The sequence below is a fragment of the Marmota flaviventris genome, chromosome 5 (genome assembly GCF_047511675.1).
Source record: "Marmota flaviventris isolate mMarFla1 chromosome 5, mMarFla1.hap1, whole genome shotgun sequence".
NCBI classification, from domain to species: Eukaryota; Metazoa; Chordata; class Mammalia; order Rodentia; family Sciuridae; genus Marmota; species Marmota flaviventris.
In genome coordinates, this window is record NC_092502.1 from 3412744 (window position 1) to 3484832 (window position 72089).

Genomic DNA, 72089 nt, shown 5'->3' on the forward strand with positions numbered 1-72089 from the left:
TATTATTTCCTATTTTCTACTGGTTTTGCAATTTGTTCCAGTCTTTCTAAGAGCTTTAGATGTTGCATTGGATGGTTTATTTGTGATCTTTTATTTTATTTTACTTTATTTTAATATGAGCACTTAATGATATAAACTTAATTTTTGGTACTGCCTTCAGAGTATCCCACAAGTTTAGGTATATTTATGTTATATTACTGTTATCATTTGATTCTAGGAATAGTTTTCTTGTTTTTGATTTCTAATTTTATATATATACATACATGTATATTAAATAATATATAATTATATATTTATATATGTATATATAAATATATCAAATTATATATATAATTACATATATACATATATTAATTATATATAATTATATATTTATATATGTATATATAAATATATCAAATTATATATATAATTACATATATACATATATTAATTATATATAATTATATATTTATATATCAAATTATATATATTACATATATACACATATTAAATTATATAAAATCATATATATTTATGTATATATATAATTATATATTTATATACATATATATCAAATTATATATAATTATATATACATATATAAATAAATATGTCAAATTATATATATCATTATATATACATATATATTAAACTCAGCTATCTATAGATGTCTGTTAACATGTGCTTGATTTGTAGTATCATTCGGATCAGAAGTGATTTTATTGATTTTATTCTGGATGACCTGTTTCTTACTGTAATGGGTATGTTGATATCACCAGGTATTATTTCACTGGGTTCTGTTTGGTACCTAAAGTCAAGAGTGATTTTTTTGTTATGAAATTAAATGCAGTGACATTGCAGGCATAGATATTTTCTATTATTAGATCTTGTTGGGTTGATCTCTCTCTCTTTTTAAAAAATATCTATTTATTTATTTTTGGTGGTACTGAGGATTGAACCCAGGACCTTGTGCATGTGAGGCAAGCACTCTACCAACTGAGGTATATCTCCAGTGCTGGATTGATCTCTTTAATGGTAGCTGCCATCTTTGTCTCTTCTGATTGATTTTTTTCTTGAAATCTGCTTTGTCAAATATGAGAATAGCTACTCCTGTTTTATGAACTCCATTTGCAAGTCATAACATTTCCATCTGTTTATTTTCAGTCTGTGGATATCTTTCTAAATGTTATATAGTGCATTTTAGTTATACTTAATATTGGGGTTCATTTTGCCACAATCATAGATGCATAGAATATAATTTGCTCTACTTAGGTCCCTAGTACTTCCTATTTCTCTCCCCTTATCCCCTTCCACTGCCCACTCCTCCACTGGTCCTTCTTTTTATATGCAGTTTTTCACTAATTGGTGATACACATAGATATGTATGTGTATCTGTATGTGAGTTCACTGCGACACATTCATGTGCGTCTGTATCACTGATAGCTCCATTTGGTGAATCTCATTCCACTACTCTTCCCTTCTCCCACTTCTCTTTACTCTCCTTCATCCCAATTCCTATCTCCACTGTCCTCCCTTCTGTTTTTCATGGGATTCTTCTGCCCTCTTTTCCTTATTTTGGTCTAGCTTCTGTATGTGAGAGAAACATTTGACCCGTGACTTTCTGGGTCTGGCCTATTTCCTTTAGCATGATACTCTCCAGTACTATCCTTCTACCTGCAAATGCTGCAATTTTATGCTTCTTTATGCTTGAATAAAACTCCATTGTATATATACACCACATTTTGTATCCATTCATCTGTTGATAAGCACCTGTTTTTTTGGTTCCATAACCTGGCTATTGTGAATTGCACTTCTATAACCCATAATATGCCTGTAACAATATGGTATGCTGATTTTAGTTCTTTAGCATGAACATCAAGGCATGCTGGGTCATATGATGATTCTATTTCTAGTCTTTTCAGAACTCTCCAAACTACTCTCAAAAGTTTTGTAGTATTTTATAACCCCAACAATAATACATGGGTATGCCAATTTCCCACATCATTTATTAATTGTATCCTTTGTTTGTTTGTTTGTTTCAGGGATTAAACTCAGGGGCAGTCACCACTGAGCAACATGTCAAGCCCTATTTTGTATTTTATTTAGAAACATGGTCTCACTCACTTGCTTAACACCTGGCTTTTTGCTGAGGTTGTCTTTGAACTTGTGATCCTTCTGTCTCAGCCTCCTAGGCTGCTGGGATTACAGGTGTGAGCCACTGTGCCTGGCTTAATTATATTCTTTAAAAAAATTTATTTGTTTTAATTAGTAATACATGCAGTAGAATGCATTTATTCACTTTGATATATCATACATAAATAGGATATAATTTCTCATTTTTCTGAGTGTACATGTTGCAGAATCACATTGGTCCTGCAGTCACATATATACATACAGTAATAATGTCTGTTTCATTCTACTATCTTTCTTATCCACAGAGTCCCACCCCTGTCCTCCCTTCACTTCCTTCTATTTAATCTAACATAACACTATTCTTCCCTAGTGATCCTCACCTTATTGTGAATTAGCATCCGCATATTAGAGAAAACATTTGGCCTTCTGTTTTGTGGGATTGGCTTATTTTGCTTAGTATGACATACTCCAACTCCAACCATTTGCTGGCAAATGCCATAATTTTATTATTCTTTAAAGCTAATTAATATTCCATTGAGTATATATACTACATTTTCTTCATCCATTCATCTATTGAGGTAAACCTAGGTTAGTTCCATAGTTTACTATTATGAATTGAGCTGCTATAAACATTGATGTAGCTGCATCACTGTAGTATGCTGACTTTAAGTCCTTGGGTATAAACTAAGAGTGGGATAGCTGGGTCAAATGCTGGTTCCATTTCATTAGTTGTCTGAGGAGTTGTCTGAGGAATCTCTATACTGCTTTCCAGAGTGGTTGCACCAATTTGCAGTCCCACCAGCAATGTATGAGGGCACCTTTTTCACCACATCCTCACCAACATTTATTGTTGCCTATATTCTTGATGATTGCCATTCTAACAGGAGTGAGAGGAAATCTCAGAGTAATTTTGATTTGCATTTCTCTAATTGCTAGAGATTACTAGCAATATATGAATCAATTGTATTTTTCCTGTGAAGTGTCCTTCAGTTTCTTAGCTTATTGATTGGATTATTTGTTTCTTTGGTGTTTTTTTGGATATATATATATATATATATATATATATATATATATATATATATATCCTGGAGATTAATGCTTTATTGGAGGTGAATGTGGTAAAGATTTTCTCACAATCTGTAGGCTCTTTTCTACTAGGCGCAGGGTCTCTGTTCTAGTGCCTAAGTCTTTAATACACTTTGAGTTGATTTTTGTGCAGGGTGAGAGACAGAGGTTTAATTTTATTTTGCTACATATGGATTTCCAGTTTTGCCAGCATCATTTGTTGAATAGACTGTCTTTTCTCCAGTGAATGTTGTTGGCACCTTTGTCAAGTATGACATAACATATTTATGTGGGTTTGTCTCTGTGTCTTCTATTCTGTACCATTAGTCTACAAATCTATTTTGGTGCCAAAACAATGCCATTTTTATTACTATAGCTGTGTAGTATAGTTTAAGGTCTGGTATTGTGATGCCTTCTTCTTCACTTTTCTTGCTAAGGATTGCTTTAGCTATTCTGGGTCTCTTATTTTTCCAAATAAATTTCATGATTGCTTTTCCTATTTCTATGAAGAATGTCATTGGGATTTTAATAGGAATTGTATTAAATCCGTATAATGCTTTTGGTAGTATGGCTATTTTGACAATATTAATTCTGCCTATCCAGGAGCATGGGAGATCTTTTCATCTTCTGAGCTTTTTTTTCAATTTTTTTCTATAGTGATCTGTAGTTTTCATTGTAGAGGACTTTCACCTCTTTTGTTAGATTGATTCACATGTATTTTACTTTTTTTTTTTTGACGTTATTGTGACTGGAGTAGTTTTCTTAAATTCTCTTTCAGTGGATTCATTGCTGATGTATAGGAATGCGTTTAATTTATGGGTGTTGATTTTATATCCTACTACTTTGCTGAATTCATTTATTAGTTCTAGAAGTTTTCTGGTGGAATTTTTTGGATCTTCTAAATATAGGATCATGTCATCTGCAGATAATGATAGTTTGAGTTCTTCTTTACCTATTTGTATCCTTTTTTTTTTGTCTAATTGCTCTGGCTAGAGTTTCAAGGATGATGTTGAATAGAAGTGGTGAAAGAGCACATTCTTGTCTTATTCTAGTTTTTAGTGGGAATGCTTTCAATTTTCTTTCATTTAGAATGATGCTGGTCTTGGGCTTAGCATATATAGCTTTTACAATGTTGGGGTAAGTCTTGTTATCCCTAGTTTTTCTAGTGTTTTGAACATGAAGTTGTGCTGTGTTTTGTCAAATGCTTTTTCTGCATCTATTGAGATGATCATGATTCTTGTTTTTAAGTCTATTAATATGATGTATTACATTTATTGATTTCCATATGTTGAACCAACCCTGCATCCCTGGGATGAATCCCCCTTGATCATGGTGCACTATCTTTTTAATACATTTTTGTTTGCAATTTACCAGAATTTGAGAACTTTTGCATCTATATTCATCAGGGATATTGGTCTGAAGTTCTTTTTCCTGGATGTGTCTTTGTCTGGTTTGGTATTAAGGTGATATTAGCCTCATAGAATGACTTTGGAAGGGTTCCTTCCTTTTCTATTTCATAGAATACTTTGAGAAGTATTGGTGTTAATTCATCTTTGAAAGTCTTGTAGAACTTGGCTGAGAATCCACCTGATCCAGGACTTTTCTTGTTCTTGGATGGAGTTGTAGAATATCATGGTAAGTGAAGTAAGCCAATCCCCCAAAACCAAAGGCCGAATGTTCTAAGTGGATGCTGATCCATAATTGATCACATGCGACCAGGAGCCAGCTTGCTGAGGTGTTCAGAAAACAGAACATGTCTCTGGGGACACTGTCACAGGGTCTGGGTGGGGGATGGCCATAGACTACAGCCTCGGGTGGAGGGAATGCCTGTCCCAAACATGCTGCCAGTATGAGCACTGGGGACACAGCTGGGTGGGAGCACTATCAGCACTAATTTTGCTGAAGTATAAGAACTCTGTTTTTAGTAGCAATTATATATTTAAAGGTTAACAATTTTATAGAGCAAATGTTTTAACTATACTATTTCTACTTTATACTCACCACTTACCATATTTACAAAAGGCTGATGTCTACCTAAAAAGTGATCTTTTTTTCACTCTTCCCCCACATCTTGGCTAAGGTTTTTCCCTGTCCTTCATTTCTGAACTCCTGGGAAGGTGCAGGAGTTTTAGGCCAGGTACTTATGTCTTTTAGATAGAATGCCTGATTTTAAGTGAATGCAAAGGATAAGATGGAATAATTTTCAGCTCAAATATATTCCAGTGACCCAGCAGTACTTGTTGACACCCTAGGAAAGATGAGGCTCTCGCAGATGCCCTCAAAATCTTAAGCCCATGAGAGGTGAGCATCATGCTCCATTTGGGACAGTCACCCCTGCTGGCCCTGAAGGTGGGACTACAATCCTGTGGTAATTGGTAAACACACGTTTAACAGAAGATTGGTCACTAAATTAAAAAACTGAAAATGTTTTAAGAACAATTTATATTGTGGGAAATAGGGTTCCAAGGTATTCTCTGCAAAGAGATCAGAGATAAAGGGAAGTAAGAACTGAGCATGCTACATAAATTATGTGAATACTATCTTCATGATAAGATATAATTACTACATGCATTTTGTTAACAATATTTCTCTAAAAATAACCAAATATTTAGAATAATATTTTTGTGTTGAATTACTACTGAATTTTAGTGGAAATGGCAATATCATGTTGACAGGGCATAATACTAGTTATGCAAATTCAGACAAATGAGTTGACAAATTTCAAAGTAGCAAATTGAAATCCTTTGTCAAAACAGTTAAAGGCCACACGGAGAAGCCTAAATGTGCAATTCATGAGTTAAAATTCTGATCCTTTGAATCAAGTTATGGAATGGAGGGATATCTTTAATACCAGGAATATTTTCATTTTTAAATGAAATTTAAAAATTTAATTCCCACTGTGGGAAGATTCGTTGAACATGTTCGTGCTGAAAATGAGAAAACAATCTAGGTGGAACGTGCCCCCAAGTAAAGAGAAGACCCAAGTAAATGGACAAATATTAAAATGGTAAAAAACCAAAAAACAAAATGAAACAAAACAAACTAAAGTAAAACAGGGGTGACAAAAAGACAAAAATGACACTGGGGTGGGGATCGGCCCAGTTAAGGAAAAACTCCACACGGAGTTGGCTAATTAGAATACTTTACACTGTTTTTTTTTTTTTTTTTAAAGATGATCAGAAAGTATATGAAAAAACATGTAAATTATTTACAATCATTTGAATGTGTCATGAGCATGAAGAACTTGTCCCCGTGAGGCCACATGCTGGGTAGGTCCTCCTAGCCAGTTGGAACCAATTGGGATCTGGTCCAAAAGGGGCTCCTCCTGAACAAGTGGCTTCAGAGGGGTCCCTCACAGTAACACTCAGCCAGCTCTCAGAGGGGGCCAGGAGCCAGCCTGCTGAGGGGTTCAGGAAACAGAACATTGACTCACTGTCTCTGGGGACACTGTCACAGGGTGTGGGTAGGGGATGGCCACAGACTACAGCCTCAGATGGAGGGAATGCCTATCCCCAATGTACTGCCAGTCTGAGCACTGGGGGGCACAGCTGGGTGGGACCCCCCTGGGTGGCTCCATGCGGCCTGTCCCACTCTCTGTGGTGAAGAGCAAGACCCGCCCAGTGTGTTTTCTCCTCAAGACCTGGTGGAGGCAGGGTCCTCTGTCCCACAGCCCCTGCAGCACAGTGTGTGGGGTTCCATTGCTTGCACTGCGCTCAGAGCTGCTCTGGTGGACAGCACAGCCCCACCAGAGCCACCTTCCCTCCACAGGTCAGGGGCCAGTGTGGGGTTTGGCAGCTGCTGGATGTGGCTTCTCCAGCTGAGCACTGTGAGTCTGGAAGGTATCCACAGGATTGATTCAGGGGCAGGGGACCCACTGTGACATGGCTCTGAGCTCACACTTCCTGACCATTGGCCTCTGTGTACCCCCCTGACTGGGGGACATGGCGATGTCCCACATTTCAGTTAAGTGCTACTGTCCCACAGTGCCTGTGAGTTCTGGCAGTGTCCTTGCCCCTCAGGCACTCACCCTGGTACAGGTCTGGGTGCCTGTGTAGGAGTCTGTGGGGAAGGTGGACAGCACATGTTTGTCCTGTGAGGCTGTTCTGAAATGACAGGCAGCCTCCCCCTCCTTAAGTGCTCTGTGCCAGGAGCTCCTGACTGCCATAGCGACTCACTAGATGTTGTTCTAGATCCGTAAGAATGTGGTTCGCTTGCATTTAGTTTTCTTCTTGGGCCACCGTGCTCATGGGGAATGTCGCGGCCTTTGAGAGTTGGAGGCTGTGCAGCTCAGCCTCTGTTCTCCACAGGGCCAACAGGCCTCCACCACAGGCAATTAAACGCAGCCCCAGGGCCCATGTCCCCCTGGTATTCAGCTGTCCTGTGGCAGTTGGGGTTCCCCAGTCAGGGACACTGGTCTCCACTGTAATTTCTAGCCAGAGGGACAGTCAAGGGCTCTATGAGCGTTCAAGGCTTCCTCTCACAGGTCTACTTCTTACCGTCTGGTGAGGACGCTCCCTCTGGGCTTCCTAGGGTGGGAGGGGTCTGCAGCAACAGGTCCCCTCTACTTTTCTACAGCACCTCAGAGGTCACCTAGCATTCCCTTCTCCTTCTACTGTCTCAAGGCAGGTTTCCATTTCCATGTGATCTAGTGGGAAGCAACCTTCCGTTCAGAGTTCAGCAAATCAAGGAAAAATGGCTTTAGTGCCTTTGTAACATCACCTCTAGAGTCTATGCTGAGGGGTCCGTGGGAACAACTGTGAGCTGACCCTCACTGGTCATCGCCGTCACCATGCATATCCTCAGTTATTTGACCAGAGCTGTACTTAATTAGCATCATCATCGGAAAACTCCCTCTAGCTTTGAAAAAGCCCTGCATTTCCCCTCATTTCCAATTGGTCAGTATTGGTATGTTTTTGATTGTGTTTTGTTTTGACTGTTTATTAATTTTTTATTAACAAATAGGCCATCAATCAAATTTTAAAAATATATCTATTAAACAGTCTCCTATACTTACAATATTTCTACTTTTTAGATAAATACATTTAAATTTTCTTCCTGATACTGAAATCTGTCCATGCAGTGTAGAGCAATATGGTTTTCTGAAATTGTCATTCTGCCCATACCTTAAGATTTCATGAATGGATTTAAATTCCACAAACATTTCAATTATTTTAATTTAATTGACTAACATGAACCTTTAACAATCATTTTGCTTTTTTACATTAAATTTACTTATTATCTTTATATTATATTCATAGTTCAAAGTTGTTATCAATAATAACAATAGAATATGACAGTTTAAAACCCAGAATTTTAGGAAGAATATCTTCCAGTGTGATCAAACATTGAAAATACATCTTAGGATACAGTGTGGATAGATGTTTCCTTTATGGAACCAAATGAAGAGATTGAATTGAGCTGACCAGATGTAATATGTAGGCAGACAGCTGGGTTTAACCTGTTCATTGAGACATTGAAGACTTTACTCAGCAGAGCTGGTGAGAATTCACAGCCTTGAAAATGAAACACGGGCTATTGGCTTGTGACATGCACACAAAGGCTCATCCCATGCACCTGGCCACTTAGGGCATTTCCACAGCAACAACAAATGGACCCAGTTGGGGGAATCATAGATTCTCTTACAGCCAATATAGGGCTGGTTCTGAAGGACAAGAGCTGGTGGCCACCACCCCTTCCTCAGTTGACATTTCAAGTTTATCTCTTTTATTTTCCAGATATATTGAAGCATTAATTTGCTTCCTAATAAATCTAACAGTATAATATTTTTGGACTTAATCTTGTTCATTTTCAAACTAATTTAACTGACTAAATTATATACAAGATTAAATATTTATTTCATACAAAATATATGATTTGATCATGCAGGCTAGTTGCTATCTTCATACTTGATTTCTCAATATCTCCCTCAGGGCATCCTTAGCATTGATGTCACTAAATATTTAACAAGTGAAAAATGCCCAGTCTATATAGATTCTCAGAAAATATGTTGAACTCCATTTAAGAAAACATTCAGCTGCTAAAGTTCCTTACAGATTTTTTTTTGGAGGGGGATGATTAGAAAGTGTGACACAAAATTCAAACCAGTTGCTTGATAAGACTGAGTCTGCAGCCTCACAAGGGCCATTCTGCAGCAGGCAGTCTGCTCTGCAAACCAGACAGGCAGGGTTTGGTTCAGGTTTGAAAGTCACTGGGCAAAACTAGAATCATCCTCTGATGTATCTTGGTTATGCTCCGGAATAAACCCTTCTCAATATGACTTTCCGCACAGCTTCCTTTACCTGTTTGTTTCTGAGACTGTAGAGGGCAGGATTCAAGAGGGGAGGAACAATAGTGTAAAACACAGAGAGAACTATGTCCTGAATCGCCTCAGAGGTCACCGGCGGCCTTAGATACACGTAAGAGATAGAACTGAGGAAGACGGTCACCACGAGGATGTGGGGGACACAGGTGGAGAAGGCCTTCCCCTGCTCCTGTGTGGGGAACCTGAGCACAGTAGAAAATATGCGCACATAGGACATGGCGATGAAAATAAAGCAGCCGCCACATACCACCACAGCGGAGATGAGAATGGAGAGCTCATTGCTGGACGTGTCAGAGCAAGAGAGCCTCAGCAGGGAGGGGATGTCACAGAAAAACTGAGGGACCTCATTGGAGCCACAGAAGTTCAGCTGTAAAGTGTTTCCAGTGTGTGCACCTGCGTAGACCAGGCCACTGAGCAGGGAAGCCAGGGTCAGGTGGACACAAAGTTGGAGGTTTATGATAGTTGAATAATGGAGGGGCTGGCAGATGGCCACATAGCCGTCCCAGGCCATGATGGTGAGAAACAGAATCTCCACAAAGGCACAAAAAATGACTAGGAAGATCTGGGTTGCACAGCCAGCCACTGAAATGGCCCTGTGGCCAGTGAGAGAGTTGACACAGGCAGTGGGGACAGTGACAGAAATGTAACACATGTCCAAGACGGACAGGTTCCTGAGGAAGAAGTACATGGGCGTGTGCAGGTTCTGGTCAGCAGTGGTGACGGTGACGATGAGAAGGTTCCCTAAGAGGGTGGCCAGGTACATGAGTAAGAATAACATGGAGTAGAGGAACCTTAGTTTCCAGCCTTCAGCAAAGCCCATGAGGAGAAACTCGGTCAGCATGGTGGAGTTGGCCATCTTGTGGAGATGCTGTCGACTGGGAGGCAGAGGAAAGAAGACAAGGGGCACACAAAAGTCAACAACCACCTCAGATGTTCTTCCTCCAAGTGTTTACTGCTGTATTAGGTAATCTGTGCATGGAGGGACGGCCACTACTGGCCTCCTGATTGGCTTCACCTCTTCTGAGTAGATTGGACTCAGAGCTCAGGAGGTTCCCTGTCTTCTGTAACACCCAGCACCGAGTCATCGTCTCAATGAAAACCGAGTACCCAGTGCATCTGAAATCCCAGTGTTAGAGTAAGGTCACAGTTCCACGAAAGTGTCATTAGGAGCTGACCAGCACCTTTGGGTGGATGTGGACACCCAGCAAGGATGGGCTCAGTGCCCTCCTGCATGGTCTGCCTGTCATCAAGAGACATGCCTCTATTCACTGTCCTGTCCCTATGTGCAGAAATCAGTATTGAGAGTCTCTACACACTCCTAAAGCCTGCCACTGTCAGGACTTCCAGAGTGGGTGGTAGGCTGCTGATTTACATGTGATTTTACAATGTTGTTCTTTGGAAATCTTTCAATTCTGCAAATTATGACTCCGTCAATGCTTGGAGCAAAGTTGAAGCTGTAACTGAATTTGAAGTCACAGCTCAAGGTGAAGTAAGCCCCCTGTGATCACACAGGGAACTGAATACTGGACTTCCTTGGGATCCATGCTGTGGATGTTGTAGGTACTCTACCAAAGCCTGGGTTTCATGACACTCAAATGTATACCTTTGTAATAAAATGGATGGAGGTACTTCCTAATCTTGATCTTCTGATTATTTGTCATTAAAAGTATTTGGCTTTTTGGGTGGTTATGTTGCCCCCAAATTTACTCCTGGGTTTGGTACTGGTTCCAAAGATAGCACCCTGACACAAACAACCGTAGTTCTGCATTGTCCTCTGCCCCCAAGTCCCCTCCCTCATTATCTCTACTGCCTGTCTTTCCTTGCTCCATGGACTAATACTTCACTTCTCTCTAGAACAATTTTCAGTATTGTTCTATCAGCATGTGCAATTTTGTAACACAGATTTTATGTATTATGTTAGTTTTGTAGGATAATATTTGTGCCTCAGTGATATAACTGTTATATTAAATATCTCCATCAACAAGAGTCATTTACTAAGGAAGAAACGGTCTTAAAGAGAGCTAACTAGTGCATCTCAAATTGTAAGTGTGGCAGTGTGTGGGGAGATGAGCCTGGCTTACCCAGCAAGCCCTGTACGCAGGTCAACATAGGCCTAGTTCTGCTGGGGTCCTAAGGCCAAGGCTGCAGGGCCCTGGACTGCCCATCACCCTCTCTGGTCTTCTGCACCTCCTGCTCTCCTTTCCTCTCCCAGGAGGGGATTGCGGGGTTCTCGAAAGCCTCTGCCACCCCCATTCTCTTTGGCTGTTTTCCTCATGTTCTGTTGCTTGCCAGAACCTTCCACTCCATGTTCTCACTTCCATGAACTGTAGGAACCATATGTGTGAGGTAAGGTCTGGCTTGGTCTGGTAGATAGGTGTTGTTTACTTTCCCCTTTTTCTTCATTGTCATTGAAAAGGTATTACAATCCTTTTTGGTCAGAATTTCATTAACCACTGACTTTCCCTTTGTGGGAAAACCATTGGCCGCTAAGTCCTGAGAGGGTGTCATGGCTGTGTCCTGACTTTTCCCAGCTCAGGTTTCTTGTCATGTTAACCCTGCTGTCCCTCTTTGGACCACGTATCTTGCTGGGGTTTCCTGGGAATCTCTGAGGTTTGCCTGTGTATCCACCTCTCTCTACCTCTTTTCCCCAAATTCCCTCTGTCTGTCATGACTGCTTTATATGTCATGATGTTGACTTCACATTAGTGTCTTTTATCTCATCTGGAAAATGTACATATACACCCTTATGTGCATTATTCAAGTTAAAATAAGCAAAAGTGGTTTGAAACTAAAACTTTTAAATTCATAGGGACAGCATAAAGAAAGACTGATCCCCACGTTTCAGCTTTCACCTTATCTATGAATGCACTCCTCTCCCTGATAGTGCCACTGTGGATTTAGAAATATAGCAATAAAACATCTGATAAATACTCTCCGTGCTTCTACTCTCTTATGATTTCAAGACAACAGTTCTATCTTATTCTTCTGATAAAATCATTTTCTTTGCCACCTCACTGCAGCTGGGCCATTGGTTGAATTATAAAACACTCACTCTGAGGGTCGTGTGTTCTCCTCCTAAAGTAAAACAGTCTCCCCTGCTGTCTTCTCCAAATCTCTGGCTGGAATGTGGTCTCCCAGGATTTTCCAGGCAAACAACCTTTCAGGACATCTACAGAGGCACACAGGGACAGTTTCAGGTTGTGCAAACAGGCTGGTGTGCTCTCTTTATATAAAATGTGGGTGTGTTCCTGCCATCCCCAGAGGGCCTCTGGGAACACAGCACCTACCTCTTGATGATGGGGCTAGCTCACAGTGACTCAGGTAGGCAGTGCTCTCCAGAGCACAGGTGAAAGACTAGTCAACTGCAGGGTGGACATGAGGTTGAACAGGTAGACATATTTTACCTGTGCAGGTGTGTGGGGATCATGGAATCAGGCACTGTGGGAACAGGGAACCCAGTAGTCCTCCCCGAGTGGAGTTTCACTGGGGCTTCTATGTGTGCCTCAGAGACCAAGTCCTGCATTCTGAGTGCCCAGATGCCTAGCCTGTGCCCTCAGCCTGCTAATCTGCAATATCCTCCACCATTCCCTCTCTGAATGACAGGAATGTATATTTGCCATGTTCAGATTGGAGAGAGTGACAGAGCTCATTGCTTGCATGTCTTTAAGAACTCTGAACATGTCACACTGTCTAGGAACTTTGGAAAACAATGAATAAATATAGGCCAGGACATTGTGGAGGATAGGGTTTAGTGTGGCTGGATTCACACTCCAGACCTGACACCAGCTGAATGGATCTGTATACCCTTCACATTCCTGTCAAATAAATATACCCCTATAGGGTGATCTGTCTGGTGGCTTTCAGATCATTCACTGTGACGCATGAGCACCAGGCCCTGACTCCCCAACATCTCCAGCACTGCAGACAGAGCCCCACACCCGTGGGAGGCTGGATCTCCTCCTATCTCCTGCTCAAGCCTGTGATACATACTAACCTGCTTCATTTTCCTATTTATCATTTCTATGTAGTTTTAGTGAATGTGTTCCTAGAGTATGTATCCTTTTCTTTTTCCTGTCTTTTTTCATGAATCAGAATGTTTTCAAGGGTAAGCACACTGTAGCAAGTTCCATAACCCCGTTCCATAGATGATTCACAGTATTCAACAGTAGGAGTGGGCCACAGCTTCTTTTGATTCATTCATCCATTGACGGATAATTCATTTGTCTGATATTCTCAACACCACTTGATAGAAAGGCCATTTTTTCTCCAAGACGTGAGTTTTGTTCCTGTGCAGGTATCAGATGACCTGTTGGCTTCTCTCTGTGCCTCCTGTGTCCGTGGTCCTTGTGGGTGTGGACGGCATCATCCCATTGCTTTCTCCCTCCAGCTTCGGAGCATGAAAGATCAAGCCTGAGATGCCTCCAGGACCTGCCTCCTGGTTCACATTGCTACTTTGGGTCTTTTATTCTTCCAAATAAGTTTTGGGACTGTTTTTTTCTCACATCAAGGATATTTTGATGGGGATTTCTTTGTACCTTTATAAGTTTTTGTTAGTTTATCCATTTTGCTAATATTAATTCTGCCTGTCAAAGAATATTTGAGGTTTTTCTAACTTCTAAGGTCATCTTTAATTTCCTCAGGTTTTCACTGAGAGGTCTTTCACTTCTTTGATCAGACTTATTCCCCAGTATTCTTTTATGGTTGGACCTGAGCAGAATAGTTTTCCTGATTTCTTTCTCAGGGCAGTCATTATTAGAAATAGGAACACAATTGACTTATGTATATTGGCTTTGTATCCTGCTACATTGCTGAACCTATTAGCTCTAGAATTATTCTGGTGGAATTTTGTTGTTGTTGTCAGCAAACAGAGATAGTTAGATTTCTTTTTTTTTCTACTTACAGCCCCTCAATTTCCTTTTCTTGACTGAGTGCTCTGGATGCAGGTGCAAGAAGCGTTCTGAATCAGAATGGTGAGCGTGAATGTCCCCCATCTTGTTCCTGATCTCGGAGGGAGTGGTTTCAGTTTTTCTCTATTATGTAGGAAGTTTGCTTTGGGTTTGTTGCATGGAGTCTGCAATGTTGAGGTAAGTTTCTTCTATCCTTGATTTTTAACATGAAAAAGTGCTGCTGCATGTGTTGAAAGGTGTTTTGTTTGTTTTTCTCATCTAATAGGAGGACCATGTGATCCTCGTTCTTCCCTCTATTATGTGATGAATTACATCATTGATATGCTATTGTTCAACCAACCTAGCATCCTCAGATGTGACCCATGTCATCATGGTGTGATAGCTTCTTCATCTGTTTTTGAATGTCACATACTAATATTTTATTATGAAGTTTGCATCTGTGTTTATGAGGGAAATTGGTCTGAAGTTTCTTTTCTTTTATTTGTTCTGTCTGTTTTTGTTTATCAAGGTAACCCTGGCTTCATAGAATAAATTTGGGAGTGTTCATTCCCTTTCTAAGTCAGGAAATAATTTGAGGTGGATTGACATTAATTCTTCTTTAAAGATCTGTAGAAATTAACTGCAAATAGATTTGTTCCTAATTTTTTTTTTTTTTTTTTGTGGGAAGTCTTTTAATGGCTGCTTCAATCTCATTGATTAGGTTTAGGTTTCCTATATTCTCCTGGTTCTGTTTGGGTAGGTTATATGTGTCTTGAGATTATTAGTATCTTGTAGATTTTCTAGTGTATTGAAATACATTTTTCAGACCCCTTTGTAGTGGATTATGCATTTCATAACTGGTGTAGTTAGATCTGCTTGTTCATGTGTACGTATGTGGACTCGGCTTTCTTTCTGTTTCTTTTTATTAGTTTAGCTTAAGAGTTTATCAATCTTATTTATCTTTTCAAAGAACCCAATCTTTTTTGCACTGATCTTTCATATTGGCATTTTATTCTTGACCTCATCTTTGCTTTTAATTGTTTCTGACTTCCACTGATTTTGGAATTAGTTCCTTGTTCTTTCTCTGGGCCTCAGATGTAGCATTCCATTACTTGTTACCCAATAGGTATCTCCCTATTTTAATGTCGACACTCAATGTTCTCACTTCCCTCTTAGAGCTCCTTCATACTGTCCCAGAGTTTTTGACATGCTATATGCTGTTTTCATTTGTTTCTAAGTATTTTGTCAATTAAAAATTTATTCTATGACAAATTCCCCAGTCAAAGTGTATGATTTAACTCCAGGTGTTAAAAGGGTTTCCCATTTTATTTAGTTGTTGATTTCAAATTTGATTCCTTTGTAATCTAATAGGATCCAAGAAATTATCTCTATTGTTGATATTTGCTAGGTCTGATTTTGTGTCATTCAATATGATCCATTTTAGAGAAAACTCCATGTGCCACTGAATTTGGTTGTCAGTGGATATGATATTCAATAGGTGTTTCTTATTTCCATTTATTTAGTAGTATTTGTGAGTTCCAAAGAGTCCTTACTTAGTGTAAGTCTAGTTGATCTATCTAATGATGAAAGTGGTGTGTTGAAATCACCCAGGATTATTGTATTATCATCTGTTTGTTTCTTTACATTTAAAAGGATTTTCTTTATGTATGTAGGTGCGCAATGTTTGAGGCATAAAATTTGTGATCATGGTGTCATGTTGGTGGATGATTCCCTTGACAAATATGAGTTGACCTTTCCCATGTCTTCTGATTATGTCTGACTTGCTCTACTTTGTCTGACATTAGGGTAGCTACCCTGCTTGCTTTGAGTCTCCATTTTCATTTTATGTCTTTCCCACCCTTTCCCATTCAGCCTGTGGCTGTCTTTCCCTGTAATGTGAGTTTCTTGTAAACAATACACTTGGGTCTTGTTTGCAAATCCATTCTGAAATTATATATCTTTTCATTGCAGAGTTCCCATGCTGTGTCATTGTAGAGAGATGGTTATCCCTGTCATTTTATTTCTGATGCTTACTTCAGACTTGATTCTCCTTTAGTGGAGCATCATTCTAATGAGAGTCATCTCTATGCTGAGTCTGATACTTATTTTCCACTTCTTCATGAAATATTTCATTGAGTATGTTTTTCTGAGCAGGCTTAGTAGTTATGAATTTCTTTAGCTTCCAATTATCATGGAAGTTTTAAAATTAATCTTCAATTCTGAAGTGTATTTTTGCAGGAGATGCTATTTTGGCTGGTACTCATTTACTTTCAGGGTTTCGTATAGATTATTTCAAGACCTCTTGACTTTTAGGGTTTGGGATAAGAAACCAGTTAAATTTTGAGCTGGCTTACCTCTAAATGCGCCTTGCTCTTTATTTCTTGCAGATCTTAAAAGTCTATCATTATTCTGTATATTAAGGAGTTTTCATTACAATGTATATGGAGAGGATAATCTGCTTATTTGGGGCTCTAAGGGCTTCTTATATTTGGAATTTCATTTCATTGCTAAGATTCGGAAAATACTCTGAAATTATTTCATTGAAATGATGGTGTGTTCCTTTCGTTTGTATTTTGGTGTCTTTGTGTATGTCAATAATTCTTAGGTTTGTTCTCTGAACGTTACCCTGATTTCTTAAACATGGTGGTCATGGTCTGTTATATCTTTTCTTTATTGTTGACATTAATTTCAAGATTACATACTTTTTCTTTAAGGGCTGATTATTCTGCCTTCTATGTGGTCTAATGTATCGATGGTGCTTTCATTTGAGTTTTTAATTTAATTTTTTGAGTCTAATTTCTGATATTTCTATTTGGTTCTTCTTCAGAATCTCTCTTTATTGAGATGTACTTTTACTTCCTGTATTTTCTAAGTTTGTTGTTCCTTACATCTACATTTTAGCTCACTGAACATTTAACTATGGACCTTCTACATTCTGTCTCTGATATTTCTCCTCCACCGTTTCAATGCAATAACTTGCTGCAGTGTTGTGGGCTATTTGTGGTGGTTTTTTCCCTTGATTTTTTATATTTTTGTATCCATCTGCTGGGAGGATGATGGGTTCTACTTTGAGGCAAGGGTCCTTTTCTTAATTGCCATGTAGTTATTTATTATTGAATATAAATATAATTCTTAATGAGTATGAAAGAAAATATTTAATATTTAATTTAATATCACTTTAATACTTATTAAGTATTATATTTAATATTTCAATATCATTATTTAATATTACTCCCCTCAACAGGTATCCTCTGCTTTCCCCAGTTACTTTAGAAGAAGATATTAAATCCTGTTAACTGCAGTCACTTCAGAGCAAAATTTGTAGCAACTAATCTGGGAACAAATCTTTACTCCTCACACTTCAGATAGAGCCCTAATATCCAGAGTATACAAAGAACTCAAAAAATTAGACAATAAGAGAACAAACAACCCAATCAACAAATGGGCCAAGGACCTGAACAGACACTTCTCAGAGGAGGACATACAATCAATCAACAAGTACATGAAAAAATGCTCACCATCTCTAGCAGTCAGAGAAATGCAAATCAAAACCACCCTAAGATACCATCTCACTCCAGTTAGATTGGCAGCCATTATGAAGTCAAACAACAACAAGTGCTGGCGAGGATGTGGGGAAAAGGGTACACTTGTACATTGCTGGTGGGACTGCAAATTGGTGCAGCCAATTTGGAAAGCAGTATGGAGATTTCTTGGAAAGCTGGGAATGGAGCCACCATTTGACCCAGCTATTCCCCTTCTCGGTCTATTCCCTAAAGACCTAAAAAGAGCATGCTACAGGGACACTGCTACATCGATGTTCATAGCAGCACAATTCACAATACCTAGACTGTGGAACCAACCTAGATGCCCTTCAATGGATGAATGGATAAAAAAAATGTGGCATTTATACACAATGGAATATTACTCTGCATTAAAAAATGACAAAATCATAGAATTTACAGGGAAATGGATGGCATTAGAGCAGATTATGCTAAGTGAAGCTAGCCAATCCCTAAAAAACAAATGCCAAATGTCTTCTTTGATATAAGGAGAGTAACTAAGAACAGAGTAGGGTCGAAGAGCATGAGAAGAAGATTAACATTAAACAGGGATGAGAGGTGGGAGGGAAAGGGAGAGAGAAGGGAAAATGCATGGAAATGGAAGGAGACCCTCAGAGTTATACAAAAGTACATACAAGAGGAAGTGAGGGGAAGGGGAAAAATAATACAAGGGGGACAAACGAATGTCAGTAGAGGGGGCAGAGAGAGAAGAGGGGAGGGGAGGGGAGGGGAGGGGGGATAGTAGAGGATAGGAAAGGCAGCAGAATACAACAGACACTAGTATGGCAATATGTAAATCAATGGATGTGTAACTGATGTGATTCTGCAATCTGTATATGGGGTAAAAATGGGAGCTCATAACCCACTTGAATCAAATTGTGAAATATGATATATCAAGAACTATGTAATGTTTTGAACAGCCAACAATAAAAAATTAAAAAAAAAATAAAAATAAAAGAAGGGAGAGCTTGTGAAAATAGGAGAACAGTGGAATAGAGGAACGGAATCAAAGGGAAGGGTAGGGGGAAGGGAAAGGGGAGGAACATTGGAGTGAAATTGATCAAACTAAGCTGTGTGCATAAATGAATATATTAAAATGAATTCCACTTTTATGTATAATTATAATGCACCAATTAAAAAATAAATAAGTAGAAGGAATACCAGTAGAGCAGATAAAGGGGATCAAGGGAAGAGAGGAGGAGAGGGAAGTGGGTAGTACTGGGGAATGAAATGGAGCAAATTATGTTTATATGCATTTATGAATATATCAGAATGAATCCCACATCTATGCATAACTCTAATGAACTAATATTTTAAATTTTTTTTTTAGTTGTTGATAGACCTTTATTTTATTTATTTATATGCAGTGCTGAGAATTGAAGCCAGTGTCTCACACAGGCCAGGCAAGTGCACTACCGCTGAGCCCCAGCCCCAGTCCCTATAATACACTAATTAAAAAAAAAAAGAAAAAACATTCAGGTTTATTAACCGATCTGCTAAGCAAGGGAATAGTTAATAAAAGAAACAGATTATAAAGTGATTGCAAAATGAGATACCTAAACAGTTGGGTGTATTTTAGTAACAAGGAGAATGTCACCTGTCTAATGAGACACTTCCTCTTCCCATCAACATCCCTCTTTTATGGGAAGTCACTATCATAAGAAGTATGAGTCAGGGGCATAATTCATCCAGTTATCAGAAATCTGGGGGGCTTTTTGACTATTTCTACCATTGTTTTGTTTAGCAAAAACAAATACAAGTTTAAAATTGTTAGTGGCGACTTCTCTTGATAATGATTCACTGCAAATCCACACAGTCCAGACATTGGAAGTGACCTATTTTTAAGCGTCTTTTATAGGAATTCAGTAAATATGCAACATTCTCTGTTAAGTCTATTTTTAATTCCTACAAATATTTTCATTAGTATTTGGGTCAAAACTTCATTAACCAATGATATTTTTTTCACAAATTCTCTATTCTGGGAACATTGAAAACTAGAAAATTAGAGATTCATTGAGGTAGGCCTGAAACATATTTCTACTCAAATGCATTATTTCATTGAGGTTTTGAACATGTACTTTTGCTTCAAGAACTATAATAAATTTTCCTTTATAAAAAGAAAAATTCAGAACAGAAAATAAATCAAAAAAACTATTTTTTTAAAGATAATATCTACTGGCTATTTTAATTGGGACCCATTGTTATTGAATACTTTTGATGATTTTAACTTTGAAACACAACCAAATATCTGTTGCTGAAATAAGCAAATAATACAGTCTTAGTTATTTTAGCTTTATGTTTGAAAGCTTTTTGCTCTAAAGTGCAAGCACTTTTGAGGGCAAAGCCTAAAGTATTTTTACCTGTTTGTCTATCGAACATTCTTATTTTGTTGGACACAAACTATGAAGTTGAATTTCAATTATAACCTTGAATTTCATATAGGTCTGCCAATCTAACATACAATTAAACCAATTTAGGATTAAAACTGGGTATCTGGAGAGCTCAGACCTAGTGCTCTAGCCTTAAGAAGGTTAGTTAAACACTTAAGGTCATGGTTTTCTTAGTTATAAAGTTTGAACTTTTCTCTAAAGTTCTAAATTTTAAGTAATTCTTCATGTGCACTGAAACGTCTGTGTTTTTGTCTTGGAAAAGTCTGTCGGTAAAAAGCTTAGCCAAATTGGAACCATATGAGTTCAAGGAAGTAATATGTCTTTACCTTATGGAAATGGCAATACCCCGAGAGCTTACTGGGATATTAAAATATATCCACGATTCCTTGATGCCCCTCCCTTTAAAAGGTGGGGCCTAGTTCCCTCCCTAATAGACTGGCAGAAGTGACCACGTGGGACATCGGATATAGTCATACAAGGCCTAGCAGCCTCTTTCCCCATCTCTCATTTGGGAGGCTTGCTCTGGGGAAAGCTAGCTGCCATGTCCTAAGGATACTCGAGCAACCCTCTGTGGTTCATAAGGAAAGGCAGAGAGGCTTTTTGCCAACAGCTGTGTGAATGAGCCATATTGAAAACAGACCCTCCAGTGCTGGTCAAGTCTGCAGATACCTCACTGCAACCTCATGAGAGCTACAACCGCCTAAGCTCCTCCTGAACTGACTCACAGAAACTGAGTAAGATGTCAATGCCCAGTGTTTTAAGTTGCTAAGCTATGGGGTAATTTATTATGCAGTAGCAACTGACATATTGACTGACATATTTAAACCAGGAAACTATAACTGTCTTTCATGCACATCTTCAGAGATATGATCCAACTAAAATTCATATTATTCCCTAGGAAATTGGTTTTTTTAAAACATTTTTATTTGTCCTTTTTAATTATACAAAGCAGAATATATTTTGACATATTATACATGTATGGAGTATAACTTCCCATTCTTTTTTTTTTAAGAGAGAGAGAGAGGAGAGAGAGAGAGAGAATTTTTTAATATTTTCAATTTTCAGTAGACACAACATCTTTATTTTATTTTTATGTGGTGCTGAGGATCGAACCCAGCGCCTTGTGCATGCCAGGCGAGCACGTTACCGCTTGAACCACATCCCCAGCCCAAACTTCCCATTCTTGTGGTTGTACGTGATGTGAAGTTACACTGGTCATGTATTCATACATATGAACATAGGAAATTTATATCCCATTCATTCTACTGTCTTTCCTCCCATTCCCTCTCCCTTCCCTTCATTCTCCTGAGAACTGGATGTTTTAAAACTCCTTTAAAAGACAGTTTCAGAGGCTGGGGTTGTGGTTCAGTGGTAGAGCGCTTGTCTGGCATGTGTGAGGCACCAGGTTCAACTATCAGCACCATATATAAATAAATAAATAAATGAAACAAAGGTTCACCAACAACTAAAAACACATATATTTAAAAAAGAGAGAAAAAATTTCATAAAAAAAGAGAGAAACAACAGTTTAGGTTCCAAGGCATAAATTTATCCCTGATATAAAGAAACACAAATTTCTCCTGCTAAAATTAAACAGCACTTTCTTTTGTGGCAGAACAAATGGAAACTGGCAGAAAGCAGGCCAGGAGTCTTTGTTACAACTCTCCTTCATCATTCTTTGTAATGAAGCATTATGCTTAGGTTGATAGTGGTTACAATTTATATTTATTGAGCTCCCCTGCATCTGTTAAGTCAAAATAGGAACTATATGCAACATGATATAAACTGATTTTTACCTTTAAGGCTCTCATATTTTTCAGTGAATATTGGTATGAACATAAACAGGCATATGACAGTCATAACATTTATATATATATATATATATATATATATATATATATATATATATATATATATATATACACACAGAGATAAAGTAACATAGCATAATGAATGCTTTATTATTATTATTTTCATATACTATTTCATTTAATTCTCATAGCAGTCCTATAAGGTATCCAATAGACCTTTCACTAGTTGGTGGTATTATTTCTTTTGAAAATATTTTTTCTGATAATAAATTAAGAAAGATGCCTGTTAGTGTAAATCTGACAAGCAAGCTGGATTGTGTGCAATGTGTGATAGCTAATGCATCTCAATGTCTTGATGACTTGGAGCTCTTAAATGATCTGTCTATATTTTTAAGTTAATTATTGCAGTATCAAATAGCCTTTGACAACAGTTTGGTGATGTTGTGTAAAGATTATTTGCCATAAGATAATTCAAATTATAGATTTGTTTAAACATTAAACACTAAAGAATATCTTGAATTTCTTGAAAGCTACACAGGGCTATAAATGAATCACATAGAACCCAGAGACAGTAGTAGAGGTGCTGGGGGAAGGATCATGACAAAGGTATTTCTTTCTTGAACCCTGAACTTGTGGCAATTGTTTTATAAAACAATTGGGAAGAAAAGAAACAAGAAAAGGGAGATTCTGGAAATTGGTCAGTGTTGGGTTGCTGCTGGTATGGTCTGTTCAAAGCTTTGGAAACTTGGGAAGGAGGCAGGAGTGAGGCTACAGAGCTTTTAGTTTTCAGACCAGACCCAGTCCCTTAAGGAGACTGTTGGGTTACTTTATGTATGGCAAGAAGGGATAATGTTATACACAGAAAAACATTTTTCTTCTTCCCATAATCATACTAAATTGTGCAATGCCACTACAACACTTCCTAAACATTTAAATATGTTCTGCGACAATAATTCTGGACACACAGAAAAATCTAAGAGGGTCATAAATGCTCTCTACCATATAAAAGAGGGTTGGCGAGTGGGTGGTTTCTGAAGCCTGATCATAAGGTAGAGACATAAGCGAAGCAAGCTGTCAGGGGACAATTCTCAGTAAACAATGAGTCTTTCTTTCATGTGAGGACAAACAGCTGCTGAAAACTGTTGGGAAATGCTGAAGAGATTGAAGAATTCACAGAAAAAGAACTTTGGCACTATCATGGATGAAAACCAGGACTTAATACTGTTTAGGAAAAATGGACATTTAAGGAAAATATCATTCTCTTGCATCACATTTGAAAATATGTAATGCTTTATATTTCTTCCAAATTAAAGTAAGAAAATGATTTTATCAACCAATCATTGAATATATCATACTAAAGACAGTATTGAATGGCATTGAGGAGTATAAACGGAAAATTTTAGAAACAAACAATAAATTATAAATTGTGCACTGAAAAAAAAAAACAAACAAACAAACAAAAAAAAAACTTGTTAAAAATGTTCTCTAGTTCCTTTATTTTTTATGTGGGACGTTGATAGTTTTCTGGAATAATGCGATAATTTTGTTATTAAAGTTATTAAAATTATCACTACACTAACAAGTGGATTAGTGGGGGAGGAGAGAAAATTTGGGCAAGCAAAAAAAGAAAATAAGAAAAAAAAATAGGATCCAAGGTATAAAAGCAGACCAGGATGAATTGGGTGAATCTGAGGCGGGAAGAGATATTGCAGGAGAGAAGGACTGAGTGGAGCACGTGTAACCCTGAGTGAGGAAAACAAAGATGGAAAAATTTCAGTTGTTGCATTAAAACATTAAGAGAAATACAGTCAAATGCACTGAGTGAGCAAGCTGAATAAATAGGGAAACATATATGACTTCAATACCTAAACATGTCATAATATGTGTATTATGTGTGTTATCAAAATCGACATCATCATTGTTTATGATAATGCATCTCCTGGTAGAGGGATATCTACTGAGGCTTCCTGACTTATATTTCATCAGTATTTGGAACCGTCCCTTGGGTTGACCTGTGAGTGTCCCCGGGTGTGGAGGAGTTGAGCCCACAGTTCACCTCTGACACTGTTCTAGGAAACCTCCTCCGATCTTCGCTGTGTCCACTAAACCCCTGCCTTTCTGTGGCATCCAAGCAGACAGTCCCTAATTATCTGGGACTAAAGACCTCAGTGGTTCTGTTAGGGGTGTCATCTCTTTTTACGCCTGATAACATCTGTGTATTCAATTTTGTCCATCCAAGTGTGGGATACGCTGTGTGTTTTGGATTGTGTGGGGTGTGGTCATTAAGCTTGAGGTATGTAGTCTGTCTGATGTGGCACTGGATGACCCATGGAGGGGTAGGACTCTGAGACTCTCTGGAGGACACAGAGCACAGGTTTGGGGGATTGTATCTGGGCACTGCATGGTGACTTGTGTCTGTTTCCTTTTCTTAAACCTAGTGCAAAAATGAATAAGTAAATTTAGTGAGAGATGTTGAACACTGTTGGAAATTTCTGAGTGGTTTCCTGGGGTTGCAGAAGGGACACAGAATGTCTGGCTTCCCAGCTGTAGGGATGGTTGACTTGGTGGATTTAGGAAACAGGGTCTGGAGGGAAAGGACACTGTGAGAACCCACAGGTGTCAGTTGTCCCTGTGGGTGGAGAGAAGAAGCCCAACTGTCCTATTGGCTGCTCTCCTTCCTGGCATTTCTGGTTGGGCTGGGTGGATTGTTGATGTTAATGCTAATTCTAAATGTCAACTTGGGGAGAAGATGAGAGAGTTTATGTACATACTCACAGAAAAGAGAGCCCAGGAAGGATATTTCCAGCCACTTTTAAGTGGGTTGGAAGAGTGCTTGGGCAGGTTTTAAATGGACTCAGCTCCCTCACAGGTATTGCCAAATGACACTTCTGCAAAAAACCTATATATTAAGAATATTACCCTGACTTTGAAGCTAAGAAAGAGAAGCTCAGGGAGGGTCCTTGTCACTGTTTTATTAGAGATTGAGAAGAGCAAAGTATCTGCTGCAATCAGGTGGCCAGTGCAGGTCAGGGAGGCAGTACCGTATGTCCCAGAACGTTGCTGCTTTGTCATGAGTTAAGGGAAAAGAGATTTCCTCCAAATCTCTATAAGGTTGCAGATCAGGTAGAAAGTGACAGAGAACTCAGAAGTGTAAGGAAATAAAAGGAGACACAGAGACAGGATGCAGAGGCAGAAAATGGCTGTTGGTCTCAGCGGCTACTACTGATACCAGGAGGTTGCCCTAGGTCACTGTTGCCATTACTACATTATTGTTTATTGTATCACGGAGGTGGCTTATTCTGCAGTTACATTCCACAGTTGCAATATGCAATGGAAGGAGCTTTGTGTAGCTCTCAAGAAAGTCCATTGTCTGAAGTTACTATTAGGTGGGGAGGTCCAGGGGCTTGGTGAAACATTGTAGCTACCCATCAAGCCAGTTCCTTTATTCCCAGGAACTGAGATCAAGGTCCAGGCTGGTAAAACTCTTGCACAGTGCCTCCTCATGGAGGACATTCCCATATCAGCTAGGCACTGCACATGTGGTAGTTATCTTACTAGTTCCTGGGAGAAACTGCAGAATACTCTAAGTGTGAAAAACAAAATGCTTGCTATCCGCAGGGATTTTGCTCATCAGAGGAAATTTGCTGTCTTGTACATTTCCTCAGCCAGAACCCTTACACAGAAGAATGCAAGAGCCCTGGCCAGGTTCACCTTCTTTGAAGAAACTGGATTTCCAGTGCTGCATTTGAAGTGGCTCTAGAGGTGAGCTGTGTGATGAGTAGGGGCTTTTCCTCTGGGCCCCATGGCTCCTGCATGTGGACTTGGCTCCTCTCCAGCACCGGGGAGTCAGGAGGAGTGCTCACTCGTTGCAGCTGGAGGCTCAGAGTAGATGAGGACTATCCCTCCCCCAGTACCTAAGACAGTGGGCCCTGCTGAAGCTCATGATGCTCAGGTGCCTGCTTGAGTGACTGGCTTCAGAGTCTTTCCTGGGACAGTCTGTGAACTCAGCAGGCAAGATCAACAGGAACCTGGAGACCTGAGGAACAGTGAGAGGTGGACATCAGAGAATGAGCCACCTCGCCTAGGCTGCACAACTGAGAAGTCCAGCCCAGGACTTTCGGGATAGTTCTGGTAAGTGCAAAGAGAAGGTGGCACTCAGAGGCCAGGATGTGCCTGTCAGAGCTCAGCTAGACGAATTTGAAAACATCAGATGCAGGAAAGAACTTCTGATTAGCACTGGAGGTCACTGCACCGGTGGGACACCTGGCCAGTGTGTCTCCATCTGCAACAAGGACAGCGAGCAGTCCCTGGTGGTTCCCAGTCATTAAATATATTCCTCTCAGATCAGCAAGAGTAGAGTTCAGCAGCAGCATTGGCACCACACAGGGTGAAGCTCTCCTGGAGAACTCGTCTGCATTAGGGACGCAGAGCTGTCAATTCTTTTTTGAAACCATGAAGTTGCGATGTGCATGGCTGCTGGGGTCATGAAGAGGAAATGGACCCTGAATATATGGGTAGATTATAGGCGGGCCAAGATGTTGAAATAGAGGTGATTGCCATGTGATCAGATCAGAGAAGGATCAGGGCAACAGGTGGAAACCTACGCAGCACAGAGAGGCAGAAAGGCAAGTGGGAGCAAAGCACAGAGCCAGGGTACTGCCCCTCTGCCCCCTGGCTGGAGGAGGGGACTGTAGGCACAGCCCAGCTGAGAGGACAGCAAGTGGACAGGAAGAGACCAGCAGTGCCCATGGAAGGAAACACAAGGGCTGGAGTTGGGTCCACTCAGGATCTGGTCCAAAAGTGGCTCCTGATGCATAAGTGGCTTCAGAGGGGCCCCCACAGTATCACTCAGCCAGCTCTCAGAGGGGGCCAGGAGCCAGCCTGCTGAGGGGTTCAGGAAACAGAACATCGACTCACTGTCTCTGGGGACACTGTCACAGGGTGTGGGTAGGGATGGTCACAGACCACAGCATCGGGTGGAGGGAATGCCTGTCCCCAATGTGCTGCCAGTCTGAGCACTGGGGGGCACAGCCGGGTGGGACCCCCCTGGGTGGCTCCATGCGGCCTGTCCCACACTCTGTGGTGAAGAGCAAGGCCCGCCCAGTGTGTTTTCTCCTCAAGTCCTGGTGGAGGCAGGGTCCTCTGTCCCACAGCACAGTGTGTGGGGTTCCATTGCTTGCACTGTGCTCAGAGCTTCTCTTATGGACAGCACACCCTTGCCAGAGCCACCTTCCCTCCACAGGTCAGGGGCCAGTGTGGGGTTTGGCAGCTGCTGGATGTGGCTTCTCCAGCTGAGCACTGTGAGTCTGGAAGGTATCCATAGGATTGATTCAGGGGCAGCGGACCCACTGTGACATGGCCCTGAGCTCACACTTCCTCACCATCGGCCTCCTGTGTATCCCCCTCACTGGGGGACATGGCGATGTTCGACATTTCAGTTAAGTGCTGATGTCCCACAGTGCCTGTGAGTTCTGGCAGTGTCCTTGCCCCTCATGCACTCACCCTGGTACAGGTCTGGGTGCCTGTGTAGGAGTCTGTGGGGAAGGTGGACAGCACATGTTTGTCCTGTGAGTCTGTTCTGAAATGACAGGTGTAAGGACTAATAATAAAGAGGAGACAGAGACAAGGTGCAGATGCAGGGAAGATGGCAGAGTGGCTCTTTGTCTGAGGAGTTATTTTTATTCATACTAATAGGTTACATTGGGTCATTAGTACCATAAGCTTGTTATTGTTTAGAGTATCAATAAGGTTAGATATTCTGCAGTTACAATTCAGTTACAATATGCAATGTTAGGGGCTTTGTGCAGCTCTCCAGAAAGTCCATTGTCTGAAGTTAGTGTTAGGCAGCAGATCCAGGAGCAGCAGAGCTTGGTGAAACATTGTAGTTGTCAAGCAAGCAAGATCCTTTATTCCCAGGAGCTATGTGGCTGCAATCAAGGTTTGCGGCTTGGTGAGGCTCTAACACAGAAGCTTCTCAAATCATTGCCATACCAGCTAGACTTGGCACATATATTAGCTATATGACTAGATCCTAAGAGAGATTGCAGGGCATTCTAAGGGTGGAAACCAAGTGCCTGTCACCATGAGGGAGTTTGCTCACCAGGGGAACGCTTCCTTGTACATTTCCACAGTTAAAATCCCTACAGACAGGCATCCTCCTCCTCATCCAATTGTTCTATGCCTGCAGCTTGGATCGCATATAATTCGTTAAGATCTTCTTCAGTGCATTATCAGCATTGATATTGCTAAAGATAAGATCAAGAAATCATCTAGTCTTTAGCATTTTTATGCCAATTTTATGAAACATACATATTAATAGAGTTGCTGAAATTTTTTAAAGTGTGGGGGAGGAGAATAGAAAGTGTAAATGAAATGCTCAGCATTTCCTGAAAACACTTGAGTCTATAGGCCTCAAGAGGATGGTACTGTGGGAGAAGGTCTAATATGTAAAACGCAGACAAGAAATGCTTTCTTAATGTTTCTAAGTCATTGATTAAAATAGAATTACGACAGAGCTTCCAATCACTCCTGCAAGGTAGGCGGGCCTGCGACCCACCGGAAGAAGAGGAGCAGCGGCCTGCTGAGAGGCAGAGCCGCCCCCCACCCCCCACGCATGCCAGGTAGGCGGAACTGTGACCACCAAAAGAAAAGGCCCAGTGGCCCGCGGCAGGACAGAGCTTCCAATCACTCCTGCAAGGTAGGCGGGCCTGCGACCCACCGGCAGAAGAGGAGCAGCGGCCTGCTGAGAGGCAGAGCCGCCCCCTCCCCCTGCGCCAGCAAGGTAGAGGGAACTGTGACCACCCACAGAGCAGGCCCAGCGGCCTGCTGAGGGGCAGACCCGCCCCCCACCCCCCGCGCCTGCCAGGTAGGCGGAACTGTGACCACCATCAGAACAGGCCAGACCTGCAACCGACAGACAGAACAGGCCAAGTGGCCTGAGGAAGGGTAGAGCCACCCCCCCCCCCCCCCCCCGTGCCTGCAAGGTAGGCGGACCTGTGACCAGAGGCCTGCAGAGGGGCAGTTCCGCTGCCTGCACCTGCAAAGTAGGCAGAACCACCAACAGAATAAGCCTAGCCTCCCGCAGAGGGACAGAGCCGCCGCCCGCTCCTGCAAGGTAGGCGGACCTGCTACCAACCGGCAGAGCAGGCCCAGTGGCCTGCCGGTGTGGTAGGCACATTGGCCCAATTGGAGGAGGGGCAGAGCCACCGCCCGCGCCTGCGAGGGAGACTTTGCAACTATACAAGACCAATATAAGTATATAGGGGGAAAATTCAATAGCACAACAGTTTCACCAAGTAGAAAGGAATGCGAACAGTATGAAGAGACAAGGAAAGAAAGGACCACAAGCAATGCAGGTCAACTCAATGTTAGAAGAGGTAATAGCTGCAGCAGATGGAATGTCAGATAAAGAATTCAGGATATACATGCTTCAGATGATCTGGAGTCTCAAGGAAGACATCAGACAGCAAAATCAGACAATGAAAGATCACTTCAACAATGAATTACATAAACAAATCCAAGTAGCAAAAGATCAACTATACAGGGAGATAGAGGTTATAAAAAACAAACAAACAGAAATCCTAGAAATGCAGGAAGCAATAAACCAACTTAAAAACTCAATTGAGAATACTACCAGCAGATTAGAACACTTAGAAGATAGAACATCAGACAATGAAGATAAAGTATTTCAACTTGAAAAGAACATAGACAGCTCAGCAAGACTGTTAAGAAACCATGAGCAGAACATCCAAGAAATATGGGATAACATCAAGAGACCAAATTTAAGAGTCATTGGGATACAGGAAGGGACAGAGTTTCAAACCAAAGGAATGAGCAATATATTCAATGAAATAATAAGAGAAAACTTCCCAGACTTGAAGAATGAGACAGAATCCCAAATCCTAGAAGCCTACAGGATGCTGGATGTGCAAAATCATAAGAGACCCACACCTAGACACATTATAATGAAGATGCCCAACATACAGAATAAGGAGAGAATTTTAAAAGCTACAAGAGAAAGGAAGCAGATCACATTTAGGGGTAAGCCAATCAGGATTACAGCTGATCTTTCAACACAGACTCTGAAAGCTAGAAGATCCTGGAATAACATATTTCAAACACTGAAAGAAAATGGGTTCCAACCAAGAATTGTGTTTCCAGCGAAATTAAGCTTCAGGATGGAAGATGAAATTAAAACCTTCCACGATAAACAAAAGTTAAAAGAATTTGCAGCTAGAAAACCATCTCTTCAAAACATCCTTGGCAAAACATTACAGGAAGAGGAAATGGAAAATAACAATGAAAACCAACAGTGGGAGGTAGGACAGTAAAGGGGGGGGGAAATAATCAAAGAGGAAAACAAACCATGTTTAGTAACAGAAATAAACAAATATGGCTGGAAGAACAACCCATATCTCAATAATAACCCTAAATGTTAATGGCTTAAACTCACCGATCAAGAGACACAGGCTAGTAGAATGGATCACAAAACAAGACCCAACAATATGCTGCCTACAGGAGACGCATTTGATAGGAAAAGACATGCATAGGCTGAATGTGAAAGGTTGGGAAAAATCATATCACTCATATGGAGTTCGGAAACAAGCAGGAGTGTCCATACTCATATCAAATAAAATAGATTTCAAGCCAAAGTTAATCAAAAGGGATAAAGAGGGACACTACATACTGCTTAAGGGAACCATACACCAACAAGACATAACAATCATAAATATGTATGCCCCAAACACTGGTGAAGCTATGTTTATCAAACAAACTCTTCTCAAGTTCAAGAGTCTAATAGACCACCATACAATAATGATGGGAGACTTCAACACACCTCTCTCGCCACTGGACAGATCTTCCAAACAAAAGTTGAATAAGGAAACTATAGAACTCAATAACACAATTAATAACCTAGACTTAATTGACATATATAGAATATACCACCCAACATCAAGCAGTTACACCTTTTTTTCAGCAGCACATGGATCCTTCTCAAAAATAGATCATATATTATGTCACAGGGAAACTCTTAGACAATATAAAGGAGTAGAGATAATACCATGCATCTTATCTGATCATAATGGAATGGAACTGAAAATCAATGATAAAAAAAGGAAGGAAAAAGAATACATCACTTGGAGAATGAACAATAGGTTACTGAATGATCAATGGGTTATAGAAGACATCAAGGAGGAAATTAAAAAATTCTTAGAGATTAATGAAAACACAGACACAACATATCGGAATCTATGGGACACATTGAAAGCAGTTCTAAGAGGAAAATTCATTGCTTGGAGTTCATTCCTTAAAAAAAGAAAAAACCAACAAATAAATGATCTCATACTTCATCTCAAAATCCTAGAAAAAGAAGAGCAAAACAACAGCAAAAGAATTAGAAGGCAAGAAATAATTAAAACCAGAGCTGAAATTAATGAAATTGAAACAAAAGAAACAATTGAAAAAATTGACAAAACTAAAAGTTGGTTCTTTGAAAAAATAAACAAAATCGACAGACACTTAGCCATGCTAGCGAAGAGAAGAAGAGAGAGAACTCAAATTACTAGCATACGGGATGAAAAAGGCAATATCACAACAGACACTTCAGAAATACAGAAGATAATCAAAAATTATTTTGAATCCTTATACTCCAATAAATTAGAAGATAGTGAAGGCATTGATAATTTCTTAAGTCATATGATCTGCCCAGATTGAGTCAGGAGGATATAGACAACCTAAACAGACCAATATCAATTGAGGAAATAGAAGAAACCATCAAAAGACTACCAACTAAGAAAAGCCCAGGACCGGATGGGTATATAGCAGAGTTTTACAAAACCTTTAAAGAGGAACTAATACCAATACTTTTCAAGCTACTTCAGGAAATAGAAAAAGAGGGAGAACTTCCAAATTCATTCTATGAGGCCAACATCACCCTGATACCTAAACCAGACAAAGACACTTCAAAGAAAGAAAACTACAGACCAATATCTCTAATGAACCTAGATGCAAAAATCCTCAATAAAATTCTGGCGAATCGGATACAAAAACATATCAAAAAAATTGTGCACCATGATGAAGTAGGATTCATCCCTGGGATGCAAGGCAGGTTCAATATACGGAAATCAATAAATGTTATTCACCACATCAATAGACTTAAAAATAAGAACCATATGATCATCTCGATAGATGCGGAAAAAGCATTCGACAAAGTACAGCATCCTTTTATGTTCAAAACTCTAGAAAAACTAGGGATAACAGGAACATACCTCAATATTGTAAAAGCAATCTATGCTAAGCCTCAGGCTAGCATCATTCTGAATAGAGAAAAATTGAAGGCATTCCCTCTAAAATCTGGAACAAGACAGGGATGCCCTCTCTCACCACTTCTGTTCAACATAGTTCTCGAAACACTGGCCAGAGCAATTAGACAGACGAAAGAAATTAAAGGCATCAAAATAGGAAAAGAAGAACTTAAATTATCACTATTTGCAGATGACATGATTCTATACCTAGCAGACCCAAAAGGGTCTACAAAGAAACTATTAGAGCTAATAAATGAATTCAGAAAGTGGCAGGATATAAAATCAACACGCATAAATCAAAGGCATTCCTGTATATCAGCGACAAATCCTCTGAAATGGAAATGAGGACAACCACTCCATTCACAATATCTTAAAAAAAAATAAAATACTTGGGAATCAACCTAACAAAAGAGGTGAAAGACTTATACAATGAAAACTACAGAACCCTAAAGAGAGAAATAGAAGAAGATCTTAGAAGATGGAAAAATATACCCTGTTCATGGATAGGCAGAACTAACATCATCAAAATGGCGATATTACCAAAAGTTCTCTATAGGTTTAATGCAATGCCAATCAAAATCCCAACGGCATTTCTTGTAGAAATAGAGAAAGCAATCATGAAATTCATATGGAAAAATAAACGACCCAGAATAGCAAAAACAATGCTAAGCAGGAAGTGTGAATCAGGCTGTATAGCGATACCAGACTTCAAACTATACTACAGAGCAATAGTAACAAAAACAGCATGGTACTGGTACCAAAACAGGCGGGTGGACCAATGGTACAGAATAGAGGACACAGAAACCAATCCACAAAACTATAACTACCTTATATTTGATAAAGGGGCTAAAAGCATGCAATGGAGGAAGGATAGCATCTTCAAAAAATGGTGCTGGGAAAACTGGAAATCCATATGCAACAAAATGAAACTGAATCCCTTTCTCTCGCCATGCACAAAAGTGAATTCAAAATGGATCAAGGAGCTTGATATCAAATCAGAGACACGCCGTCTGATAGAAGAAAAAGTTGGCTACGATCTACATACTGTGGGGTCGGGCTCCAAATTCCTCAATAGGACACCCATAGCACAAAAGTTAATAACTAGAATCAACAAATGGGACTTACTCAAACTAAAAAGTTTTTTCTCAGCAAAAGAAACAATAAGAGAGGTAAATAGAGAGCCTACATCCTGGGAACAAATCTTTACTCCTCACACTTCAGATAGAGCCCTAATATCCAGAGTATACAAAGAACTCAAAAAATTAGACAATAAGAGAACAAACAACCCAATCAACAAATGGGCCAAGGACCTGAACAGACACTTCTCAGAGGAGGACATACAATCAATCAACAAGTACATGAAAAAATGCTCACCATCTCTAGCAGTCAGAGAAATGCAAATCAAAACCACCCTAAGATACCATCTCACTCCAGTTAGATTGGCAGCCATTAGGAAGTCAAACAACAACAAGTGCTGGCGAGGATGTGGGGAAAAGGGTACACTTGTACATTGCTGGTGGGACTGCAAATTGGTGCAGCCAATTTGGAAAACAGTATGGAGATTTCTTGGAAAGCTGGGAATGGAACCACCATTTGACCCAGCTATTCCCCTTCTCGGTCTATTCCCTAAAGACCTAAAAAGAGCATACTACAGGGACACTGCTACATCGATGTTCATAGCAGCACAATTCACAATAGCAAGACTGTGGAACCAACCTAGATGCCCTTCAATAGATGAATGGATAAAAAAAATGTGGCATTTATACACAATAGAGTATTACTCTGCATTAAGAAATGACAAAATCATAGAATTTACAGGGAAATGGATGGCATTAGAGCAGATTATGCTAAGTGAAGCTAGCCAATCCCTAAAAAACAAATGCCAAATGTCTTCTTTGATATAAGGAGAGTAACTAAGAACAGAGTAGGGTCGAAAAGCATGAGAAGAAGATTAACATTAAACAGGGATGAGAGGTGGGAGGGAAAGGGAGAGAGAAGGGAAATTGCATGGAAATGGAAGGAGACCCTCAGAGTTATACAAAAGTACATACAAGAGGAAGTGAGGGGAAGGGGAAAAATAATACAAGGGGGACAAACGAATGTCAGTAGAGGGGGCAGAGAGAGAAGAGGGGAGGGGAGGGGAGGGGAGGGGGGATAGTAGAGGATAGGAAAGGCAGCAGAACACAACAGACACTAGTATGGCAATATGTAAATCAATGGATGTGTAACTGATGTGATTCTGCAATCTGTATATGGGGTAAAAAGGGGAGCTCATAACCCACTTGAATCAAAGTGTGAAATATGATATATCAAGAACTATGTAATGTTTTGAACAGCCAACAATAAAAAATTTAAAAAAAATAGGAAAAAAAAATAAAATAGAATTACCATTTAAAATATCTTTATTTTGTTCCGGAATAAACCCTTCTCAATATGACTTTCCTCACTGCGTCCTTTACCTGTTTGTTTCTGAGACTGTAGATGATAGAATTCAAGAAGGGAGGAACAATAGTGTAAAACACAGAAGGACCAATGTCCTGAGTCCCCTCAGAGGTCACTGACGGCCTTAGATACACATAAGAGATAGAACTGAGGAAGACGGTCAGCACGAGGATGTGGGGGACGCAGGTGGAGAAGGCCTTCCCCTGCTCCTGTGTGGGGAACCTGAGCACAGTAGAAAATATGCGCACATAGGACATGGCGATAAACGAGAACCTGCCACCACAAACCAGCACAGCGGAGATGAGAAGGAAATGCTCGTTGCTGGATGTATCAGAGCAGGAGAGCATCAGCAGGGAGGGGATGTCACAGAAAAACTGAGGGACAATGTTTGAGCCACAGAAATTCAGCACAAACATGTCACCAGTGTGCACTCCTGCGTAGACTAGGCCACTGAGCAGGGAAGCCAGGGTCAGGTGGACACAAAGTTGGAGGTTTATGATAGTTGAATAATGGAGGGGCTGGCAGATGGCCACACAGCGGTCCCAGGCCATGACCATGAGAAACAGAATCGCCACAAAGGCACAGAAAATGACTAGGAAGATCTGGGTTGCACAGCCAGCCACTGAAATGGCCCTGTGGCCAGTGAGAGAGTTGACACAGGCAGTGGGGACAGTGACAGAAATGTAACACATGTCCAAGATGGACAGGTTCCTGAGGAAGAAGTACATGGGTGTGTGCAGGTTCTGGTCAGCAGTGGTGACGGTGACGATGAGAAGGTTCCCTAAGAGGGTGGCCAGGTACATGAATACGAATAACATGGAGTAGAGGAACCTTAGTTTCCAGCCTTCAGCAAAGCCCATGAGGAGAAACTCGGTCAGCATGGTGGAGTTGGCCATCTTGTGCAGATGCTGTCGACTGGGAGGCAGAGGAAAGAAGACAAGGGGCACACAAAAGTCAACAACCACCTCAGATGTTCTTCCTCCAAGTGTTTACTGCTGTATTAGCTAACCTGTGCATGGAGGGACGGCCACTACTGGCCTCCTGATTGGCTTCACCTCTTCTGAGTAGATTGGACTCAGAGCTCAGGAGGTTCCCTGTCTTCTGTAACACCCAGCACCGAGTCATCGTCGCAATGAAGACTGAGTACCCAGTGCATCTGAAATCCCTGTGTTAGTGTATGGTCACAGTTCCACAAAAGTGTCATTAGGAGCTGACCAGCACATTTGGGTGGATGTGGACACCCAGCAAGGATGGGCTCAGTACCCTCCTGCATGGTCTGCCTGTCATCAAGAGACATGTCTCTATTCACTGTCCTGTCCCTATGTGCAGAAATCAGTATTGAGAGTCTCCACACATTCCTAAAGCCTGCCACTGTCAGGACTTCCAGAGTGGGTGGTAGGCTGCTGATTTACATGTGATTTTACAATGTTGTTCTATGGAAATCTTTCAATTCTGCAGATTTTGACTCAATTAATGCTTCGAGCAAAGTTGAAGCTATAACTGAATTGAAATTACAGCCTGAGGTGAAGTAAGCCCCCTGCGATCACATGGGGTACTGAATGCTGGGACTTCCTTGGGATCCATGCTGTGGATGTTGTAGGTAATCTACTAAGCCTGGGTTTCATGACACTATAATGTATTCCTTTGTAATAAAATGGATGGAGGCACTTCCTAATCTTGATCTTCTGATTATTTCCCATTAAAAGTATTTGGTTTCTTGTGTGGTTATTTTGCCCCTATATTTACACCTGGGTTTGGTACTAGTTCCACAGGATAGCACCCTGACGGAAGCAACCGTAGTTCTGCATTGTCCTCTGCCCCCAAGTCCCCTCCCTCACTATCTCTACTGCCTGTCTTTCCTCGCTCCATGGACTAATATTTCACTTCTCTTTAGAACAATTTTCCCTATTGTTCTATCAGCATGTGCATTTTTATAACACAGATTTTATGTATTATGTTAGTTTTGTAGGATAATATTTGTGCCTCAGTGATATAACTGTTATATTAAATATCTCCATCAACAAGAGTCATTTCCTAAGGAAGAATCTGTCTCAAAGAGAGCCAACTAGTGCATCTCAAATTGTAAGTGTGGCAGTGTGTGGGGAGATGAGCCTGGCTTACCCAGCAAGCCCTGTATGCAGGTCAACATAGGCCTAGTTATGCTGGGGTCCTAAGGCCAAGGCTGCAGGGCCCTGGACTGCACATCACCCTCTCTGGTCTTCTGCACCTCCTGCTCTCCTTTCCTCTCCCAGGAGGAGACTGGGGGGTTCTCAAGAGCCTCTGCCACCCCCATTCTCTTTGGTTGTTTTCCTCATATTCTGTTGCTTGCCAGAACCTTCCACTCCATGTTCTCACCTCCATGAACTATAGGAACCTTCTGTGTGCTGTAAGGTCTGGCTTGGTCTGGTAGATAGGTGTTTTTTTACTTTCCCCTATTTCTTCATTGTCAAGGAAAAAGTATTACAATCCTTTTTAGTAAGAATTTCATTAACCACTGACTCTCCTTTTGTGGGAAAACCATTGGCCGCTAAGTCCTGAGAGGGTGTCATGGCTGTGTCCTGACTTTTCCCAGCTCAGGTTTCTTGTCATGTTAACCCTGCTGTCCCTCTTTGGACCAGGTGTCTTGCTGAGGTTTCCTGGGAATCTCTGAGGTTTGCCTGTGTATCCACCTCTCTCTACCTCTTTTCCCCAAATTCCCTCTGTCTGTCATGACTGCTTTGTATGTCATGATGTTGACTTCACATTAGTGTCTTTTATCTCATCTGGAAAATGTACATATACACCCTTATGTGCATTATTCAAGTTAAAATAAGCAAAAGTGGTTTGAAACTAAAACTTTTAAATTCATAGGGACAGCATAAAGAAAGACTTATCCCCACGTTTTAGCTTTCACCTTATCTATGAATGCACTCCTCTCCCTGATAGTGCCACTGTGGATTTAGAAATATAGCAATAAAACATTTGATAAATACTCTCTGTGTTTCTACTCTCTTATGATTTCAAGACAACAGTTCTATCTTATTCTTCTGATAAAATCATTTTTTTGCCACTTCACTGCAGCTGGGCCATTGGTTGAATTATAAAACACTCACTCTGAGGGTCGTGTGTTCTCCTCCTAAAGTAAAAGAGTCTCCCCTGCTGTCTTCTCGAAATCTCTGGCTGGAATGTGGTCTCCCAGGATTTTCCAGGCCAACAACCTTTCAGTAGATCTACAGAGGCACACAGGGACAGTTTCAGGTTGTGCAAACAGGCTGGTGTGCTCTCTTTATATAAAATGTGGGTGTGTTCCTGCCATCCCCAGAGGGCCTCTGGGAACACAGCACCTACCTCCTGATGATGGGGCTAGCTCACAGTGACTCAGGTAGGCAGTGCTCTCCAGAGTACAGGGGAAAGACCAGTCAACTGCAGGGTGGACATGGGGTTGAACTAGTAGACATATTTTACCTGTGCAGGTGTGTGGGGATCATGGAATCAGGCACTGTGGGAACGGGAAACCCGCTGTCCTCCCCGTGTGGAGTTTCACTGGGGCTTCTGTGTGTGCCTCAGAGACCAAGTCCTGCATTCTGAGGGGCCCAGATGACTAGCCTGTGCCCTGAGCCTGGTAATCTGTGATGGCCTCCACCATTCCTTCTCTGAATGACAGGATTGTATATTTGCCATGTTCAGATTGGAGAGAGTGACAGAGCTCATTGCTTGCATGTCTTTAAGAACTCTGAACATGTCACAGTGTCTTGAAACTTTGGAAATCCATGAATAAATATAGGCCAGGACAATTTGGAGGACAGGTTTAGTGCCGGGACACCAGCCCTGACACCAGCTGAATGGATTTGGAGACCCTTTGCATTCCTGTCAATTACATTAACCCCTGTAGGGAGAGCTGTCTGGTAGATTTCAGATCATTCACTGTGATGCACGAGCACCAGGCCCTGACTCCCCAATGTCTCCAGCACTGCAGACAGAGCCCCACACCGGTGGGAGGCTGGATCTCCTCCTATCTCCTGCTGAAGCCTGTGATAAATACTAACCTGCTTCATTTTCCTATTTATCAATTCTATGTAGTTTTAGTGAATGTGTTCCTAGAGTACGTGGCCTTTTGTTTTTCCTGTCTTTTTTCATGAACCAGAATGTTTTCAAGGGTAAGCACACTGTAGCAAGTTCCATAACCCCGTTCCATAGATGATTCACAATATTCAACAGTAGGAGTGGGCCACAGCTTCTTTTGATTCATTCATCCATTGAAGGATAATTCATTTGTCTGATATTCTCAACACCACTTGATAGAAAGGCCATTTTTTCTCCAAGACGTGAGTTTTGTTCCTGTGAAGGTATCAGATGACCTGTTGGCTTCTCTCTGTGCCTCCTGTGTCCGTGGTCCTTGTGGGTGTGGACGCCATCATCCTGTTGCTTTCTCCCTCCAGTTCTGTAGTGTGAAGGATCAAGCCTGAGATGCCTCCAGGACCTGCCTCCTGGTTCACATTGCTACTTTGGGTCTTTTATTCTTCCAAATAAGTTTTGGGACTGTTTTTTTTTTCTCACATCAAGGTTATTTTGATGGGGATTTCTTTGTACCTTTATAAGTTTTTGTCAGTTTATCCATTTTGCTATTATTAATTCTGCCTGTCAAAGAATATTTGAGGTTTTTCTAACTTCTAAGGTCATCTTTAATTTCCTCAGGTTTTCACTGAGAGGTCTTTCACTTTTTTGATCAGACTTATTCCCCAGTATCCTTTTATGGTTGGACCTGAGCAGAATAGTTTTCCTGATTTCTTTTCTCAGGGCAGTCATTATTAGAAATAGGAACACAATTGACTTATGTATATTGGCTTTGTATCCTGGCTACATTGCTGAACCTAGTAGCTCTAGAATTATTCTGGTGGAATTTTGTCGTTGTTGTCAGCAAACAGAGATAGTTGGATTTCTTTTTTTTTCTACTCATAGCCCCCTAATTTCCTTTTCTTGACTGAGTGCTCTGGATGCAGGTGCAGGAAGCATTCAGAATCAGAATGGGGAGTGTGAATGTCCCCCATCTTGTTCCTTATCTTGGAGGGAGTGTTTTCAGTTTTTCTCCATTACATAGGAAGTTTGCTTTGGGTTTGTTGCATGGAGCCTGCAATGTTGATGTAAGTTTCTTGTATTCTTAATTTTTAACATGAACAAGTGCTGGATGTGTTTAAAGGTGTTTTGTTTTTTTGTTTTTCTCATCTAATATGAGGACCATGTGATCCTTGTTCTTCCCTCTATTATGTGATGAATTACATCATTGATATGCAAATGTTCAATCAATCTAGCATCCTCAGATGTAACCCATGTCATCATGGTGTGATAGCTTCTTCATCTGTTTTTGAATGTCACATACTAATATTTTATTATGAAGTTTGCATCTGTGTTTATGAGGGAAATTGGTCTGAAGTTTTCTTTCTTTAATTTGTTCTGTCTGTTTTTGTTTATCAAGGTAACCCTGGCTTCATAGAATCAATTTGGGAGGTTCTTTCCCTTTCTAAATCAGGAAATAATTTGACGTGGATTGACATTAATTCTTCTTTAAAGATCTGTAGAAATTAACTGCAAATAGATTTGTTCCTGATTTTTTTTTGTGGGAAGTCTTTTAATGGCTGCTTCAATCTCATTGATTGAATCTGGTCTGTTTAGGTTTCCTATATTCTCCTGGTTCTATTTGGGTAGGTCATATGTGTCTAGAGATTATTAGTATCTTGTAGATTTTCTAGTGTATTGAAATACATTTTTCAGACCCCTTTGTATTGGATTATGCATTTCATAACTGAACTGTTTGTTCATGTGTAAGTGTGTGGACTCGGCTTTCTTTCTTTTTCTTTTTATTAGTTTAGCTTAAGAGTTTATCAATTTTATTTATCTTTTATAAGAACCCAATCTTTTTTGCACTGATCTTTCATATTGGCATTTTATTCTTGACCTCATCTTTGCTTTTAATTGTTTCTGACTTCCACTGATTTTGGAATTAGTTCCTTGTTCTTTCTCTGGGCCTCAGATGTAGCATTTCATTACTTGCTGGGTATCTCCCTATTTTAATGTCGGCACTCAATGTTCTCACTTCCCTCTTAGAGCTCCTTCATACTGTTCCAGAGATTTTGACATGCTATACGCTGTTTTCATTTGTGTCTAAGTATTTTGTCAATTAAAAATTTATTCTATGACAAATTCCTCAAAGTGTATTATTTGACCTCAGGTGTTAAAATGCTTTCCCATTTTATCTAGTTAAAATGGGAATTTTCAAATTTGTTAATTTCAAATTTGATTCCTTTGTAATCTGATAGGATCCAAGAAATTATCTGTATTGTTGATATTTGCTAGGTCTGATTTTGTGTCATACAATATGATCCATTTTAGAGAAATCTTCATGTGCCACTGAATTTGGTTGTCAGTGGATATGATATTCAATAGGTGTTTCTTATTTCCATTTATTTAGTAGTATTTGTGAGTTCCAAAGAGTCTTTACTTAGTCTAAGTCTGGTTGATCTGTCTAATGATGAAAGTGGTGTGTTGAAATCACCCAAGATTATTGTATTGTCATTTCTTTGTTTCTTTACATTGAGAAGGATTTTTTTTTTTTTTTTATATGTAGGTGCGCAATGTTTGAGGCATAACATTTGTGATCATGGTGTCATGTTGGTGGATGATTTCCTTGAGAAGTATGAGTTGACCTTTTCCATGTCTTCTGATTACATCTGACTTGCTCTACTTTGTCTGATATGAATGTAGCTTCCCTGCTTGCGTTGAGTCTCCATTTCCATATTATGTCTTTTCCCACCTTTTCCCATTCAGCCTGTGGCTGTCTTTCCCTGTAATGTGAGTTTCTTGTAAACAATACACTTGGGTCTTGTTTGCAAATCCATTCTGAAAATATATATCTTTTCATTGCAGAGTTCCCATGCTGTGTCATTGTAGAGAGATGCTTATCCCTGTCATTTTATTTCTGATGCTTACTTCAGACTTGATTCTCCTTTAGTGGAGCATCATTCTAATGAGAGTCCTCTCTATGCTGATTCTGATACTTATTTTCCACTTCTTCATGAAATATTTCATTGAGTATGTTTTTCTGAGCAGGCTTAGTGGTTATGAATTTCTTTAGCTTCCAATTATCATGGAAGTTTTAAAATTAATCTTCAATTCTGAAGTGTATTTTTGCAGGAGATGCTATTTTTGGCTGGTACTCATTTACTTTCAGGGTTTCGTATAGATTATTTCAAGACCTCTTGACTTTTAGGGTTTGGGCTAAGAAACCAGTTGAATTTTGAGCTGGCTTACCTCTAAATGTGCCTTGCTCTTTATTTCTTGCAGATCTTAAAAGTCTATCATTATTCTGTATATTAAGGACTTTTCATTACAATGTATATGGAGAGGATAATCTGCTTATTTGGGGCTCTAAGTGCTTCTTATATTTGGAATTTCATTTCATTGCTAAGATTTGGAAGATACTCTAAAATTATTTCATTGAAATGATGGTGTGTTTCTTTAGTTTGTATTTCGGTTTCTTTGTGTATGTCAATAATCCTTAGGTTTGTTACCCTGATTTCTTAAACATGGTGGTCATGGTCTGTTATATCTTTTCTTTATTGTTGACATTAATTTCAAGATTACATACTTTTTCTTCAAGGGCTGATTATTCTGCCTTCTATGTGGTCTAATGTATCGATGGTGCTTTCATTTGAATTTTTAATTTAATTTTTTGAGTCTAATTTCTGATATTTCTATTTGGTTCTTCCTCAGAATCTCTCTTTATTGAGATGTACTTTTACTTCCTATATTTTCTAAGTTTGTTGTTCCTTACATCTACATTTTAGCTCACTGAACATTTAACTATGGACCTTCTACATTCTGTCTCTGATATTTCTTCTCCACAGTTTCAATGCAATAACTTGCTGCAGTGTTGTGGGCTATTTGTGGTGGTTTTTTCCCTTGATTTTTCATATTGTTTGTATCCATCTGCTGGGAGGATGATGGTTCTACTTTGAGGCAAGGGTCATTTTCTTAATTACCGTGTAGTTATTTATTATTGAATATAAATATAATACTTAATGAGTATGAAAGATAATATTTAATATTTAATTTAATATCACTTTAATACTTATTAAATATTATATTTAATATTTCAATATCATTATTTAATATTACTCCCCTCAACAGGTATCCTCTGCTTTCCCCAGTATCAGTACAACTTTAGAAGAAGATATTAAATCCTGTAATCTGAAAGCACTTCATAGCAAAGCTTTGTAGCAACTAATCTTAAGAAAAAAAGCTTTTTAAAAATGTTCTCTAATTCCTTTATTTTTTATATGGGAGTTTGATAGTTTTCTGGAATAATGCAATAATTTAGTTATTAAATGTATTAAAATTATTACTACACTAACAAGTGGATGAATGGGGGAGGAGAGAAAATTTGGGCAAGCAAAAAAAGAAAATAAGAAAAAAATAGGATCCAAGGTATAAAAGCAGACAAAGATGAGTTGGGTGAATATGAGGCGGGAAGAGATATTGCAGGAGAGAAGGACTGAGTGGATCAAGTGTAACCCTGAGTTAGGAAAACAACGATGGAAAGATTTCAGTTGTTGCATTAAAACATTAAGAGAAATACAATCAAATGGGCTGAGTGAGCAAGCTGAATAAATAGGGAAACATACATTACTTCAATACGTAAATATGTTGTAATACGTGTGCTATGTGTGTTACCAAAATCGACATCATCATTGTTTATGATAATGCATCTCCTGGTAGAGCGATGTCTACTGAGGCTTCCTGACTTGGATTTCATCAGGATTTGGAACCATCCCTTGGGTTGACCTGTGAGTGTCCCCGGGTGTGGAGGTGGTGAGCCCACAGTTCACCTCTGGCACAGGTCTAGGAAACCTACTATGATCTTTGCTGTGTCCACTGAAACCCTACCTTTCTGTGTCATCTGAGCACAGTCCCTAATTATCTGGGACTAAAGACCTCAGGGGTTCTGTTAGCAGTGTCTCTTTTAACGCCTGGTAACTTCTGTGTATCCAATGTTGTCCATCCAAGTGTGGGATACACTGTGTGTGTTTTGCATTGAGTGGGGTGTGGTCATTAAGCTTGAGGTATGTAGTCTGTCTGATGTGGCACTGGATGACCCATGGAGGGGTAGGACTCTGGGACTCTCTGGAGGACACAGAGCACAGGTTTGGGGGATTGTATCTGGGCACTGCATGGTGACTTGTGTCTGTTTCCTTTTCTTAAACCTAGTGCAAAAATGAATAAGTAAATTTAGTGAGAGATGTTGAACACTGTTGGAAATTTCTGAGTGGTTTCTTGGGGTTGCAGAAGGGTCACAGAATGTCTAGCTTCCCAGCTGTAGGGGTGGTTGACTTGGTGGATTTAGGAAACAGGGTCTGGAGGGAAAGGACACTGGAAGAACCCACAGGTGCGGTGTCCCTGTGGGTGGAGAGAAGCCCAACTGTCCTATTGGCTGCTCTCCTTCCTGGCATTTCTGGTTGGGCTGGGTGGATTGTTGGTGTTACTGCTATTTCTAAATGTCAACCTTGGGGAGAAGATGAGAGAGTTTATGTACATAATCACATAAAAGAGAGCCCAGGAACGATATTTCTGGCCACTTTTAAGTGGGTTGGAAGAGTGCTTGGGCAGGTTTTAAATGGCCTCAGCTCCCTCACAGGTATTGCCAAATGACACTTCTGCAAAAAACCTATATATTAAGAATATTACCCTGAGTTTGCAACTAAGAAAGAGAGGCTCAGGGAGGGTCCTGAACCTGTTTTATTAGAGATTGAGAAGGGCAATTGTCTGATGAAGTCAGGTGGCCAGTGCAGGTCAGGGAGGCAGCACTATACCTCCCAGAACATTGCTGCTTTGTCTTGAGTTAAGGGAAAAAAGATTTCCTCCAAATTTTTGTAAGGCTGAAGACCATGTAGAAAGTGATAGAGAACTCAGAAGTGTAAAAGGAGACTCAGAGACAGGATGCAGAGGCAGAAAGTGGCTGTTGGTCTCAGTGGCCACTACTGATACCAGGAGGTTGCCCTAGGTCACTGTTGCCATTACTACATTATTGTTTATTGTATCACGGAGGTAGCTTATTCTGCAGTTACATTCCACAGTTGCAATATGCAATGGAAGGAGCTTTGTGTAGCTCTCAAGAAAGTCCATTGTCTGAAGTTACTATTAGGTGGGGAGGTCCAGGAGCTTGGAGAAACATTGTAGTTACCCAGCAAGCCAGTTCCTTTATTCCCAGGAACTGAGATCAAGGTAAAACTCTTGCACAGTGCCTCCTCATAGAGGACATTCCCACATCAGCTAGGCATTGCACATGTGGTAGTTATCTTACTAGCTCCTGGGAGAAACTGCAGAATACTCTAAGTGTGAAAAACAAAATGCCTGCTATCCCAAGGGATTTTGCTCATCAGAGGAAATTTGCTATCTTGTACATTTCCGCAGGCAGAACCCTTACACAGAAGAATGCAAGAGCCCTGGCCAGGTGCATCTTCTTTGAAGAAACTGGATTTCCAGTGCTGCATTCAGAGTGGCTCTATGGGTGACCTATGTGATGAGTAGGAGCTTTTCCTTTGGCCCCATGGCTCCTGCATGTGGACTTGGCTCCTCTCCAGCCCAGGGGAGTCAGGAGGAGTGCTCACTTGTTGCAGCTGGAGGCTCATAGTAGATGAGGACCATCCCTCTACCATTACCCAAGACAGTGGCCCCTGCTGAAGCTCAAGATGCTCAGCTGCCTGCATGAGTGACTGGCTTCAGAGTCTTTCCTGGGACAGTCTGTGAACTCAGCAGGCAAGATCAACAGGAACCTGGAGACCTGAGGAACAGTGAGAGGTGGACATCAGAGAATGAGCCACCTCGCCTAGGCTGCACAACTGAGAAGTCCAGCCCAGGACTTTCGGGATAGTTCTGGTAAGTGCAAAGAGAAGGTGACACCCACAGACCAGGATGTGCCTGTCAGAGCTCAGCTAGACCAATTTGAAACATCAGATGCAGGAAAGAATTTCTGATTAGCACTGGAGGTCACTGCACAGGCGGGACACATGGCCAGTGTGTCTCCATCTGCAACAAGGACAAAGACCGGTCCCTGGTGGTTCCCAGTCATTAAATATATTCCTCTCGGATGAGCCAGAGTGGAATTCAGCCGCAGCATTGGCACCACACAAAGTGATGCTCTCCTGGAGAACCCGTCTGCATTGGGGAGGGCAAAACTGTCCTCTTCCTTCTCTGAAACCTTGAAGTTGCGATGTGCATGACTGCTTCGGTCACAAAGAGAAAATGGACCCTGGAGATTTGGGTAGAAGATAGGAGGGCCAAGATGTTGGAATAGAAGTGGCCGCCATATGGTCAGATAGAGAAGGGTCAGGGCAACAGTTGGGAACTCACGCCGCACAGAGAGGCAGAAAGGCAAGTGGGAGCCAAGCACAGAGCCAGGGTACTGCCTCTCTGCCCCCTGGCTGGGGGAGGGGCCTGCATGCACTGCTCAGCTGATAGGACAGCAAGTGGACGGGAAGAGACCAGCAGTGCCCATGGCAAAGAGGGCAGGCAGTTGTTTCCACTCAGGATCTGGTCCAAAAGGGGCTCCTCATGCATAAGTGGCTTCAGAGGGGCCCCCACAGTATCACTCAGCCAGCTCTCAGAGGGGGCCAGGAGCCAGCCTGCTGAGGGGTTCAGGAAACAGAAAATCAACTCACTATCACTGGGGACACTGTCACAGGGTATGGGTGGGGATGGTCACAGACCACAGCATCGGGTGGAGGGAATGCCTGTCCCAAATGTGCTGCCAGTCTGAGCACTGGGGGGCACAGCCTGGTGGGACGCCCCTGGGTGGCTCCATGCGGCCTGTCCCACTCTCTGTGGTGAAGAACAAGACCCGCCCAGTGTGTTTTCTCCTCAAGTCCTGGTGGAGGCAGGTTCCCATATCCCACAGTCCCTCCAGCACAGAGTGTGGGGTTCCGTTGCTTGCACTGCGCTCAGAGCTGCTCTTATGGACAGCACACCCTTGCCAGATCCACCTTCCCTCCACAGGTCAGGGGCCAGTGTGGGGTTTGGCAGCTGCTGGATGTGGCTTCTCCAGCTGAGCACTGTGAGTCTGGAAGGTCTCCACAGGGCTTATTCAGGGGCATGGGACCCACTGTGACATGGCCCTGAGCTCACACTTCCTGACCATCGGCCTCCTGTGTATCCCCCTCACTGGGGGACATGGTGAGGTCCCACATTTCAGTTAAGTGCTGCTGTCCCACAGTGCCTGTGAGTTCTGGCAGTGTCCTTGCCCCTCATGCACTCACCCTGGTACAGGTCTGGGTGCCTGTGTAGGAGTCTGTGGGGAAGGTGGACAGCACATGTTTGTCCTGTGAGTCTGTTCTGAAATGACAGGTGTAAGGACTAATAATAAAGAGGAGACAGAGACAAGGTGCAGATGCAGGGAAGATGGCAGAGTGGCTCTTTGTTTGAGGAGTTATTTTTATTCATACTAATAGGTTACATTGGGTCATTAGTACCATAAGCTCGTTATTGTTTAGAGTATCAGTAAGGTTAGATATTCTGCAGTTACAATTCAGTTACAATATGCAATGTTAGGAGCTTTGTGCAGCTCTCCAGAAAGTCCATTGTCTGAAGTTAGTGTTAGGCAGCAGATCCAGGAGCAGCAGAGCTTGGTGAAACATTGTAGTTGTCAAGCAAGCAAGTTCCTTTATTCCCAGGAGCTATGTGGCTGCAATCAAGGTTGAGGCTTGGTGAGGCTCTAACACAGAGGCTTCTCAAGTCATTGCCATACCAGCTAGACTTGGCACATATATTAGCTATATGACTAGATCCTAAGAGAGATCGCAGGGCATTCTAAGGGTGGAAACCAGGTGCCTGTCACCATGAGGGAGTTTGCTCACCAGGGGAACGCTTCCTTGTACATTTCCACAGTTAAAATCCCTACAGACAGGCATCCTCCTCCTCATCCAAGTGCTCTATGCCTGCAGTCTGGATCAGATATAATTTGTTAAGGTCTTCTTCACTGCATTATTAGCATTGATATTGCTAAAGATAAGATCAAGAAATCATCTAGTCTTTATGAAACATACGTATTAAAGAGTTGCTGAAATTTTTTTAAATGTGGGGAAGGAGAACAGAAATTGTAAATGAAATGCACAGCATTTCGTGAAAACACTTGAGTCTATAGGCCTCAAGGGGATGATGGTACTGTGGCAGGAGGTCTAATATGTAAAATGCAGAGAAGAAATGCTTTCTTAAAGTTTCTAAGTCATTGGGTGAAATGAGAATTACCATTTTAAATATCTTTATTTTTTTCTGGAATAAACCCTTCTCAATATGACTTTCCTCACAGCTTCCTTTACCTGTTTGTTTCTGAGACTGTAGATGATAGGATTCAAGAGGGGAGGAACTATAGTGTAAAACACAGAAGGACCAATGTCTGGAGTCCCCTCAGAGGTCACTGATGGCTGTAGACACACGTTAGAGATAGAACTGAGGAAGACGGTCACCACGAGGATGTGGGGGATGCAGGTGGAGAAGGCCTTCCCCTGCTCCTGTGTGGGGAACCTGAGCACAGTAGAAAATATGCGCACATAGGACATGGCGATAAACGAGAACCTGCCACCACAAACCAGCACAGCGGAGATGAGAAGGAAATGCTCGTTGCTGGATGTATCAGAGCAGGAGAGCATCAGCAGGGAGGGGATGTCACAGAAAAACTGAGGGACAATGTTTGAGCCACAGAAATTCAGCACAAACGTGTCACCAGTGTGCACACCTGCGTAGACTAGGCCACTGAGCAGGGAAGCCAGGGTCAGGCGGACACAAAGTTGGAGGTTTATGATAGTTGAAAAATGGAGGGGCTGGCAGATGGCCACATAGCGCTCCTAGGCCATGACCATGAGAAACAGAATCTCCACAAAGGCACAGAAAATGACTAGGAAGATCTGGGTTGCACAGCCAGCCACTGAAATGGCCCTGTGGCCAGTGAGAGAGTTGACACAGGCAGTGGGGACAGTGACGGAAATATAACACATGTCCAAGATGGACAGGTTCCTGAGGAAGAAGTACATGGGTGTGTGCAAGTTCTGGTCAGCAGTGGTGACGGTGACGATGAGAAGGTTCCCTAAGAGGGTGGTCAGGTACATGAATAAGAATAACATGGAGTAGAGGAACCTTAGTTTCCAGCCTTCAGCAAAGCCCATGAGGAGAAACTCGGTCAGCATGGTGGAGTTGGCCATCTTGTGGAGATGCTGTCGACTGGGAGGCAGAGGAAAGAAGACAAGGGGCACACAAAAGTCAACAACCACCTCAGATGTTCTTCCTCCAAGTGTTTACTGCTGTATTAGGTAATCTGTGCATGGAGGGACGGCCACTACTGGCCTCCTGATTGGCTTCACCTCTTCTGAGTAGATTGGACTCAGTGCTCAGGAGGTTCCCTGTCTTCTGTAACACCCAGCACCGAGTCATCATCTCAATGAAGACTGAGTACCCAGTGCATCTGAAATCCCTGTGTTAGAGTAAGGTCACAGTTCCATGAAAGTGTCATTAGGAACTGGCCAGCACCTTTGTGTGGATGTGGACACCCAGCAAGGATGGGCTCAGTGTCCTCCAGCATGGTCTGCCTGTCATCAAGAGACATGTCTCTATTCACTGTCCTGTCCCTATGTGCAGAAATCAGTATTGAGAGTCTCCACACATTCCTAAAGCCTCCCACTGCCCTGACTTGAAGAATGGGTGGTAAGCTGCTGATTTATATGTGATTTTACAATGTTGTTCTATGGAAATCTTTCAATTCTGCAAATTATGACTCAGTGAATGCTTGGAGCAAAGTTGAAGCTGTAACTGAATTTGAAGTCACAGCTCGAGTTGAAGTAAGCCCCCTGTGATCACACCCACTCTCTTTGAAAGCCTCTGCCACACCCACTCTCTTTGGCTGTTTTCCTCATGTTCTGTTGCTTGCCAGATCCTTCCACTCCATGCTCTTACCTCCACAAACTGTAGGAAGCTGCTGTGTGCAGTCAGTTCTGGCTGGGTCTGGTAGATAGGATCTATTACTTTTAGTTTACCCCTTTTATTCATTAACATTGCAAAGGTATTTCAATCCTTTCCTAGTAAGAAGTTCATTAACTGCTGACTCCCCACTTGAGGTACAACCTTGCCTTGCTAAGTCCTGAGAGTGGTGGCATGGCTATTTTCTGTCTGATTTTTCCTTGCTCAAGTTTCGAGTCACATTAACCGGGCTGTCCCTGTGAGGACCATGTGTTTTGCAAACTTTTTCCAGAGTTGTCTGAGATTTGCCTGTGTTTGCACCTGTCTCTATCAATCCATTGTTCCTTTGAAAAATTCCTGTGGTCTACTGTGATTTCTTTTGTATGTTACGATTTTGACTTTATATTAATGTCTTTTATCTTCTTTATAAAATTTACATATATACAACTATGCACATTATTCAAGTTAAAATTAAGCAAAGTGGTTTGACACTAAAACTTTTAAATTCATAGGGACAGCATAAAGAAAGACTTATTCCCCAGGTTTTAGCTTTCACGTTATCTATGAATGTACTCCTGTCCCTGATAGTGCCACTGTGGATTTAGAAATATAGCAATAAAACATGTGATAATTACTCTGCGTGCTTCTATTCTCTTATGATTTCAAGACAACAGTTCTGACTTATTCTTCTAATAAAATCACTTTATTTGCCACCTCACTACAGCTGGGTCATTGGTTGAATTATAAAACACTTACTCTGAGGGTCATGTGTTCTCCTCCTGAAGTAAAGCAGTCTCCCCTGCTGTCTTCTCCAAATCTCTGGCTGAAATCTGGTCTCCCAGGAGTTTCCAGGCAGACAGGCTTTCAGGACATCTCCAGAGGCACACAGACACAGTTTCAGGCTGGTGTGCTCTCTTTATATAAAATGTGACTGTGTCCCTGCAGTCCCCAGAGGTCCTCCGGGAACACAGCACCCACCTCCTGATGATGGGGCTAGCTCACAGTAACTCAGGCAGGCAGTGCTCTCCAGAGTACAGGGGAAAGACCAGTCAACTACAGGGTGGACATGAGGTTGAACTAGTAGACATATTTTACCTGTGCAGGTGTGTGGGGATCATGGAATCAGGCACTGTGAAAATGGGGAACCCAGCAGTCCTCTCTGTGTGGGGGTTCACTGGGGCTTCTGTGTGTGCCTCAGAGACCAAGTCCTGCTTTCTGAGGGGCCCAGATGACTAGCCTGTGCCCTGAGCTTGCTAATCTGTGATGCCCTCCACCATTCCCTCTCTGAATGACAGGATTATGTATTTGTCATGTTCAGATTGGAGAGAGTGACACAGCTCATTGCTTGCATGTCTTTAAGAACTCTGAACATATCACAGTGTCTTACATAAATGGAACTTTGGAAAACCATGAATAAATATAGGCCAGGACATTGTGGAGGACAGGGTTTAGTGCCAGGGCCATTGTGGCTGGATTCACACTTAGACTTGACACCAGCTGAATGGATCTGGATATGTTTTACATTCCTGCCAAATAAATTCACCCCTGTAGGGTGAGCTATCTGGTGGCTTTCAGGTCATTCACTGTGATGCACGTGCACCAGGTCCTGACTCCCCAAAGTCTCCAGCACTGCAAACAGAGCCCCACACCTGTGGGAGGCTGGATCTCCTCCTATCTCCTGCTGAAGCCTGTGATAAATACTAATCTTCCTCTTTTCCTATTTATTTTACTATGTGTATTTAATGACTGTGGTCCTACAGTATGTGAGCTGCTCTTCATCCTCTTTCACATTCCACAGTGTTTTCAAGGGTATGCACTTCGTAGCACGTGCCAAAACCTCATTTCATGAGTGACTCACAGTATTCACACTATTCAAAAGGGGCCACATTTGTTTATCCTTCATGCGCTGCTGGACACAGGGGCTGTTTGGGCCTTAGTCTGCTGTGCACCATGCTGCTCGGCAGATCCTTGCCCTATTTGAGTGTCTCCTCCTTCCCTCCTTTCTTCTTCCATACCCCTGTGCTTCCTTCCTTCCTTCCTCCTTATTCCTAGTATTATAAGAGGGACTTGAGATGCCAAAGGTGTAGAATGTGTATTTGAAAAGCATCCAAAAACTTATGGAAGGGCACACCTCTCAGCTTTTGATTGTCTGGGGATATCTTTATCTCTCATTTCTAAGAAACGGCACATTCTGGGTGCAGAGTTCTCATTGGGAAGTTTCATTTCTTCAGTAATGAGAACATCTCATCCCACTGTCCCCTGCCCTATAAGCCCTCTGCTGGGAAGTCTGCTGTCCGATGCATTGTGATGCCCATGTGGGATGGACTGATTTTTCTCTTGCAACCTTCAGAATCTTCTCTCAACCCTTCAATTTTTGAGAGCTTGATTAAAACTTCCTTGGGGTGGACTGGCTGGGAGGAGTGTCCTGATGCTGACTTTCAACTTCCTCTCCTGGAATGTTTGTCTCCTTCTCTATATGTTTTTTTTCTTGCTTCATATTTGCATAAAATTCATTTTTTAAACTCATTTTCTTTCATGCTTTTGGCTTGAAAATGCTCCCATTTCAATTTATTGAAATTGAATGTCAACATGATGGCAGTGTTGGAGATCTGGTCTTTTTAGGAAAAAAGAAAGCATTGGAGACGTTAGGACTCACTTAAGTGGAAGAGTAATGCAGCATGGAAAAAAAAAAAGTTCTGCAAAAACCTTCCCCAAACCCATCAGAAGAACATTTTGAATTTGTCCTCATCACCTCATCCCTTAAGTTAGCACTGAACAGGATGGAGATGAAACTCCTTGGCTTGCATAATCCTCTTGCAGAGAAAAGAAGAGTGGGGGTTCAGCAGCGTTCCCTGCATTTCAGGACCCTGCCCAAGCATCCAGCTCCAACCCCCACCTCTGTCTGGGTAGACCCATGTGAGGGAGGTGTTTGGAGTCAGTTGGGAAATAAGAAAGGGGGTTGGGACTTCTCAGTATCACCCATGTGACTGGAGTCACCACATGCCCCTAGTCCCCTACTAGGCACGAGACTCAGAAGCTTGCATCACTTCTGCCCTCTTGGCTGTTAGGACGCTGATGTGCCATCAGTGTGCCCAGCAGCTTCTCTGTAGAGAAACCTGCCAACTTCTGCTGCTGGCAACTCTAACTTCCAACAAAACAGAGGACTCCGTATACCTTTCACCATCACGCCATAATGATTTTTGCATCTGCAGGCTTCAGGTACCTGAGCCAGCTCCCCGCCCTCTGCTCCCAGGAGTCATCCAGAGCTGCAAGACATATGTCCCAGTCAAGGGACCCAGCCCTGCAGTCTTCGCATCTCCTGGGTTTCTGATCCACCACCTCGTTCCTTTCTCCCTCTGTGGAGCCACTCAGGCAGTCCTGCCACCAGAGGCTCAATACTGTCATTACTGTGCTCACTCCACCCTGGGGACCTGGCCCATCTCTGGGTGGCTGGTCCACAACCCTGCTCCAATCTCCTCTTAGAGTACCTTGAGCTATTCCCACTCAGTTACCTTGGCCCAGAGTTCCTCATCAGCAGCCGCCACATTCTCCAGGTGCATAAAGAACCCTTCTTTCTAGAGCCAGCCCAGCTGGCACTTCTAGGGACACTTTATCCCAAGGTCACAGAACAGCTACTAGTACAAGTGTGTCAGCAAACAGCTCTGAAATCCCAATCGAGAGTCATTCCCCACTGCCTAAGTATGCACAGCTGACTTCTGCAGATAAATTGCTGTGTGCTGCCAAGCTGAGCCTCTGAAGCTGTTCTCCTGCCTGGGTCCTGCCTCCTCCAGTGAGTGTGTATACGCAGCTCGCCCCGGGGCTGCATGTTGGTGCATTTGACTACAGTTTTGCAGTCTAGCTGCTCAGGCCCAGGTGGACAGCCTAACCTTTGTTGCTGGCTCACAGCCAGTCTCTACAATCCTGCACATGCTAGCTACCAGCCCAGCTGGCACACATCACTCACATCTGGATCCAGGCCTACACCACCTAGCCCTTGCTGCCATGCATGGGCCTGAGGAATCTTCTGTGTCCAGATTGTGCCTGAAGATTGTCTCCCCAGCAGAGTGTGCTTACACCACTGCTTCCAGCCCTGTTCTCAGCTGCTGGACACAGAGGCCCATCTGAGGGCCCCACTCTTTCTCCCAGCATTTGATCAAGAGATAAACATTATATGGAAATTGTGACATACAAGGGTATTAAAAGTGTTAAAGGTTTTTTTGTTTTTGTTTCTAAATATTTACTTTTTAGTTATAGGTGGACACAATATCTCTTTTTTATATTTATGTGGTGCTGAGGATCAAACCCAGTGCCTCATACATGCTAGGCAAGCGCTCTACCTCTGAGCCACAACCCCAACCCTAAAAGTGTTGAGTTTTTTTACGTGACCAAAGTAAGGCTGTTATTAGCTTAAACTACACTGTTTTATGTAGGAAACATTTTACATGAACTTCTTGGTAGTCACCATGGGTGTGTATCAGATCACTGGTGATGTTGGTTGCACTAAAAAAGAGGTTTTAAATGCAGATGGAACAACCTCATCATGGAAGATGACACATGGGACATTCACAGCTGGAGAGGAGAAGTCCCTGCCCGGCTTAGTATCTAGGACATCCTGCCACTGTTTTTGCCTTTGTGCAGCTGGTGAGTGTAAGTCGAATTCAAGGCTAATTCACTGTCCTGGGAATCTTCCCATCACTAAGAGCTCTACAAGACTGGCTATGCCTCTGCTCCATAAGTGGGGTAACAAAAATTGATATGAGCACATCTGTTCACAACACAGACCACTGAGGCTGAAGTCTCCTGTTGCTACCTAGTGCTCTGATAAAGGTGATTTTAAAATATTGCTGTTCACTGATAAAGCATGTGATTTTCCAGGAGCGCTGAGGGGGATGCAAATGAGAGGAGCGGTGTTTTCATGGGTGCTGACATACATCTTTTTTGTTGCTCATGGTCAGGAGTAAATTTAAGGCCAGCCTTAGGCTTTAGATAATACATGTATAATATGTATTTATATAATGATGTACATTTATATTATATAATCATGATACATTTTGCAAGGCTAGAGAGAGTCGCTGCTCTGATGGACATGAGCAAGGTAAATTGAAACCCCTTGGACAAGATTTGCCATTCCAGATGTCTCTAAGGACAGTCAGGATTAGTGGGAGGAGGTCAGAGTGTCATTCCTCGTGGAGACTGGGAGGGGTTTAAAACATGAATGAAGAACCTGCAGACATAGCAAGAAAATGAGAAATAGAAGTGGAGCCAACAGATGTGACTGAGATGCTGCAATTCATGATAAACTTTACTGAAGGACAAGGAGTTTATCTGCTGTCTGATTTGAGGAAAGGGACCAGCTTCACCATTCTGTGTGTGAACATCCAGGTTTGCTTGCATCATTTCATTGAAGGAAACGTTATTTCCCCATGTTTGTTTTTGATCCATTTGTCAAAATGCATTGATTGGAAATGTGTATGTTTTGCTCTCTTCTAGATCCTGTTCCTTGGTCGATGAGTCTTTCAAAGCCAATGCCAATCAATTTTGATGAGAACAGCTTTGTGATATATTTAGAAGTGACGTGGTACGATACACCCTTCAATGTTTCCCTAAAGATTATTTGGCTATTTAGGTTTCCATAATACTTTCAGGACTTTTTTCCTACTTAAGGGAAGAATGATACTGGAATTTTTAAGCAGGAATTCCATTAAGTGTGTCTATTGCTTGGGTGACATGGACACTTTTGTTAATTCTTCCAACCTGTGAACACAGGGTGTCTTTCCACCTGTTTGTGACTTCAGTTTATTACATCAGTGTTTTACGGAAGTCTAGGCAGATATTTCAGCTCCTTAGTTACATTTTTCCTTGACTTTGGTTGTGTATTGAAATCAAAAAGAGGTTAGTTTTTTTACTTCCAGTTATTTTCTTGTCAGCCTATAGAAAACCTGCTGACATATGGATGTTGATTTTTATTTGTGCAGCTTTACTGAATTCTCTCATTAGTTCTAATAGAGTTTGGGTAGCGTATTTAGGTTTTATGTAGTGTCACACATGCAAAATGGAAGCATTTACTGTCTCTCTTTCTGATTGGGACCTCTTATTTTTCTCTTGCCTAGTTGCTCTTACTAGGACCCTCAATAATGTGTTGGTAGAAATGGTGGCAGTGGGCTTGTCTTCTTCCTGATGTGGGAATAAAGGCCGTCAGGTGCTTGCTGTTGAGTATTCTGTTAGCTGTGAGTCTATCACTCACGCCCTTGGTTTTGTGGAAGTACGAGCAGGAAGCCTAAGACAAGTCGAACAAACTTCTAAGTATGGAGAGTGAACCAGTAATGAAAACATCTCCCAAGAAATAAACACTCAAAACTTGTAGACTTCCTGGCTGAATTCTGCCAATCTGTCAAGGACAGATACTAGTCCTTCTCAAACACTCCCAATCAATTGAAGAGGAAGTAACACACCCAAACTCATTTCCCAAGGCCGTGAATACTCTGACACCAAAGCCAGGAGTTGTCACAACAAGATAATAAAAGTAGCTGTGTATCCCTGATGCAAAAGTGTTCAACCAAACCGAATTCAGCAGTACATCAAAATAAGTCATATGCCATGTTCAAGTAGGTTTAATTTCTGATTGCTGCAGTGGTTCAGTATCCATAAATCAATAAAGGCCACATTAACAAAGTGAAGGTGAATACCGAATGATTATCTTAAAATTTTGACAAATTTTAAAACATTTTCATGATAAAAATTCTTAACAATTCCACGATTTTCTCATTAAGAATTAATTTCATTGCATCCAATTAATTTTATAGGTTTTAATTTGGTTTCAAAACATATTTAAATTTGTAGTGTAATTTCCTCTTGACCCATGTGCTATTCAAAGATATTATGCAATCTTCAAATATTTTGGGATTTATATGGCTGTGTTTCTGTTGTTGGTTCCCAATTTCATTCTATTGTGGTCTGAGAGCACATATTTTATAATTTCTATTCCCTTTATTAAAAAAATTAGTTGTTGATGGACAAAATACCTTTATTTTATTTATTTTTATATGGTGCTGAGGATTGAACCTAGTGCCTCACAGGTGCTAGGCAAGTGCTCTATCATTGAGCCACAACCTCAGTCCCTGTTTTCCTCATTTTTAAGGCATATTTTATGATCCATATGCACAGCCATAAAGAAGGATTAGTATCCGTCCTTGACAGATCCGCAGAATTCAGCCAGGAAGTCTACAAGTTTTGATTGTGATTGTGCTGCATTAGCTTGGGAAGATAGTGTGTTCTGCTATGGTTGTGAGACGTATTTTAAAGAATTTGTTTTGCATTGTTGCAGAATCTCTGCATGTATGATAATTTTTAGATGTCTTATTTTTTCATTATTGGTATTGAGCAGTTTTATTAGTACACATTTTGACATTGTCTTAAAAGCAGCTTGACTTTTTTTTTTTTTTGCAATAGTTTTTAATCTTTGTTAGTACAGAGTAGCATTTTTTCTAGGGATAATTTTACCTTACTACCAAGTCAAAACTTTATTTTTCCCTGAGCCCATGAAATTTGATGTTATTTTGGCATCACAGATCCTGAGACAAGGAGCTGTTGGCAAACTTGTGGGACCTCCACAGATCTACTCCCTTCTCCTCCAGATTTCTTCCAGTGCTTTGAAACTTTTCCTCACACGTATGGTGGATGGGTCTTCAGCTAAAGACTGGAGGATGCTTCCCAAGGACCTCACACTCTTCACGAGTCTTGCTCCTCTGATCATTCCAGATGCCCCCTTCTCTACTGCATTAGTAAGACCACTGGGGTCCACCTGCGTCCCCATTTGGACCACAGCCTGGAAACTCTTGGGCTGCAGCTCATCTCATCTGTTCCCAGTCTTTCACGGATTCCTCTTCTCTGTAACTTGATGCCCATGTTTGAACAACGGTTGTTCAATATATTCTCAGTGTTCTTTTTGTTGTTTCTGGTTGGGAGGAAAACCATGCAATCCCTGTTATCTCTATCTTAGCACAAAGAGGAGTTTCTAGATAACAAGACAATATCATCTTTAATCAACTGTTGTAGATATTCAGTGAAGAGGCCATGGATTTAGTATTATGAATCTTAATTTAAATAAATGACATCTAGTCCACCCTGTGTATTGTGACACAGTTTCTAGGCACAGAACCAGCAGCATCCCCATGATAGTCTACTGAGCTGAAAATCATGTTGTAGGTCAGTGCTTCATTTTTTTCTTTTCTAAGTTTTAGTTATTAACACTATAAATTGAACATGCTACTCCAGTCTCGCTATAGTATTTCATGCATGCATACCGCATGGGCTGGTGCTGTCCAGCCTCCTTCTACCCTCTGCCCACCTTGCCCTCTACTCTGTCGCATTGCCTGCTTCCTTCCTGTTCTTCTTCTACTCTCAGGTCACCTCTTTAAAGTCTCTCCAGGAAAAGGGAAGTTTCTGTTATGCAATTTCAGGGTTCCTAACCATGGCAGGCCTTTTGAACCCAACACCAAACTGATACAGAGCCATAATGTCTACAGAATAATCACCTAAGAGAATAGTAAAAGACATAAACATTCTTTTAAATGTCAATTTAAAGGAAGGTAATTCATTTAAGTTGGTTTCCTTAGCCATTCCTAGAAAATGGCTTCCATATCGTCAAGCTGTATCCTTGGAGCACATTGAAGAAAGTACAAAAACAAAAAAAATGTGGAAAATAATGCAGGTGTCTTTACCTAATGTACACTGATTTATTTCTAAATTAGGCAAAGAACTTGAATCAAAGTCCTTAACATGCTTTGGAAGATACAGAAATCCTTATTATCATAAAGTGAAAGCAATCCATTTGGCCACATGCTTTTGATGGTATTACCTGTTCAAATACATGCATATGTACTGAAGTCTGAATACTCTCAGCTGGTGTAGGTACTGTTCACCCTGCAAACAGGAACGGGTGGGAGAGAAAGACCTTGCATTTCAACAGTTGACTCTGTGCAGATAGCTTTGAGTAGCAAACATTCATCTGTCTAGGGATTTAAGTTTTAGATACTACTTATTATTCAGCAAAAACTTTCCACCCTCCACAGTTCTTTTATAGTTTTATCAATAGAGGATATTAAAAAATGAACTTCAACTCATTATCTAAAGTGACGATTTTTTATTCCAAAAGCATCCTGATTTTTTCAGATTTATGATAGAACATTAAACACTTGTCTTTGACACTTATGACTCTGCACTGCATTGTGCTTTGCTACCCTTTCCCCAGGTGTTACAGACTGTGCTCTTCAGTGTGGTCCAGCAACCGGAGGGATGCAGAACCCTCACGTATGTTGTGTCTCCAGTTTCATTGCAGCAAAGCATTAGAAATTTCCTGGGCTGGGGATGTGGCTCAAGCGGTAGCGCGCTTGCCTGGCATGCATGTAGCCTGGGTTAGATCCTCAGCACCACATACAAACAAAGATGTTGTGTCCGCCGAGAACTAAAAATAAATATTAAAAAATTCTCTCTCTCTCTCTCTCTCTCTCTCTCTCTCTCAAAAAAAAAAAAAAAAAAGAAAGAAAGAAAGAAATTTCCTACTATTTTTCCAAAACACAGCAAGATCCTTGTTTCACGGCCATGAAACCCTGAAAAGGAGTGTGCCAAGAGGAAAACAGACCACACTTTGCAAACCACTGATTCCTTCCACGCTGGGCACCAGGGGTAGGGGCTCACACTCACCAAGGGCACGCCCACACCCGCTCAGCCCAGATAGCTCCCCAGGACCCTCACCTGCCCCTTTCAGCTCTTTGTCTTCACTCATCTGCTCTCCCACATGCTCTCTTCCTGCTTCTCACCCGTTGGCCACCACCAAAGCAGCACTTGTAAAGTGCAAGTCGATCATTTCTCACTGCTCTTACAAAGTCTGGGTCACTGAGGACAATAATTGAGCATATAATGCAAAACCCTAAGCAACATAGTGAGACTCTCTCTAAAGAAAAAAATACAAAGGGCTGGGGATGTGGCTCAATTATCCTGGGTTCAATGCCACGGAGCTACACTCCCTGTCCTTGAGTTTTAAAACCATGCAATTTAATAATCAAGTAAGCTAAGGTATCAAATATTCAGTGTTTCACTTACTTGATGAACATTTGAAGCTAATTAAATAAAAATTCCATCTAAATAACATTAAAATGTGAATATTACATGGCTTTTTAAAAATAATAATAATAAAATAAAAGCAGGGGAGGAAAGAAGGCACCATGCATACGTTTTCTACCCCTGCTTTGTCAACTGCCTGAACTTTGCCTTTGCTTGTGCTGTCACTTTCCCCTGGTATCCTGTCCCAGGTCCTGGCCCTCCTCTCCCAGCTCCTGCAGTTATCTGAGGACAACACCTAGTCTCTCCTCAGCACTGAGCTCTGGGATCTTCTCTCAGTCCCTTTTGCATGACAGCATGCACATGTCACAGGTGGAAACCACGTGTGCCTGAGCTGTGCATTTCCCCAGGTGCAGCCACGTGTGTTACAGACCTATAGGCACCTATCTTGTCCAACCATAATGTTAGCTCCAATTCCTTGGGAACTGTGACCATGTAGTATTCATATTTTAATATTATGTAGAATATTTTTTATTTAATTAGCATCAAAATGTTTATTGAATAAATGAAACACTGAATATTTGATATGCTACCTTAGCTTACCTGATTATTAAATTGCATGGTTTTGAAACTCAAGGACTGGAAGTGTTGTTCAGTGGCAGGGTGCTTGCCTAGCATGCATGAGGCCCTCACTTCAATCCCAGCTCCGCAAAAAAACAAGATGTTCTCCCCTGATGGACATTTCCTGCTTCTTTCTTTCACTCTGCATTTATGTCTCCCAAGGTCCCTTAGGCAATTCTGGACCCAAACCTACCACGGTAAAAGACTCCTGTCCTTAAGTATATGCATTCAGAAATGGTCATGTGGAACAAGGTAGTCTTTAATAAGAGCAAAAAAGTCACCGATTATTCCAGGCACAAATAAGAAATTTGAAATGAGCATGTTTTTAAAGATGCTCTATCACTGCCAGTGAAGACCAGCCGGGGCAGAGGAGGCTGATCTCTTAAGCCTTTATTTGGAATTAACCTCAAATTTTCAAGAAAGTCACAAGAAAAACAGTAATACAGAGAACATCTATATGCCCTATTCTCTGATCCACCTACAGTTAAACATTGTCTCCTTTATAACTTATTTTTAAAATCTTCATTATTTCAACTGATATACAATAACATTCAAATCTGTGTTACTGGAGCACCATGTGCTGTCTCCATGCCTGAATACATTGTGTATTATTTAAATCACTAAAGGTATATGTCTCCTAAAATGCTGATCAGTTCTTGATGGTTAGAATGTTCAAATCATGGCTTCTCCTTTCTGAACTACACAGTGTGTGCCTGCCATCTGTAACCCCCTGCTGTGCAACAGCACACTAGAACTTCTCTCTCTCAGTTGTACACCTTGTCCTCTGAATGCTACCGTCACTGTTTTCCGAGAACATGGCTCTTCTCTTGTAGAATCGGTGGAGTTAGGGGCTCCTGTGGGATTCCACATGGCTACCATGTCACTGCATAATGCACTTTGGGTGGACGAGGGTGAAACCCAACAGCTTTCTGGTTCAAGGAGCAATTCCTGAAAGAGGTGTGAAAATGAGCTGAAGTGCCATGGTGGTCTTAGCATCTGAGGAGTAACCTTGGGAATCAATTCTAAACTCATGGTGCTCAGAATGAAGGAACTTGTAAATATAAATAGGTTATCATAACAATTTCTTACCCTGTGTTTTCTTTAAAAACTGGTCCCACATTCAACATTTTCTTTAGTGCTCCCATGACATCCTTATTCCTAAAACTATAGATTAAAGGATTCAGTACAGGGGTGAGTATGGTGTGAAAGATGGACACCATCATGTCCTTCTCTGGGGTGTGGCTGGATCTGGGGAGCATGTAGGTGTAGATAGCAGCCCCATAAAAGAGAATGACCACCATCATGTGTGAGGAGCAGGTGGCCAGGGCCTTCTTCCTGCCCTCTGCTGAGATCATCCTGTGGATAGTGAGCAAGATAAAGTAGTAAGAGCCTGAAATGACTGTCACCGGGATGAGGAGCATGAGGACGCAGCACAGGTACATGAAAACCTCATAGAGCGAGGTGTCTGAGCAGGAGAGCTTCAGTACAGCGGGGACTTCACAGAAGAAGTGCTGGATCTCCCGGGATCTGCAGAATGGGAAGGTCATGGTGACAGGAGTGAACATGAAGCCATCCACTGATCCCAGGAACCAGCAGCCAGATGCCAGGAGGAGACACACCCTGTGGTTCATGAGGACAGGGTAACGGAGCGGATGGCAGATGGCCACATAGCGGTCATAGGCCATGGCTGCCAGAAGGAAAAACTCAGAACCTGCTAGTGTCACACAGAGGAACATCTGTATCCCACATTCTGGGACTGAGATGGTACTCACACCCAGTACCTGATCCAGGAGCATCTTGGGCACAGTGATGGAGATGTACATCATGTCCATGAGGGACAGCTGGCTGATGAAGAAGTACATGGGGGTGTGAAGCTGGGTGTTGGAGTGTATCAGAATGATCAGGACAGCATTTCCAGACAAGGCCATCAGGAAAACCATAAAGATGACCATGCAAAGCAGAGCTGGGTGTTGGGATTGCCTGAAGAGTCCCACTAGGATGAAATCTGCCCACCCGGTGTGGTTGGTCATCCAGGTGGTGATGTCCATGAGGCTCAACCTGGGCCACCAAGAAAGCTTTGGTTAGTGTTGTGCAGAAGGCTGAAATGAATGGTGTATGTGTGTGTGTTTATGCATGTGTGTGTGTGTGTGTGTGTGTGTCCACCTAATTATGCTGACCAGAAAAGTCCTACAGGTCTGTAACTTTGGGGCTTATAAATTACCTGTAATTCAATGAATTTCCCAGAAATTAATAATTCACCACTGTGGGACTGTGGCTTAAAGGGATTGGCGGTTCATACTGAAGTGACCAGAGTTGGGAGATGTGCACTACTTGATAGAAGATGCTGTTTGTAAACCAATGTTGGAAATTTGAAAAGTCACCACTGTGAGCAAACACAGACAGTAAATCACTGGAGAAAAGATAAATAAAACTCCTTATTTCTAAGCTTTTGTCATAGAAATCTGAATTGAATCAGCCTCTCTGGTTTAAGGCTTCTGGTGAGATCCTAACGAATGTGAGAAGTACATTCCTTATCTAAAGATTTAGAACGTTTCTAAAACATCATTTGAGGAAAATTCATACCAAATGCTTCATCCCCTTCTGTCCACGGTATCAAACCCCATGTGAGTCTCTGTGGTTTTGTGGATAAAACCCTGATACATCTCTGATATCCTGGTGAGTCCAAATGCTCAAAAGACCCCTGATGGACCTAAGCATAAGCAGCCCAGAGTCTTCACCCGGGGATCCAGGGACGCTCCCTCCCTGACCCTCTTCTGTTCATTCTGCTTGACCTCAGGTGTGGTGAGACTCAACTAAACACAGTAAGGAATGTGCCCAGAACCTTGCCAGTGGATAAACAAATGTGCTCTCAGAGTTCATATTCACATTAATTATTTTGCAAAAGGAGCCTGGTGCTCTTAATGGTCTTATGGCATAAGACATGTTATGGCATCGGTATCTATATGACCAACCAAGGAGGTGAAATTGGAAATTGTGTACTCCCAGACAATTTAAGTGTCTGAATACTTATTTATATAAATTTGTATGAACTGTGTATATGTATTATATAAACCCATATAATATATACTTCTTAATCTTGTTGGCCAGTTTTGCTGAGCACCTGACCCCCTTTCTTGTAGTACTTGCCTCTTATGGTTCTTCTCCTTGAGCTTCTTCCACTTGCATTAAATCTCAGGGAGGAGGGCCAGGACTTAGAGGGTCACTGTCTTTGCCAGACAAGGATTCTGCTGGTTTTGCAAATGCCACCTGTATTATTGCCTGCTGCAGTCACTTTGTCAGGGGAGCTGAGATGCCCTCAGGACCACCGAACAGCACTTAGATGTCTCTATTAGTGGACTATCCCCCCCTCTGTCTTGCCACTCATAGCTTGCTTCTGCACCAGACAGTGAAGACAAATCCAAGATTAATTAAACTTTATAACTTTTAGGGAAGGTGTGGTTACTCTATCCAGGGAATAGAGTAAAATAAATAAAATAAGTTAAATAAATAAAACAAGTTAAATAAAATAAGTAAAATAAGTTAAATAAATGTGACTTAAAGTGCAATGTTAGAAGAGCTACAAAATAAGAAAGAGTAACAGAAGCAAAAACTACTTGGTGTTTCTAAAGAAGGCCCATAATGATTTCTTCTACTTATTGCCTACGGGAACAAAATTGTTCCAACTTGTCACTTTCTAATGGACCTTGCAAATGTGGGCTCTTCTGGGGATGGCTTTGACAGTGGTCATGATACAGGGGTATTTCAGGGAAATTTTCCAAGTTTTAAGTGCAATGCTATGTTCTTACAATAATAATAATTCTAAACACTAGCTAAAACACTTGACTTTTTAGCAAGTTCAAGTTCTGGAGGTGCTGATGCAGTAGACAGCACATCAATGTTTATCAAATCCAGGACACATTGTACTTAAAATTATAATATTTCTATGTTATCACCTGCATTGGCAGATGGAAGCTGAGCTTTAGACAAGGCACACTTGCCAATTCAATCCCAAACTTGTGGTCAGAATGGGGCAAAGATTTGGCTGGAAGCTGCTTGCTGTTAGTGGTGGGAGAAAATGGTAGATGGTGCTGGGCAAGACTCGTGCACTTGAGTAAAATGTCACTGTCATCAAGCCACAGCCAAGAGCTGATCTGGTGCACCAGGGAACACATCTCTGGGTCTGTATCATGCACAGTGACCACCTCCTTTCCCATGCTTCCCCTTCTCTGTGCTTGGTTTTTCCGTACATAGCACAGTGTGTGTTTAGTCTGGAGAACTGTTGGTGCTGGTGGCAGAGCAATGCAGATTTTATTTGAAGCTTACAACTCTGTCAAGCAGACTACCCTGAAAATCTGACCCCTTTCCTCTCTAGTACGTGCTTCTCAAAGTTCACCCCTGTAAGCTCTTGCCATTAATATTAAATCTCAGGAAGGACAACCAGGAATTAGAGGGCTTGACAGTACTAGGGCTGATTTACCAAATTTCATCTTCCCCGAGAGTCTGTGAAGTACACACTCATCTTATTTTGACCTTTAAGAGTTGAAAAATCCAAATTCTTGGGGGCATCCGTAAGGTCACCCGGCTTCCCTCAGTCCACTGTGGAGCCCAGAATCAAATCTACTCAGTCCTCTTGGGGACAGAGTCCTCCCTCCACAGTTTGTAATTTGGATTTTAGGCCACTTGATATCAGCTTGATCAAAGAGCATAAATATGATTCAGACACTGTTTTCTCATTTAGAAATAATTTCAAAGTCAAAATCAGTCATTCTTCCTCTGCAAAACTTACTATATTATTTACATCCAGTGATACGGAAAGAATGTATTTCAATTTACCCAGAAATAACTGGAAGGTAAAAACCCCTTTCCTATTATATTACACTAAATATGCTTTACAGGAGATGACATTCAAAAGAAAAAGACATCCATTTTTCTGCATACAAGTAGACGATAACAAAATAGCACCACAAGGAAATGCAGTGACATCCTAATAGACCACCTCTGGAGCAAAGCACTCAAGAGCAGCGATCCCCTCAGCCCTGCTGCATGTGGCCGTGTGGCTAACCTCACCTCCAGATGATGCCTCAGCCTCATCCACAGGTGTGCAAAGAAGAGTCAGAACGTGACATCATCCTGGCTCTGGGAGCCCATTCAGGAGTGGAGACGGTTTTCTGCAGACAAATCCCCTCTGGGACTTTGAAGAGGATGTAATTAAGAGAGCTAAAGAGGCTATCATTACTGCTGTCCTTTTCTGGCTTCTCATTTTTTTTAAAAAAAATTTCATTTCATTGTCAAACACAAAATCTTGTTAATATAAAGATATTAACAATCATTGCACATTTCATCACCACCTCCAAGTTCTTATGTATGAATTATGTGTCAGTTGTATCTGTCCTGTTCCATTTTACATAACATTTGTGGGTCTCTGCAGGTGATATGTGTGGAATGCCACCATCTCCCCTCTTATCTCATATATATATATATATATATATATATATATATATATATATATATATATTTAACTTGGCATTCAGTTTCTCTCTTGCAGACAAATCATTCTCAATTTTTTTCCCACTGTGAGTTCTAGAATGATGCTGATCATCTCCCCTAACACAGAGGTCTAGTGACAGCCTTCATCTACACACTGTTGGTCAGGCTGCCTCCTGAGCAGCAGCCACCTCTGACCTGCAGGGTTTCAGGCTGAAGATGGTTTGTCCTGCCTTCTTGGCCACCTACTTTCCTGTAAGGCTGTGAATTGCAGCCCCAGGGTCCTCTGGAGGGTGGGAGGAAGAAAGAAACTGGGTCTTTTCTCCCATGTCTGGAGATGGTCCCTGGCAGCAGCAGCAGGAGGAGGCAACAGGACCATGTCCATATTTCAGGATCTACCCCAACTACGTTCCTGCAGCGGCTTGCAGGTGTCTAGTTTTCTGCATTTCAGTAGTGGAGGGTGCCACCGCAGCCCTGAGGGCCATCTCCACCAGCTCTGTGGCAGGGTCACAGGAGGCTCCCAGTCTGAGTTGCTAGCATTCCCCTCCCGGCTTCCCCAGCTGTGTCTCCAGGCCTTCGACGCTTCTATGACCAGTTTCCTGGGAAAACTCTCCTACACTAAAAGTGCGTGAAACTGTATGTGGCTGAACACAGTGAGGTTATGTTGCATTATGTTAATTATGACATAGTTTCAATCCTCCTTAAATATTGAATAGTTATATTGGGATCAGATTTCTAAGTGATACAATGTGGTAGAGCTTTTATCTTTTTGATGTGTGTGCATTTAAGGTGAAGGATATGGTGTTCTGATAAACACAGTGAAATGATTACTAATGACTGGCACAGTCCAACAAATTGAGAGGTCCATCTCCTCCCACCTCACCTCTCCCGTGGTAGGTGATGCTAGGTGAGGACTCAACACTGATGTGGGGATGGGCAAAGACTTGGGGAGTGCTGCCATGGGACGAGGGTGTTTGCAGGTGAAGACGTGGAATTGGGGAGTGCCAGAGTCTTATAGGTTGGACTGTCACACCATGAATTCCTAGTACCCAGTACCTCAGAATGTGGCTTTATTGGGAAATAGGGCTGTTTCAGTTAATTGAAGTGAGGTGAGGCCCCTAGTGAGGTGATCAGTGTCCTCACACAAGGGGTGACCTGGACACACAAGCTGTTCTAACAGCTTTGGAGTCACAAAGCCATAGCCCAGGAGCCAGCAGGAGCTGAGGCAGAGGCCACAACCAGTTCCTGCTTTTCTCCTGCAGAAAGCCAGGGGCTCAGGGATGTCCTGACCTCAGACCTGTGGTTCCAGAACCCTGGAGCAACACTTCTGGTATTCTAGGCCACAGGGGCCTAGTGCTCAGTTACAATAGCCCTGGTGAAGTGACAGGATCTCCTCTGCTCTTGGGAAGCATGACAACCTAACAGTAGGCAGATGGCCATCCTCCCAAGATGGTGCTAATCTGATGCCTATGAGGGAAATCATTGGAACAGCAGCACACGGGGAGTATGACGTTCCTATTTGAAAATCTTTAAAAAAGAACAATATTGGAGATCAGGGCTTCCAGATACTTAAATACACCAAGTCATCACTAATAAAAGTTACCATAACATAAACGTGACATCTCAAGTTGTTAGGAAAAAAATGGTTTTTTTTTCGATTTTTAATTGACTTATTGAGTTAAAATTGACATGTAATAAAAGGTATAGTATTCCAAATAAAACTTTTATACTATTCCAAATAAAAGAGACAAATGTAACAGTAAATAAATTCACATATCACCCTCAGCTGAATTCTGTCTCAAAGTGAAACAGCTATAAAGTACTTGCAATCTAAAATTCTTAAACCCTGGACATATGTTTCAGTATTAAAGCATGTCCTTGGATCCACCCAAATTAAGAGCATTTGACACAGCAGACACTCAGGTGGAAGGTCTATACTGTGAGAGGTATGTAAAGAATTTTTATTATGACAGAAGTACATCTAGTAAGAATTTCTTTTCTTTTTTTAGTTTATTTATTTATTTATTTATTTATTTATTACATACATGACAATAGTGGAGTGCATTACATTCATAATCATCTATTCACAGCACAATTTTTCATAACTCTGTATATAGAGTATGTTCACACCAAATTATGCCATTTTACATGAGCTCTCTTATTATGTTTTTTTGCATTACAAATCTTAAAACACCATGGTATAAAGGTGTTTTAAGAATTTCTTTATAAAGGAAAATATAAAGAAACAACCAACCAAAATGGCCCAAGTGTTGGGAGAGGGGAATTATTTAGGTATTTTAAATTTTTGCATTAACCTGAAGGAGGTTAAAGGTTTCATGGGCTTTAAATGTCTTAATTAATAGGTTAATGAACAAAAAATTAAGAAGAGAGTATATAAGTATTAAGCATAGAGAAAAATGGAACTATTGCAATGTAGTTATCAATCGATTCTTACAAGCTCAGAAAAAGAGAAAATATAGTACAAGCACCAAGCCTGGTGGAAGAGAGAGACATGTCCCAAATACAGCAGTGACCACAGGCCATGCTCTCTCTGTGGCCTGCAGGGTGGGAGAATTGTTGGTCTGGAAGATGTGGCCGGTGTGAGCACCTGGTATCCAGCCACCACCATGAAACAGAAGGTCAGGGCTCCTGTTGGTGGTGGCACCTGAACAGCAGAGGGTCCCAAATCACATCCTTGCATGTTAATCAGAGGAAATGCTTAATTAAGAAACAGCAATCATCTCCTTATATCTTGATTCTGGAAAAACTACATAAAATAATAATGATCTCCTGGTTCTGGTGGATTTACAATATTCTCTTCACAGCATGATTTACGCTGGAAGAAGTAAGGGGTAGTGACAAGCCTAAAACTTATTTGTGATTTTCTCAGTTCTATAAATAAAAGGCTAAAGAGATTAAGATTCTATAACATCTCACCTTCTTCCAACGGTAGCATATTTGGTCTAAGTATGGTAGACCATCACCTACAATAGACTGAAATCTAAGGAACCCACCTAGAAAAAGCACTTTCATCAAAGCAGATGGCTCCATGAACTCTCTGGAATGTCGTTTGTTAGAAGTAGTTTTTATAGCCAAACAGTACTACAAACATTCAGGAAATGATCTAGCTTTTAGTATCTAGAAAAGTGTGTCATTTGCACTTACTGAGATATGAAAGCAAACCTTGGAATATGGTGGGTTGCCACAGTGACCAACAGCTTAGGGGTATTTCAAATAAGAAGAGCCACATTCGCTCGAGGGGTCTGCTGGGATCTGAAGTCTTCATGGAGAGGCACGCGTATCCCAAGACTATGCTAAAATTAATGAAATAATGTAAAAGGCATTTTATATGGCTTTTCTTATGGCGGATATTGCAACACAATTAAAAAGACTTAACAATTAAATATAAAGAGCTGGAATGAGTAAGCAGTGTGGAGGAGAAATGCCACACCCAGGAGAAGGAAGTGAAAATGTGTGGGCTCCATGCTGGGGCCTCCAAGGAGAGATGGGGGAGGAGGAGGGAGGGGAAGAGGCAGGCTCACTCCCAGGTGCTCCCTCTCAGGACCCTTGGGAGGCGCCTCCTTGACTGCAGCAGGCTTCTCGGAGTCGCAGTGACATCTTTGTTGCGCAGGCTGTGGATGAGGGGGTTCAGCACAGGGGTGAGGATGGTGTAGAAGGCCGACACCATCACATCCTGCTGCGCTGTGTGGTAGGAGCCGGGGAGCATGTAAGTGTAAATGGCCGCACCAAAGAAGAGTAGCACCACTGTCATGTGGGAAGAGCAGGTGGCCAGCACCTTCTTGCGGCCCTCGGCTGAGCTGGTCCTGAGATGAGGAGCAGGATGAGGGTGTAGGAGCTGGAGATGAGCACGGTGGGCACGAGGAGCATAAGGACGCAGCACAGGTACATGAGCGTCTTGTAGAGGGAGACGGCCGAGCAGGAGAGCCTCAGCAGGGCAGGGGCCTCGCAGAAGAAGCTCAGGATCTTCCTGGATTTGCAGAAGGGGAAGCTCATGGTGATGGGCGTGAACAGCAGACTGTCCAATGCTCCCAGGAGCCAGCAGCCGGACACCAGCAGCCGGCAGACCCTCTGGGTCATCAGCAATGGGTAATGAGAGGTCTGCAGATGGCAGTATACCGGTCATAGGCCATGGCCGACAGAAGGAGAAACTCAGCCCCTGCCAGGGTCAGGTAGAAGAACATCTGGATCCCACAGCCTGCAGGGGAGATTATACAATGGTCTCCTGTGACCTGGCCCACCAGCATCTTGGGAACAGTCACAGAGATGTACAGGAGATCCATGAGAGAGAGCTGGGTGATGAAGGAGTACATGGGGGTCCAGAGGCGGGGCTCTGTATAGATCCAGAAGATGAGAAGCATGATCCCAGCAAGGGCCATCTCCAAAAATAAGCAAATGGGCAACAAGTACATGAAAAGTTGCTGTGTGTCATTTGTAACTAAGGACATATGAATTAGAATCATCTCCAACCCACAATATGGCTACAATAATAAATAAATAATAGCAAGTCTAGGGGAGTATGTGAATCGTTTAGATCCTCTGAACTGTAAGTGTTCACGAAAACGATACAGCAATCAAGGATAATGTTTTACCCTCACAAAAGTTAAGTATATAATTACTATACAATCTGGCCATTCTGCTTGTTGGTGTGTATATAAAAGAGATATTTACTCTCCTAAGTTCACTGTAGCATTATCCACAAGGAGGTAGAAGGAAAGCAAAGTTTCATTGACAGATAAATGGATCTACAAAAGACTGTTTTAAAAGACTGAAATGGAAATATTAAGAGAAAGAAAATTCAGACACATGTTACAACATGAATCCTTATTGGGGATATTTTGCTAAGTGAAATAAGTCAGTCACAAAAGACAAATCCACTACAATTCCACCTACATGAGGTATATAGAGTAGTCAAAGAGAAATAGAAGTGGACGGAAAGTTGGTAAGAGACTGAAAGGATGGGGAAGTTGGGAGCAGTGGTTTAATGTGCCTACTTTCAGTTTTACAATGTGAAATTAATTCTGGAGATAGTTTGCACAACACAGAATATTCTTAAGACACTGAACTGTATACTTGAAATAATAAAACAGTAAATTTATGTTATGTGATTTAAATTGAAGTTGAGAAAATTCTATCACCTTCCCTCACCACATTCTGTAATTGAGCAATATATGTGCCTCGAGGATTGCTCCAGGACTCTATGTTTGTAAAATACAAAAAAAAAAAAAAATTGTAAAAGTGTAATTGTTTAATAAAATGATTATTTTAATAATTAATTGCAGAATCTCCTTTCTCTGTCATTTGGAAGATATAAAAATCCATTGTGTGTTCATTTGAAACCTATATGTATTGAAGAATTGTTTTCTAATTGTCTAAGTTCAGTACTATGGCTCCAACATAAAGAATCTGCATTCAAAATGGACCAGAAGGTCTGAGCTCTTAGATTAGCTCGCCATCTCATTCCACAGAGCCATACTGGGGCCCGCGTAGGCCAGGAGACAGGATATAGAGTATTATAACAGAAAGGTTTTTGTCTTAAACTTGCAGAACTCTTAGCCAAGTGTTAGCTTTGCTTCCATCTAACTTTATAATCTAAATCAAGCCAGTTTTGGGTGCCAGTTTTCTCAGAGTCAAACAAAAGAAACAACATTCTCTCCTTCTTAAAGCTTCTGTGAACCTCAGGCCACCTGTACCTCTGACATCCAAACTGAGTCTAAGCCCTCTCCATGAAAAGACCCAACCTCAAAACTCTTCTTGTAAAGTCAATCCATCCAATTTAGATTACATAACTTGGAAGAAATCTTCTGCACAACAGAGGAAACAATTAAGAGCATGAAGAGAGAGCCTAAAGAATGGGAGGAAATCTTTGCCAGCTGCTCCTCAGAGGATTAATATCCAGAATATATAAAGAACTCAAACAAAAACAACAATAACAATAACAACAACAAAATTCAAATGACCCAATCAACAAGTGAACAAATAAACTAGACACTTCTTAAAAAAAAAAAAGAAATACAAAGGGCAACAAATATATGAAAA

General features: G+C 41.4%; 3 protein-coding genes and 2 pseudogenes across 3 annotated transcripts; all 5 read right to left on the reverse strand.

Moving 5' to 3' along the window:
* Positions 1 to 9425: 9425 nt before the first annotated feature.
* LOC139705824 (olfactory receptor 14C36-like) lies at positions 9426 to 10358 on the reverse strand. The gene has a single exon (XM_071612730.1). The coding sequence runs from the start codon at positions 10356 to 10358 to the stop codon at positions 9426 to 9428; it is 933 nt and encodes a 310-aa protein (XP_071468831.1).
* A 24497-nt stretch (positions 10359 to 34855) lies between these two features.
* LOC139705615 (olfactory receptor 14C36-like) lies at positions 34856 to 35791 on the reverse strand. Its single transcript, XM_071611773.1, has one exon. It carries the CDS (start codon positions 35789 to 35791, stop codon positions 34856 to 34858), a length of 936 nt encoding a protein of 311 aa, XP_071467874.1.
* A 12390-nt stretch (positions 35792 to 48181) lies between these two features.
* On the reverse strand, positions 48182 to 49117 carry LOC139705616 (olfactory receptor 14C36-like; annotated as a pseudogene).
* A 12516-nt stretch (positions 49118 to 61633) lies between these two features.
* On the reverse strand, positions 61634 to 62596 carry LOC114081251 (olfactory receptor 2T4-like). The gene has a single exon (XM_027922806.2). The coding sequence runs from the start codon at positions 62594 to 62596 to the stop codon at positions 61634 to 61636; it is 963 nt and encodes a 320-aa protein (XP_027778607.2).
* Positions 62597 to 69570: 6974 nt separating this feature from the next.
* On the reverse strand, positions 69571 to 70429 carry LOC139705825 (olfactory receptor 2T3-like; annotated as a pseudogene).
* Positions 70430 to 72089: the final 1660 nt, after the last annotated feature.

Coding starts and splice junctions, on each gene's coding strand:
- LOC139705824 (XM_071612730.1), bottom strand. CDS start 10,358: ATGGCCAACTCCACCATGCTGACCGAGTTTCTCCTCATGGGCTTTGCT.
- LOC139705615 (XM_071611773.1), bottom strand. CDS start 35,791: ATGGCCAACTCCACCATGCTGACCGAGTTTCTCCTCATGGGCTTTGCT.
- LOC114081251 (XM_027922806.2), bottom strand. CDS start 62,596: ATGGACATCACCACCTGGATGACCAACCACACCGGGTGGGCAGATTTC.